Below are 61,324 nucleotides of genomic sequence, written 5' to 3'. Positions count from 1 at the left end.
AAAACTAAATAAAAGTCAAATGGTAGGGAGCAGATTTGATGTATACTATAAGTGAGTGTTTAAATCAAAGCATTTTTATGGGCCAAAATTATACTTTAATAAAAAGCAAAAAACGTTTTAGGATTGTGAACTTGTCCATTTAAAATGACATCGTGTAATGTATCAATTTTGTTGTATTTTTGTAATTAATGATAGATTGCTTTGTAATTGTTCAGGAATTTCATGTTTTACACACAATTGGACATTGTTTGAAGTTTTGATCAAGTAAAAACAGAAGTGAATGAGATAGAAAAGAAGTTTAATATTAAACAGATTTGGTATGATTTGTTCAAGACTATAGTGTAGATGACACTCTATGCATGGCAAATTTGTTTGGCCGGCTCGGGTACCTGAGAGTTCTTTCACCAGTAAAGCTGGAAAGTCACTGTTCTGTTTACTTGGTGTGATCCAACAAAAAAATAAAATAAATAAAATCGACTTAAAACCCCAACTAAATACAAGATATAAAGGAAGACAAATGAATTTAATAACATTTTAAGGTTAATAATACATACTGTATGTATATTTATTATAATAATTAATTGATGATTTATTAAATGCTTGACAACAAACCATCAAAAGAAATTTGGTGTTTGTTTTTGTTACATATTAAAGTTGTTAGTATACAAATTTCTTTAATTTGTCTTGTTGCTAGGTTGTTTTTGTGTTTTCTTTGGCAATGTCTAAATTGGTAGTATAATCTAAGTTGAGCTATTGTCTTTGTTTTTTTTTTTAAATAAAAAAAAAACAATCCAAAGAAATGCAAATGTAATCTTCTTTTGTAGAATTTAAAGTATTAGTCAATACATTTTTTTGATAGTTTAAATATTTTGTCTTACTATGGTAAAAAATAGACATATGGTAGTAACATAAGTCAAAAAAGTTGTAAATGAGGAGGAGTAATGTCTAAAAGTCTATTGGAATTAAAGACAATAGTAATTGGCAAAGTAGGTCAAAATATTTAGGTAGACAGATCTTTTATAGTTGACACAATACTAAATGTGTCACAATGTATTGTTTAAAATCTTCCAATATGATTAACATAACATTTTACATGTAATTATTATTCTAACAAATACAGTCCCATTATCATTTGTCATTCAAACTTTCAGGGAGGTCGAATAGTGGCCAAGTTGACTTAACCATTTAATGTACAAAGTAACTGGATGGCTTGTGGTGTTAAAAAAAAAAAAATTTTGGAAATTTTTTTTTGTCTGTAACAGAATAGTATTTTGGATATATAATTGGATTGATACTCCTGATCAGGTGATTATTTTATTGCTAAAGGTAAATGTTGATTTATTTAAATGCCAAGTTTTCTGCTTTGATCATCGGATTTTACCTTGTATTTCATTTAATTCAGTCTTGTCTCAGTTAAAAGAGTTTTTTTTAGAATTTCTGTATTTATGATACTAGCTAGTTTTGTTAATTCTAGATATTTACGATTTGATTTCCTGTTTTTTTGTTGTATGATGTTGATGATTTACTGATCGAAGAGCTAACACAATTTATTGGCAGTTTTTGGCTTAATTTTTGGCGTCACATGTTGGACATAAGCAAGGAAATTGTTAGAGCAACTATAGTGCGCTGTTCATGCAGTCTGTACACATATACTGCTGCACAATGATCAGTCTGTAGATATACTGTATATATTATATATTATACTGATGGCCGAAACCCAAATTGAAGAATTATTAATTCACAATAGGATTATTAGTTTATTACACAAATAAAACGGGATCATCTCCTAGAATTTAGATATTATGAGTCGAATTTTATAGATGAAATCAGTAATTGTTTCCTTTCACTAATTTTAGTAATAAAATGTACCATGATTATAAAACAATGAATGCATTTTGTTAACCCAAAACCTGCTGATTTCTTAAGACTGCCACTAAATGCCCAGCTCCCATTTGATTTCACATTTTGGGACATTATAAAGAATAAAAAGATCAAGGAGACTCAAAACTGCTTTACTGATAAAGTATTACTTCTTAATTTTGGCTCATTATTTGGTTTTGAAAATTATCTGTAATCACTAGTTAAGCATAAGCTTTCAAAGTATACATTAATATTTTTGTATGAATCTTGCTTTTGAACTTTGAGAGAAAAATATAACTTTTATGTTTAATTTCTAAATTAATGGTCCAAAACAGTCCTTGGCTTCAATTATAATGACTAGCCTAAGCAATTATTGTCATGATTATGCTTCTTGCATTCACAAAGTATAGTTAAATATCCCTGTGCCACCTGTTTTGCGTAACCTTGCTGCATTTCTAGGGTGATGTAGAACACAATGGAAAAGCCATGGACACTGTAGGGTGAGCTCCAGGGAATGACTCAAGTTGCTTGAGGACCCCATCATTGTCTTAGGATGCTTAAAACCACACTACTTACAATGTTGAACAAGAACAAAACAAATGCTGAATATCACAATTCTCAGTGCATCCTGGATTAAAACTTCCTTGGGACCCGATTTTCCATAGAAACCTCATAAACACCCCAAGCATATACTCACTCATAATAATGAATGACTACTATAGATGCTACATATAAGTGGCAGTAGATGCATATAACCCTTGCATAATTAATTGTTGTCTTTGGAAACTGTCCATTTTTTCAAGCAAAAGACATAATTGTACTTGATTTTGTAGATATTACAGAGAAATAAAAACAGATCATTTCACTATTATTCTTTCATTTTTCTTTTAGAAACAGCTTTCATTGACATATTAATTGAAAACCTAAGTTTTAATGACTCTTTAATTAAATTTATATCAAGTTTAAACAGATATGTTATAAACATAAGAATGTTAACATTTTGAAGTTTTATATAAAACATTTGCTGATTTATGACTTTTATCCAAGTTTCTGATAAAAAACAAAGGTGATGTAGACAATGAAGACTATAAATATATATTTTCATTTCAAATTTGATATATGCAAAATGATGACTGCATAAATCAAAATTAAACTGAAATTTTCTTTTTGATTTGTTATGCATTGTGATTTTTACCATAAATCCCCCAAATTTTGAACATGTTTAAAATTGTATACTGTCAAACTTCTTCATAAGAGCCAATTTTGGGTGGACAAGTCATTTTATGCTAGTCATTTTTCATGCAAGTCATTCTGCATTTTGAAAGATTTTCTCTATTAAGGAAGACATAATTTTGCAAATATGAAACCTTAATGTTAGAGTCTTTATTAACAGTCTGGTTGCTAAATTAGGTCTTACTTTAATGCAGGTTTGACTGTATTCTGAATTAATGCTTGGAATGGCAGCTAACATATTCTTTCTTTTGTTTTATACAACCTGGTATGTCACTGACTGATTTTAATACATAATTATGTAACTGTCAGTCAGTCACGTTAAAACCCCAAAATGGTTAACATTGTTAACATTTCGAGGAAATCGAATATTAGTTGTACTGTTAACTTATTCAAGTTAAAGTTTATTTATAATCATCTATCCATTGAAATATTTAAATTTCACTTTTCTGTTTCAAACCAATTAAGGACACTGTTTCAAACCAATTAAAGACACTATTAAGTTTCAAACCAATTAAGGTCTTGATAGTTACAGATGGCTTAATATAACCTTAGACCTAAACAATTTAGTGTAATATCAGATCAACAATATTTCCCATTACCTTTAATGTACTTGAAACTTTCTTTGATAATGAGAAATAGATAAGTTCCCATCATAGTATGAATTGAAATTTGAAACTGAACACAGTGGCTTTTGATAAAAAAATGCATACATATAGATGAATAGATATGATAAAATCTGGCGAGTCTTTTCAGACGCAAGCTCAAGGTTTGATTGGGGTTGACAAAAAGGTCTTCACAATGAACTTTACGGGTAGCTGCTTGTGGTGTCATATGGGTAATATCATATGTTCCGATTAAAGTTTCGGTTTTGAAAAAAAAAAAATCCCTCAAAGTAGATCAGTGTATATTATGTAGAATTTAAAGTTGGAGATTTTTAAATATGGTAATTGGATGATTTAAATTCAGGTGAGTTTATGGATTATAAATAGATTGATGATATGAATTTCTAACTTGTTTATGATGTTAAAAGTCTATATTTTCATGAGGGTTGAGGCAGGGTGTTATGGTTGCATATATAAGTGTCACCAACATGGAGAATAATGACCTTGAGATTTCAATTATCAGTGCATTTGCAAGTTTTATTGCTAATTGAAGAAGTAATTTCATTATAAAATAATATTTATAAAGCAATAAAATTTTGATTCAGGTAATGTGTTAATTGAGAATCCGATGTGATGAAAATTGCACTAGATTTGATATAATGCTTCAACTTGAATTGTTTGATTATGGCTTATTCATCAATTATTCATGAATTTCTCACCTGACCTTTTATAGTGGTGGACAAAACTGGCCAACAATTGGAGCATTTATATCAAAGGTTTTGTTTCTATATATAGACATTAAACAAAAGAATATGATCAAGAACTTAAAATTTTATTTTCGTAGTTACGTTTACTTAGCAGAACGGTTGTTTGCAGGAAAAAGATTAGAAAGTTTATATGTGCGAACATTTTGATATTTTATGTTGAATATTAAACGACTTGTTTTTATGTACAAATATTGACCAAGATCTTAATTCGCACTCAAGTGCCTTGTTTGGTGGGCTTTAAAAACTACCGTTTGCAGTTTTTTAAAGATTATTTTCAACTTTCGATGTTTTTGTATATATCCTTAATAAAATTTGAATGACCGTCCCCCCTGTTTTTTTGGCAGTCTGTCAAGACAAGTACAAAAACCAGGTTGTCTTTTGATCAAATATAGCCTTGACAGTGAGGGTACTCCCATTTGGTCCAAGTTGAATTTACGAAACCTCTATACTTGTATATACATACATGGGTATAATACATACATGGATATTTTCCATTTAAATAACAGAACATGTCTGAAACTATTAAATATTTAGATTTAATGACCAAATTGTTAAATACTAAAGTCTATACTGTTGTTATTTTATTATGCGTTATGTTTTAGATGTGGGTGATCAGCAGTAAGAAAAAATTATAATACTGTGTAAGTGTATGTTTTTGGTCAGACTTTGATTATATACTAGTATGTGAAATTATGTAACAATAGAATTATCATGTAACAAAAGTTAAATAAGTATGTTCAAATGGTGTTTTGTTAAGCTGTAATGGATAAACTACATAGTCAGAATTAATTGTGTCAATTTAAAAACAAAAAAGCTGTTTGGTACTTTCAAGCACCATGGGAAAATACAGTGCAAAAATTAAATAATAAATTAAGTACAGGTGATTAATGAATATAAATAAATATTACCTTGTGTTATGAAATTTTAATCTTATTAAAAAAATTATGTTGAACATTTTCACTTGATCTGATAATGCTTCAATTTTTTGTCTATAAATAGATTGCTAACCTCTGACTGGTTACCACCAAAATTAATAAACGTAAAACTGGAGCTTGGCCCAGCTGCTCCCACATCGTGCGGGTCCTGTCTGACCTGGCCCGGCTTTCACTCACGTTCTCAAACTGAGATCAATCTCAACATAAGATTGTTTAAATATTGACTGAGATTCTTACTCACCTGAGAAAAATCTCAAGTTGGCTTTCACTAAATTTTTTCTCAACATTTGAGAATTTTCTCAACTGAGATCTCAAGACATAAGCGTCTATTTTAGTGTGCATTTTTGTGGGCTTGTCGAGTTTCATCGCATCTAGACATCCATCCAAACTGGATAATGGACCGGTTTCCAAAATGGAGCTGGACAGTCGAGAGTTTAGGAATATCCAGAAAGGTGTTCAGCGTTAAAGATAATGACTTAAAGGTGAATAATAATCATAATACTTTAAATAAATAATTTCATCATTTCTGTCAAGGCCAATGAAATGAGTTTGATTTATTATGTAGTCATTAATTTTAATACTTTGAAATCATGTTTATGCAAATGAGCCTTGCCAACCTTGAATACAAATGTTCAAGGACATGGGAATTAGAAACCATGTTTTGTCATACACATTTTCTTTTAACCCTTAATTGCCATGTAGTAAATATATTAAATGGTCATGTCCATCTAAACAATCCAATTATTTTAAGGGAAAATTTCAAAAAACCTTAGAATATTAAGCCCTGTATCAATCAAATTATAAATTTATATACATTTATATGTATCTCTTAATTCAAATCACTTAGGGTTTTTTTTCTGTAAATTTGTTTTAATAATTACCAAGCTAAGAGCTCAGAAGATTTTTTTTCCTCATTATATTTATATGTTGAAGGATTGATGGGTTTGTAACATGTCACAGTTTATAAAACCTGCATCCAGACTAAGATTGTGACTGTAACAATCTGTGATGTTTGTAATGTAAGTATCAAAGCTATATCTACCCCTCGGCAACAAATCTTCAACAAATCTACACTGTCATGGGAAACTTTAAACGTTTTTGCTGAATAGACATAATTTTAATGTTTACGTAAGAAACTTGTTACTAATTTGTGCGAGAGACTTGCCATATTTTATTATGCCACCGCAGCATCTGCGATGCGGTGGCATATAGCGATTCACCTGTGTGTGTGTTTGTTTGTGTGTGTGTGTGTGTGTGTGTGTGTGTGTGTGTTATAGGTTATATAGTGAACTTCAAAAATCTTCTTGTGAAAAACAACTAGTCCAATTTCAACCAAACTTGGCAGGATTGATCCTTGGGTGAAGGGCTTCCAAAGTTGTTCAAAGAATTTCATTCCATGCAGAAATCTGGTTGCCATGGCAACCAAAAGGGATTATAAGAATAAATTTAAAAAATCTTGTTGTAAAGACCCAAAAGGCCTAGAGCTTAGATATTTTGCATAAAGCATTGTCTGGTAGACCTCTACCAAGATTGTTCAAATTATAGCCCTTGGGTCAAAATCGGCCCCGCCCCGGGGGTCATTGATTTTCACTATATGTACATATAGTAAAAACTTAAAATACCTTCATGTAAATACCCAAAAGTACCTAGAGCTTAGATATTTTGCATAAGGCATTGTCTGGTAGACCCTTATTAAGATTGTTCAAATGATAGCCCTGGGGTCAAAATCGGCCCCGCCCCGGGGGTCATTGATTTTCACTATATGTACATATAGTAAAAACTTAAAAATACCTGCTTGTAAAGACCCAAAAGGCCTAGAGCTTAGATATTTTGCATAAGGCAGTGTCTGGTAGACCCTTACTAAGATTGTTCAAATGATAGCCCTGGGTTCAAAATCGGCCCGGCCCGGGGGTCATTGATTTTCACTATATGTACATATAGTAAAAACTTAAAATACCTTCTTGTAAAGACCCAAAAGGCCTAGAGCTTAGATATTTTGCATAAGGCATTGTATGGTAGACCTCTACCCAGATTGTTCAAATTATAGCCCTGGGGTCAAAATCGGCCCCGCCCCGGGGGTCATTGGTTTTCCTTATATGTATATAGTAAAAACTTATAGAAAAAACTTAAAAAAAAATTTCTAGCAATTGACAAATGCTAGAGGTTAGATATTTTGCATGAAACATTGTGTAGTGATATCAGCTGACCTAGATTTTGACAAAGTGTCTAACTGTGTTGTCTTTTGATGAAATTTAGGCTGTGTGAAATATGACCTTCACCACCAAATTCACCAGACTCAAGTGCATTGATATATTCCTACTCTGATCTTTTATTGGATTAACAATAGATTTAACCACTAATCTGATAATAAGAATTAGATAGGTCAGGGATCTATGCATTATGACAATCTTCAATTGCATAGAAACAAAAAAAAATCTGTTCCTACACTACTATTTAGTGTTGTATTAATACGGTGGCATAGCATTTTTCTCAAATGCAATCTTGTTTGGTTATTTATTTAAAAGGGTTTCAAAATTAAAACGCTGAATTGAGAATTAATTACAGTACAGTATTAAAGCCTCCTTGCCAGCTTGCAAGGTTGCAGCCTGGTTACAAAATGAAGTCAACATGCAGCTTTATGCTTAATTTAAGTTACAGGCAAAATTGCACCAGAAATTCAGTGACTTTTCAAATTTATGTTTTGTAATGCCTGTGATTTCCTTTTCTTGCATATCAGACTGGCGTTTCCGTGAGTTTTACCCATGCCGGAAATTTCATCTGGCATGGGGGGTTCCAGATGAGTCGCGTGCTATACAATAGCACGGTTAGGATGACGTCATTTTACCGTTATGAATGAAGTTGTATTTCATACGCTGTTGTAAGAAAGTAGTTACGGTTGTAATGATATAAATTTTCATTTAAAATTAAGATAAAGAATTTAAAATATAAACAAATATGGTGGAATATGCAAGAAAAAACATCTGACATATGTTTGCGGTTCGGATCGGAATATCCGTCCCTCGGTCACCCGCCCAATGGGCGGGTCACCTCGGGACGGATATTCCGATCCGAACCACAAAATATGACAGATATTATTATTCCAGTCAGACTGATGAAAAAAATCATCAGAATCATAGTTTTACATAAAATTAAGATTTGAAATAAAAAAAAAAGATATTTAGTTTTAATTACAGGTGGCCGTCTAGTATTGTCACAAGAATAACTTTGGGAGAACCATTACTTTCAAGATCCTTTTTCTAATGATAACATGCAGTTCTGTATATGAGAAAGATTACAAATAAAAGGTTATAATTAATAAACATTATATTCATGCATACAATGAATGACACAAGTGCTGTTGATTATAATACAACTATTTACATGGATTATAGGGCGGGGATTAGCCTAATTCTTAACTTGTGTTATTGGAAGCCAGATTATATACATTCATGCTGACTTAGTCAGAGAAATGTTTGTGGTCAAAATCATTAATACAGAGACAGAAGTTTTGATTGTAAAATCATCAATTTTATAAGGTATTTATGGTCCATTCATCAGTTCTTAGAAATTTTTCATGGTAAAACATTAAAACAATCATTTACAAAAGGCCCTTATGGTCAAATCATCATTTTCAAATCATCATTTAAAAGAAGTTCTTGTGGTCAAATCATTTTTCATATGTTGTTGTCATGGTCAAATCATCATTTCAAAGAGGTTCTTTTGGTCAAATTATCATTCCCATGGTCAATTTTTGCATTTCAAAGACATTCTAATGGTCAAATCATCATATCCAAGAGGTTCTCCTGGGCAAATCATCATTTCCGAAAGGTTTTTGTTGTTGTTTTTGAATCATCATTATCAAATCTTTTTTGTGGTCAAAAAGTCATTAAGAATAGGTTTTCATAGTCAAACCATCATTTACAAGACAATTCTTATGGCCAAATCATTCTTTCCAAGAGGATCTTATGGTCAAATCATCATTTAAATATACTGGTAGGACAATACCACAAACCATGCAGTTCTTAAGGTTACTGAAACCAAATTTGAAATCTACATTTAGACGGCCAGGCATGAAATATGCTAAATCAGCATGTTTTTAAAGGTCAACTAATTAATTAATTTGTCAGTTATTTTCATCAAAGGAATGCACAGATGAAGAGAGTTACAATATAAAAACAATTCCAATACTATCACAATATTTGTCATACTCATACAGGATTTGTTGGAATTAACTTAATCCTCAAATTCATAAATTAATCTTAATTTGTTTGTACTACGACTTGTGTACCTCATCTATCAGACATTACAGAAGATTTCATTGGCCGGTGGATGTCCTGAGATTAATTGTAATTGCAGATTGTGTCCATAAAGCAACTGTAATGAATTATTGATTAGATAAGCTTAGGGAAAATAATTGTAGGGGATATAAAAAACACATTCAAAGTGGATAATAACTAAATCTTTGAAATCTATCAGTTGATATATTCTTAACAGGGTATTATATACTGTAATCCCTACAAATTTGGTTTTCATTGCAAAAAATGTGTTTAAACGTTTATTGGTTAAAAAAAAAAATATTAAACAGACTTTTGTTTCATCATTCTAAGAAGACTAGATCCTTACGGCTTATCAAGTGTCCAAAACAGTCTTAAAAGTGACGTAAATTTTAAAGTAAAATCATCTGTGATATTGTTTAAACAAAGTGCCATTATAATGTCTCTTAGGATGCTGAAATATTCAACTTTGCTGTGTTTCATAGCAATGCCTAAAGTCGTAGTCTTAAGCCCAAACCTGGGACAAATATTCGAGTTGGCTGTGTTTCATGGCTTGTCTTAAGTCTAAGATTCAAGTCTTTAACTTAAGACCAAAACTCAGACAATTTTTTGCATTTCAAAGAAAACGTCTTAATTATGTTACTCCTTTTTCATGACTAGCAATTCAGATGAGCAATAACACATTACAAATAAAAGGGTTTGTCATTGTATTTCTTAACTTTTCTTAGGAAACTGAATTTAATAACAAACTACAGTGTTTGATTCTAGGTTACAACAACATTTATTGAAATGGTCCTATAGGACTTGAGACTTTCTATGAAATGCAGACCTTATTTCAATGTCCATGTTCAGAATATGAAGAAGGTGTTTGTTTACCAACATTGTGTAATCTTACACTAACTGGTATGAAATGTTATCCTGAAAGAAGTAGAAAAAATACTCAATTTGCTCCATTCTTTATATTTGTAACACTAGCTTGTCATGGAAAATAATCGGTGTGTAGTTTATTAAAGTATGTCAGAAATTTTTTAATAAATGTTAAATGTTTATATCGGAAGATCTTTCAATAGCAAGATGATCTACTTAGATAACATTACATGAGAATCAAATTCTGCATAAATTAATCTATTTTATAATGAAGTGTATTAATTACTGGCCACGCAGGAAGTACAAAAAAACAGCTGACATTTGCATGTTTTAAAGTCTTTGTAAATTTTTGTGTGTTTGATATCTTTGTGTTTTCTTAAACAACCAGCGTTGTGATGAATATTTTTACACCCTATTATACTTCCTTTGAATAATATAAAATAGAGAAAAAGAAAATTCCCTAATAAATACCCAAAACAACAAAATTGAAAATGTTGCAGACTAGTTTAGTTTGATTGAGTCTGTTAATGGATGGTACTGGAAAGTGCAAGTTACCTTCAAGGCCTCCTAGAGGCTTAAGCAGAATTCAACATTCAAACATGACAACTGTGAGATTTTGAATTTAAAAACATCCACAGATGTGTTCATGTAATAAAAGATCTTCAATATTTGTATATCTATTTGTATATTTGTACATGCCTTTCTGTTGTTACACATGTGCACAGTTTCAAGGCCTGTTTATGTTATTTTAAGTGTGTGTTTTTTGTTTATTTGGCTTGCAGTTGGTCTAGGGCATGTTCCACAAAGGTTAAACACTGTTTCAGTTCCAGTGCATATAAGAATGTTAATTACCATGACTGATTTAATTATTATTTCTTATGTTTTTATTTGCATGATTATTTGTTACAAGAGTTAAGCGATGTCATAATCCCCGGAAGTATGCAATACCCTTCTGCCATTTGAAACTTAGCGCATGAGACCGTTCATTACGGTCTATGCAGATGTCATATGATATAAAATTTTAGTGATTCCAGTATTAATCAATTTCCAAACCTTTGATTGTTTTAAAGCCTTTGACTCCAGCAATTTCTAAAAATTGAAAATGTTGCTTTTACAGTCTTCATGAATACGACCATGGCAGCTGTCAGGAAGCTATATTTTATGCTGATTAAAATGGTATAAAAATTTCTTGTATTGATTAATAAAATGATATAGAATTTCTTGTATTGATGATGAAGATATGAAATTTCTCGTATTGATGATGAAGATAAAAAATTTCTCATATTGATAATGAAAACGATATAAAAATCTCTTGTTTTGATTTGATTCTGATAAAATTAATGTTTTCTTGATGAAAAAAGTTCTGATCATTCTCACCCACACTGTTTTAAACAAAGAGTAAATGTTAATTACCGATGATTATAAAATCACAATAAATGTCTTACAATAATGACAAACATTAATAGAATGTTTAATCAAATTTGATTTATGTATGTTACATGTATAATATTAGTGATGTATTACTTTGTGGTAGACCTAATTTATAATGTTAATTAAGGAGTGATTGGCTTCCATCTTTTGTTAATTTTTTTAATGCACAATAATTTGTACATATGTTAAGTATGCTACATTGATTTACATTTATATGTCATGGCTGTCACTGACAACACAATATTATTGGTTTTTTATTGGGCTACCCTGATTGGCTTCAGATTTTATTTTTTAGATCCGTATAAATGCTCAGCTGTCACTTTTGCTTTTGATTCTGCCATGTAAAGCTGTCTAATAAGGCAGCTAATAGAAGGTTGGTGGTTTTACTCTGATGCTGACTAAAAGACATCTGAGATTTTTGTCCAGCAGACTCAGATAAATGGTAAATGTTGACCAATAGTGTCGTTAAGATTTGGAAAATCCACTTTCCATCTCTTAAATTTAAGATCGAATAACTAAAAAAATTAATGCATGTAGATACTATCTTTAAACTGTATTGTATAAACAGCAATGGCAGATCATTTATATGATGATTTTGATTTTTTATTTTGGGGGGGGGGGGGGGGGGGAAGGGGTCTCAAAATCAAAACCTGTTTTAATCATACTCATTCTGCTTTACCTATTGAAACATTTGACTTCATTCGATACATTTTACTTTATTCAGTATCTAAAACGAGAGATTTCAGTCGCAAACATAAGATCTTTGGCTACTTTTTCATTATCTATCTATTTAGTGAGTTAGGTTATGCTTATTATGTTATAAAAACGCCATTTTGTTGCATATGAAATGTTAAACAGTTTTATCAGTTTGTTAATTCTTATACATTTACAATAATTTTGCACAAAGTCAGTCTCTTGTAATGCATACAGGTTGACTGAAAGATTTGTGCTGAATCAGCTGAATTCTGTCCAGTAATTATACACTCATTTGAAATCTTTTACGTTGTAAATTTTGCACAGTATGTAACATGGAAATATAGATTTATAAGGAAAAATGCTGCAAGTGAATCAGAATGAGTATAAAAGTGATACACGGTATTTAATTCCTTACTGTAGATTTGTAATAGTTATATAATTGTATTTGGGACGGGCATTCAAATATTCAACATCAGGCTGACAGTAAATGACTCGAAAGAATTTCCCTATATTTTATGTATTCCATCGTTGCTTTTTGAAGACTTTGATGAATAGCGTTTTATAAAGTAATAAATTCGCTCTACGTGAGGTACCAAAATTACCTCATTTGATTTATGACATCAGGTTATATATATACATATAAATAAGAAACTGCTGCCAGAAAATTGAATTAAAAAGTTATATAAAACTGCTTAGTTCTTGAAGGATAAAAGTTGCTGTCGTGCGCACATTCTCTGTGTGTTCGGAGGGTTTGAGATGGCAACGTCTCGGTCGTAACGAGTCATTTTGATCGGTCTTTAATCGTTTAAAGTAACGTCCTGGTATTTCGGCCTGTAATGTTGATCATTATCGGACTGTGACGATTGACAGCAACATTCTCGGTGTGATCATAAACGTGTTATTGGTTCAATGTATTGTGGTTGGATGTGCGTGGATAGCTTCTTTTCAGGTTTTGGTAATGGATATAATATAGTTGATTTCATTTGAGTATTTCAGAGGATTGTAGTAGTAGATCAGTGATAAAAATAATGAAATACCAGTATATGTAGTCAATATAGGTAGTAAAATTTTAAATTACACAAGTGACTCATTTTCTACTAATATTGAATGGTAGATTTACTTTACCTATATGCACACGGCTTCTTCTCGATAATAATGGAATTACTTTAGCGTAACTAAATATACTCTTGTAGGTAAACATGACATTACAGCCAGACGTGGTTTAATTTTCATACTATTGAAGACCGATTTGAATAGCTTTAACAACTTTTGAAATGTGATTCATATAGTGGGAGAGGTTTTTATATGGACTTTTTTTTCCTTGCTTTGTTGTTTAAACATTGTTTTTTAAAAAAGAAAGTGAAATGTAGTTGACATGGATATAAATGGATTTTAATTCTTGTGGATGAAATCTAAAGGGTTGAAATTTTAGGTAATATTTACATTGTTGTATGTTGACTCGATTTGATATAATTTTTGGGTTTTTTACTTCTTTGAAATTTACAATAAAACAATAAAAGTGGAACAAACAATCAACACAGGATAAGTTTTAAAGTTTATTTAATGATGCTAACCGACGTTTCGACTCTCACGAGTCTTCATCAGGGTTATAAAATATCAGAATAATAGAAAAACCATTGTCTAACGTACAAAAATCGGGTATACTTTTACGTCACGTGATTTGTTCTAAAAATAGTTTAAATTATGTCATTTTGGGTTTACCCCATAATCTATATTTAGCTGTATGCTTTTTAAGAAAAAATACCGTAAATGGAATAAATGTTTATGTTAACGTCATTCAGTGTTTCTTTTTCATCCTGGCAATTGGTTGATGTGCTTGTGTGGCTGCTGCACGGCGACGGATTGTTACTTCTAAAGGGTGACAGTTGAAGTGGGGATAATTCCGGATCTATTATCATTTCTTTTAAAATTTCGTCCGTTGTTGATTTTGGTGTATTCTGTAGCCATGATTTTACGCCGGGTATTATACGGAATTTTGGTATTGTGGTTGCTTCAAAAGGTTTTTTCCAAGGTTTGATAGGTTTTATTTCAATGTTGTCGTGTTTTTTTCTCTAATTTGGTAAGGTATCGTTTTAGTGGTTGTTTGTGTTCGTATTACTGTGTTTCTGGAGGTGTTCACGTCGGCTAAAAGAGTTGTTGCAGATGTAGCATATAAATCGTAATTTCGTGTCTTGGTGAATTTTAAAGTGTCGGTTGAAGTTACTTTTGATCCTTTCAGAAATTTGTTGCAGGTTTTACATTGTCGTAGTTTTTTGGATATTTCAATGAAGTGTTCGTTGTTCGCTGTTAACTGTTGTTTCTGTAAATTACTTTGGATTTCCATTATTACTGTATTAAGTTGAGTTCTGGATGGTGATCGTGTTTTAAATATTGATATAAGTGTTTCTTCAGTTCTGAGGCGGATGTTGACGTTCTTAGGTGTTGATAATAACATAGTTACGTCGACGTCATTAGCGTTGTGTTCGTGTGTTGTGTAATGGCGGGAAACGGGTTTATAATTGTTGGCATTTTTTATGTCTGCGAAATGGCCATATAGACGTTCTCTTATAGTATTGCCGGTTGTCCTACATATTGTATTCCACATTTGTTGCATGTTATTAAATAGATTAAACTGGATGAATTACAGTCATATGTGCCTTTGATATGAAAGTATTTTCCTGTTGAATGAATTTTAACATATGATTTAACTGCTGATATGTTTGCATGCGATACAATTTCTTTTACATGGGTGTGATCCTTGTGGTTTCATCTGGGGATTGATGTCTGATTTTGTGAGTGTGTTTCTTAGGCATGCTGGTTTTCGAAATACTGTACATATTTTGTGTTTATTAAACATTGTTAAAGTGGGGTCGTTTTCCAGGAGGTGGGTGTATTTAGAGATGATATTATTTGTTCTTAGAATAAGCGGGTTATGAGTAATTATAAGCGGTATAATTTCCTTTTGTGCTTTAGTATCGACATTGGTATCAAGATTGGTAATTTTGGCTTTTTTGATGGCTTCGTATATTAATTTTCTGGGATAACCGCGTGCAATAAGGTTTTCCGTAAGTTGTTTTGTGCATATTTCAAATTGTTCGTCAGTGCTGCATATTCTCCTTATTCTGACGGCTTGGCTTATGGGATACTTGCTTTTTGGTGACGTGGATGGAATGAGCTATAGTGTAAATACATATGTGCAATCCGTTGGTTTTGTGTATAGTGTGGTTGATAATTTTCCTTTTAAGTCTTTGTTGACAGTAACATCCAAGAAGTTTGCTGATGATTGGTTTATGTCTACCGTAAACTTGATCGTTGTGTGGAAACTATTTAAGGCCGTAGTGAAGGAATTCAAATCCTCTCTCGAGTGTGGCCAAACCATAAATATATCGTCAATATATCTCCACCCATACCAGTGGAGATATCGGGTATTTAGCTAGGAACTCTTGTTCTATCTTATCCATAAAAAATTATCGCATAGCTAGGTGCGCATTTGGTACCCATCGTGGTTCCGGCAATTGTTCATAAAATGTATCATTGAATCTGAAACATGTTTCTCTTGAGTATGAAGTAAAGTATTCTTAGAAGGATCCAGGTTTTGGGTTCTTGTTCAGATCTTTGTTGTAGTGCATATTTGGCTGCTAAAATGCCTTCTTTGTGTGGAATATTAGTGTAAAGTGCTGTCACATCTATTGTGACTAAGAATGCGTCTTTAGGTACGTTGCTTAATTCGTGTATTTTTTCTAGGAAATGACGGGTATCTTTAATATATGAGGGGACTTTACGTGCTAATGGTTGTAAATAGTGATCTACAAATTCAGATAATTTTTCTGTAGGACTTCCACAAGCTGAGACGATGGGGCGTCCGGGGTTATTAGGCTTATGAATTTTAGGTAATAAATAGAAGATGGGTGTCCTGCAATTTTTCGCAGTAAGGTAGCTGATGTGTTGTTGTGACATAAGGGAGTGTTTCTTCAGATATGTTAAAAAATTATTGATCTCTCTGGTGGATTTGTTTGTAAGATCGTAGGGTGTGGTCCTGTATGTGTTTTTTCGTTGAGTTGTCTTAAACCTTCGGCAATGTAATCAGATTTATTTAAAATGACTATCGCTCCTCCTTTGTCGGCTTGTTTTATAATGATATCCTTATTTTGTTGAAGTTTTGTTATTGCTAGGTACTCATCGGGTGTAATATTATAATTTGTATTCGGTGACTGTTTAATTGTAAGAATGTCATGATGGACGATTGACAGAAATGCATCGAGGTTCATTGATTTGCCTGCAGGTGGTTTCCATCCTGAGCTTTGTGTGAACGGGTCAGGATTGTTATATGTGGTATCTGTAAAATAGTGTTTAAGTCTCATTCTTCTGTCGAAAAGTAGTAAGTCTCGTTGTAATTCTATTTTGTCTGTTTTTCTTGGGGTGGGGCAGAATGACAATCCTCTACAAAGAATCATTTTTTCGGGTGTGGAGAGATTGTAGTTTGATAAATTTATGACAAATTTATGATAGTTACGGAGGAGAAGATTTCGTTCATGTAATTGTTTTGTTCTGAATCTTCTGTTGGCATATTTTTTCAGTTTCTTTGGTTGGGATGATCACTGCGCGGGTGTTTTGTTTAGAGGATTTTTCGGGATCTTGGGTTGATTTTTTGTTACTGAGATCTCTTCTGACGATAGTACAATTTTTGATATGATGTCAGCAATTAGGTCGACTTCGTCAGTTGAAGTGGTGTCTTTTAGATGTTTCTCTACCTCCCTAATTTCTTCTACCAGTTGTGATTTCCTTGTGTTCCAATATTCTAATAATATTTTTGGTGAGTTGTAGTCCAAAGTTTATGTGGGGCTTCTTCCCATTTAATTTGTAGGACTGAATTAATTACTGGGACCTGTGGGGGTTAAATTAACCCGTAAAGATCTTGGTGTTGATTTATTAAATAACACATTTCTCTAAATATTGGACGTGGTGTTCTGTGCGTGTAAGTTGTATATTTAATTTCTTTAAAACTTTAAAACGAGAAAGATTTTCTTGGCTGATGCGGCGGGATGAAAAATCGTTGTCGTCTGTCTTTCGTTTTTTATTAGCCTGTACCGGAACCGTTTGTTACTGATGCTGACTGTGTAGTTACCGATTCCTCGTAAAGCTCTGATTCAGACATCTAATTATGTGTTCGTTGCGTGGCTCCTTCTTCAAAGGTATCGTCAGTGCAAAGTACGATGGATCCAATAGATGGATACCGGAGGTAAGATAACAAATCTCGAATAACCTCCCACACCGTGTGTTGATCTGTTTGACGAACCCGTGAAGATTGGATCCCTAACGGGATGCTTGTTCCACTACCGTAAAATACAATAAAACAATAAAAGTGGAACAAACAATCAACACAGGATAAGTTTTAAAGTTTATTTAATGATGCTAACCGACGTTGAGTTTCTTTGAAATTTAGTTATTAAAAGAACAAAAATTTATAATCAGAATAGATTGGTATTGCTTGCACATAAGTTAAGATTTTAATTAGTTTAATTCAATGTTATTTAATTATGGCTGATAACAGCAAAGAACTTTAAGAAATTAGTGCTGTTTTTTGTTATTTAATAAAATTGTTGGATTTTTTTTTATTTAGATTAAAAATATCTAAAAAGATATGTATTCAAATTCACACATCTAATTATAGTTTTGTAACAGAGAATTAATTCAGGTTTGTTATTTGAATAGGCAAAAGGGAAGTGAATATTGAATATAATAAACATTGTATATTTCATATATGTAAATAATTATCCAATCCATGTAGTTTTCTTTTATTCCTATTCAAACATTCTTGGTGTGAAGCTACCCAATTCTTTTATATCTGACTTAAGTATAAATGTGCATTATAATATGCAGCTAAAACATGGGCGTACATGGTTAAAATTGTTCCCGTCTTGATATCAGAGAAGATCAAATTTCATACGATTTAAATTCAAAAGTAATTTAAAAAGTCGATACATGCCATTGCTTTCATCAAAGAAATTAAAAAGAATATTTGAAACTAACTTTTTAGTTTAACTTTTTATAGAAATGGAAATAATATGTGAAAATAGAATTCCTTCAAATGAATGTCGGAAAGACTTTTTTGTTAAAATTTATTAGTTAATGCACTTGCAAAGTTCAGTAAGTGTCAATTTTTCAAAATATTCATTCTATAGAGTATTCATTGACTTACAGTGTATTGACAGGACATAACAATTTGTTCATTGATTTGATGATAATAACTTAGAGTTGTATTTAATGAATGATGTTTTTGATATATTGAAAAAAAGAAGAGACAAATTTAAAATTGTTAAATACGAGTATATTGAGGAAGGATTTTAGTGTATATATATCACAATATTAACAGAATCTATAATTGGGTTAGATAGTGGATTGAGAAATCCCAAATCAGAACCCCTAGGTTCCAACAGGAACATTGATCTTGGCAGAGATATTGTTGATACACCTCCATGTGGTAAAAGTATGATCAGTGGTCAAATAAATGCCATTGCACATTTCTGGACACTAGTTACTGCATGGAAATCTCCAAGAATTTAGTTTCTCAGTACTTTTTCATTAAAGAAGCATAAATGAGACAGTTTTTAAAACAAAATCTGTGATACAAATTAAAATTGAACAGGCCATAAACATGTAAGTAAAAGTATATAATTATATTAGTTTTTATGATACTGCATGTTTATGTAACGATGCGTTTCATTGGCTAATTGTGATGTTTATATAGTTTTATATACACAGCTGCTGTCAATTTATGATGAAATCTCACTTTATGTCTAAAAAGGAAGTTTGCAAATTATAAATTCGTTATAAATATTACTGAGAATCTTTACAGGTTATATGACCATATAAGGTTATATGACCATACATAAATGGTTGTTTGCAATATAACCAGAACTGATATTCCGAAACAACCATTTATATTAGGGCCATATAACCATCAAAAATCTTTATAACTAATAGTATTATAACAAAGGCTACTAAGTTTGACATGTCACTTTGAAAATGGATACTAGTGGTGGTAAAATTGTAATTTAAAACTTCAAAGGGTCACCTTTGTTTTATATGTTAAGATGTAGACAGGAAATATATATATATTTTAAACACAAAGAAAGGAAATATCTGAAATTTGAGCCTTTTTTTAATTTGTGTGTCACAATGACAAAATGAAAAATAAGAAATAAAAAGTGTTTAATAAATGAATAATTTAGTTCAGAAATTGACAATTTGTTATTCGTTAAGATTTTTTTGTACCATAAAAGATTGATATTAAGGAAGAAAAGCATCATGGAACAAACAGCTTATAATAGGGAAGCAATAGAAAATAAATTTATTGCGTTATTGTAAACTGGCAATCTTTTAATATTAGAAGTATTGATTTATAAAGAAATTTTAAATGAAGAAAAAAACATCAAATGCTGGTTTTATAATAGAGATAAAGCTAGATGTAATCTGTCATATAATATGCTGATCCCTGGGATTGTCAAGTAATGTACATGACAATACATTAATATAAAATATCAAGTCTTCCGGGTGCATAGCTGCACTCTAATGCAGGTTTTTTATCATTTATGATTAATCATAACATGGTAAACCTTTTAGATTTAACCATACTTTATACTTAAACTTACCACTGCAGGTAGATAAAATCAAATCATATATATACGTATTTATATACCAAAAGCAGTTCAGTGAAACAGGTGTTTATAATTTTAAAGATTTTATTTGAAAAAACATGAGCTTAGATATTGAATTGAAATATAAAACTTGTATGAATCATGAATTTTTAGTTCACTTTAAGTTATTTAATGTATAATTTAGGAGATATTATTATGTCACTGATACACAAGTTGATTTTCCCAAAATACCACACCACCAATCACAGGATTGTCTTTCCATGTTTTTTTACTTGTCAATAAATTTTTGCTCATTACCAGAAGATATGAAATCAAAATCAAAATAATGACTGATACTGTTATAAAAATTGCCTCGGTAATTGTGTTTAAGTAAAGTAAAGAAAAATATCTTCTATATCTGTACAATATACATTTATACGTAGAGAGAAGAACTTTCAAAGTTTAAGCATTTACTATTTTAAGGGTTTTTTGTTGTAAAGGATTGTGATTGCACTAAATTCATCCAATATTTTATTGTATCTTTTTCTTTATTTACAAAATCATTTTGATATTTTGACAGATTTTGCTGTCAACAGTGAGATTGACTCGCAATATGTTACCAGTTTATATTGATTCAACATCATATTTAACGTTTTTTATATATATTTTTCAATATACGAGTATAATCATGTGACAAAATCCTCCCGAAGTCCACGCTGACAAAATGAGTTTCTTAAGGAGTATAATCTTTATAGAAAATCAATGAATCAAGACTGAAATATACAACATGTTTTCTGACTGCTGTTTTTTTTTTTCTCCATACAAAAATAGATCTGCTGTCAACTACCCGGGTAGCACTTATATATATCAGTACATGAGATATTTTTAGGACTTTGTTTATCTGCGCAGAAGTTTTATTATTATATTTTTATTTTGCTTGAAGGATATATTCTTGTTGAGTGTGAATTTTATTATTTTATTCAGTTATGTTTGTGTGGGTAGGAATATTATTATGTTGTATACAAGTTTAGCTATATCATAGTAAAGGATTATCATTTGAAGATTAAATGAAATAAGGTTATTATATTCTTTATATTTAGGTAAAGGTGAATCATCATAATAGGTGGTTTTTTTTGGTTTTTTTTAAATAAACTCTACATTCTATACCAGTCATCTTTATTTTTTCTAAGATAAGATTTCATGCAGACTAGATTTATCTTTAAAATATAGAAGGATTGCAATTAAATTCTTTGATATGAGAACTTTTCTATATGATCTGTCTCATATTCTGTCCTTTCAGTCATAAAATTTAAAGGTCTTTTTTTCATGTTATCTATATTATATAATTACAAAACAAGTACATTTTTTCTCAGTCTGATGTTTTTGTCAAACGTTTTATGTGTTAAAGTCTGTTACCATTACTATCAGATGTAAGGTTTTATCTTTCTATCTGTTTTTATTGTTTGGGTTATTTTGATGACAATATAGAGGGATACTATATAATGTATATTTGAGATATAATGTCATTGTTTGCCCATTTATTATGTTATGATATCAGATTACAAAGTGGTAACATACTTTGTATTCCTTTTAAATCAATACTCTTCCTACTAAAATGGCCCCTGGTTAGATCACCTAATAGTATATAATTGTTGTTTAACTGTTAACACAAAAACAATTTTTTTATTGTTCCATAAAATGTGTGGTCTTTATCTGTCCTCTGGTTGTTAAAACTTTGTCCCAATTTTAACATTTTCTTATCATTTACAAGAAATAATATGTTAACTGATGTCATACCATAATATTTGTTCTTTAATTATTGTAAATTCTATTCTTTATTGTAATTTCTATTTCTTTATTATTTCAGTGATCGAATGAGTGACAAAGAGCATCATGGGAAATAACAATTCTCATCAAACTCCGCCTCCATCTTCAATAGATGTTGTTCGAAGGCCACCAAGCAGACCTGATGCCCCGCCCAGTGCAAAACTCACAAGTGAACTGGGCCCAAGGGGGCCAAGCTACCACAGCCCTGAAAACCAGGTGCTACCCAAGGAGCTACCTTCCATCCTTAAACTTAGACCTGTTTCTATGGAAATAAGAAAATACAACCCTGATTATCAAGATATTTATGGTGAGGATAGCAAGGAAAACCTTGATAACAATGAAAATCAAATTGAAATGAACGGAGACATAAATGAGGAGTTAAAACAAAGTTCCCCACCCCGGCCTCCTCCCCCTATTCAAAATGGTCACATTCCATCAAATACTCCTACTTCACCTGTATCACAATTGCCTAATGGTCATCTACAAGCACCTGCAAAACCTTCAACCAGTAATGTAAAGACTCCATACAGACCTAGTCATCGTAGGCAAATGTCATTAGGACAGGAACATACTATTATGGAAGAGCCAGAGGAAACTATTGAGTCACGTGTTAAACTTGACCCATTGATGCAGTCATTTCCTGGTGCTACTGGACCTTCACTGCCTGTGAAGAATAACTTCAATCTGGATTATTCTTACCAGTTGACATATGTTCAGCTTGCAGAACACAGAAGAAATAAAACAATAGAGGAACTTGAGAAAAGAACTGGTAAGAGATTAAGTGATCTAAGTGCAGACTTAAGTGAACACATAGAGAAGCCTGCTTTTATGAGAGATGCTCCCTCTAGAGTGTCATCAAGAAGTTCAGGGAGTGGTGTGAGTAGCAAGAAAAAGAAAGCCCCTCCTCCTCCTGGGCAAGCTCCGCCTCCTCCTCCTGTAAATCATCAGCCTTATTCTGTAGATAATGAGCCTCCTATTGATTATGACATGGAGTCACCTAGAAGGCCGGCCCCTTCGTCTGTTGTCTTGCCAACACATTCTACTCTTCCACCAGTTTCGAGAGTTTCACCTTCTGTTAGTAAGGTGCCTCCTCCACCACCACCTCCCCCTGGCTCATCACCAAGGAAACCAGTTGTAAACCTGTCAAGGACACCAAGTATGTCTAATGGTACACCAGAAATTATCTTGAGAAAAACACCAGATGTGAAACCAATATCAAAGGAGCAAGATGGATCTGATGGTAAAATACCATGGTTACTTGAAATTAAAAACCTCTCTGAAGCTAGGGCTTCTCGAAGGCAACAGTCCTTTGAATCATTTGAAACACCTGAAATACCACAAACTAATGATACATTAAATGATGTGAATGAAACCGAAAATAGTTTGAAAGTAGAAAATAAAGAGCCTGTCAAGCCAAAACTTATCTTTGAAAGTTCATCCCAATCCTTTGAAATTAAGCAAGAAAATGCAGAAAAGACTGATAAAAAAGAAATGGAAACTTCTACTGCAACTGTTGAAAGGAGTAGTTCATTTAAAGAGACAGAAAAGCCACCAGCTTCTAAACTGATAAGACACCATTCAACAACAGGATATGATCATTCAACAGCTGGAAGCCTTCAGAGACAAACATCAGAACCAGCAAAACCTGTAACAAGTGACCCTGTTAGGAGGTTAAGCTCACTTTTGCAACATGACATCAAAACTGCTGCAAATGCAAAGTGTCACAAAATCAAAAAGCAGACAACACCTGTCCCACCAAAACCAAAAGATCCTCACACTATTTTTCGTGAACAGCTTCAGAAGGCAGCAGCTGCTAGGGATGAGAGAGCAAAATCAGAAGGAACTATTGACGAGAAACTTAAACTCAATACAAGTACTGCTAGTTTTGATTTTGGGGCTGAAGATCTAGAAGATGTTCCTAGGTGTAATACTACACCAAGGAAAGAGAAAACAGAGTCTGTTGTGAAGGAGGGGCCAAGTACTCTTCCAAAACCTCCAAGGTATCATAAAAATGTGACTCGTAATTCATCTTACACCAGAGTTCAATCTCCCAGGGAATTAAGAGACAGGCAAGCGGTGTCTATGTCTCTTGATTGGACACCAGAAGTAGATCTGGATTCAGATGATAATTTATCTGATCGTGAGGTAATGACAAAGAGACATAGCTCAATAGATGGATTTAAATCCACAATTATACCTAATGCAATGACTGATATGAAAGCTAAAAAGAAAGGAAAAGGAAAGAAGATTCAGAAAGACAGCAGTTTTTCTGAGGAACAGAACAAGAACAAGTTCGGAAGTGTTAGGAAACTTAAGAAATCAGTACATAAAGGTGTTAAGAATGCCTTTGGTTCCATAAGCAAAGCTTCTGGAAAAATATTACGCAGACAAAAGTCAGAAGATTTCGAAGCTGTAGATGATGCTCCAAAGAACTGGAGCTTGACAGCAAATGGTAACGGACAAAGTGACCGTTCACATAAATATAAAATACCTCTTGCTTATGCACAAGATGATGATTCTGATTCTGACATTGAACAGTATAGACATGAAAACGAATTCTCAGAAGTTGTTTTCCGTCAAAATGGTAGAAGAGACTCGGAAGAGAGTGAAGATTCTACATATGAAAGTGAAGATAAAGCTCCTCAAAACATAAGACGGGCTGGAGTTGCTTACATAAGTGCTAAGGGTCAGTTGGTGCTAATGAAAGATGAAGATGAGGAGGAGATGTTAGAAAGCAAGCGAAGGAAAGATAAGAAGAAGAAAAACAAGGATAGAAGTTTTACTTCCACAGAACGTAGTGAAGAATTATGGGAGAAAGAGAGAAAAGTAGAGGAAGAGAGGAGAAAACAGTTAGAAATGGAGTTAGAGTTGCATAAGAAGAGAGAAGCAGAGACTAGAGAGAGATTACAGAGGTTAGAATCTGCTCATCTACAGCAACAACTGTTACAGCAGCAGCAACAGCAGCAGCAACAACAACAAAACTTAGGGATGTTGAGTGCACCTCCACTGCCTCCTGCAGGAAATTTCACAAGCTATGGAACTCTTCCAGACCCATCAAGGGCTCAAACTCAGTCATTTACAAACATATTTGGACAGCAGCTTCCACAGAATGGGTACCAGCCAAATTTGGGACTTTATACACAGACTGGTACATATAATCCAGCAACTGGGATGCCTTATGATTTAAATGACTACATGAGAATGCTTGGGGTACAATCTCCCCCTACCTCCCAACAAATGGCATTCTTCTTAAACAATATGACATTAACTAATCAGCCATTTGATAGAAAATCAAATCCAGCTCTGTTTGAAGTTTTCAATCAACAATACCCGACTGGGACTTTAAATTATCAAGGAATGGACACTAGCAGCTTAAAGAAATCTGCTTTTCAGAATTGGGCAAGTACACCAAATATCAATATGACAAGTAGTAGTGTAGCAAATAGTGTTCCTTTGAGTGATTTTGTTGCAAGTTACAATGGTGCTAATAAAACAAACAATGAAAAGGAGGACGATAAAAAGAAATCGCGTAATCCTTTATATGATAGTGATGATTCTGATAGTGGATTATCGCCACAAAAATCTGTGGCGCGTGCACAAGTGAAAGACTATAGAAAAATTCCTGTGCGTTCAGAATCGGGAAAGTTCATGCAAAAGTATGGTAGTGAGAGTTATGTTTCACAAAATAACCAAGATACAAAAAGTACCTTTTCGAACACAAATAAATCATTAACAAATTTACCTTACAATGAGGGCCTTCCTCAGCAGCAACGAAGTGTGTCTCCTAGCAACAGCGTGTCAACAGTAGACAGTGCCATGTCAGCTACGTCAGTTACTCTCAGTACACCCTCATCACCTGCAAGGTCAACAACAGGTGCACCACCTTCACCCACCTTGATGTCAAGGACACAGAACTCAACACATGGATTTAAGACTGTCCTTGACCTAAGTTCACCAGAAGGAGGCTCTATGCAAATTATTTCGTAAGTTTCTTTATAATGATACTTTGATGACTTTTTTTCTTCATTTTGTAATGTTTTTTATACTTGCTTTCAAAGGGAGTGTATACACAGGTATATGGGGTAAAAAACTAAGAGGAAAGAAAGCTTAAAAGGGATTTGATTGATAACTAATTTTGATAAATTTGTTACTTTAAAAGAAAAGAAAAAAAAATTATACTTAGAGTTCAGATGTACTATCAACAAGTTTTTTAAATGCATTCTGTATGTATTAAATTACCATATTAATACAATGTAATATATTACAAATATTTTAATCTGTTAGCTTCTGTAAGGATCAAAATTGTACATGTATATAAAAACATAAATATATGTGTACACTCCTTGTTATTTCTGTTTTTCTAATATGGAATCTTTGCACTCCTTTTTAAAATACATCATACATGACAGCTTCATTTGTAGGTAAATTAGGCCTCATTAACTTCATGATTTATCATGCACCTTCAAAGTGACAGATAGGTTGTAGTCCTTTAATATTTATGTTTGATGACATTAATAAAAATTATTGAACCATTTAATTGTTAGTCATTTGGAATAAAAAGCAAGTACCAAAAGACCTTTGTGTTTACAAGCATTGGTAATAATATGCCACTATTTACATGAAATTTATTTGAATGATGATGAAATTTTTTACAATGATGCTGATTGGGCTTACTTTGCACTACTTTTTCTTCCAACAAGAATGCCCAAATTTGGAAATTTTTGACAGTCTATGTAGCATATACTGTCCTTAATAGCATTTATTTAACCATATATTTAAACCTGGCATCTATCTTGGTAAACACTAGGCGTGCCTATTAAATTTAGGTCATCAATTCAGGTAGACGCTAATAAAAAATAAATGTCTGAACAATTACATAATGACTCCTACCTTGCTCCCTTTTGAGCAGTGATACAACTAATTAAAGTAGGACACAAATTAACTCAAATCAAGTTGTGCTTGAATTGCATGTTACCATATTTTTTGTTATGCATCATGTATACTTATTAAAGCTGGATTGTTTCATCAGTTTCAACTAGTACTGGTGTCACATGACAAGGGATCTATCCTGTGATCCAGAGTCTGTGAGGCAATTCCCGACCCCGTTATACCTATGCCACCTCTAACCTTAATTGGCACTTAAAGATTTATTTCAATTGGTTTAATGATGACAGAAATTATGAATATACAAAGCTTATTCATGAATTTTATTAATATTAATGAAGACATAGATACATAAATAAATAACTGATTAACATTATTTTACAACTACACTTAAATATTTACAAGCAAGCATAAAATTAGCATAAAAAAAGAAGTAAAAAAATACATTCCCTAAAAAATCAGTGAAAATAGAAGTTTAAGATATAAAGTTCAGTATTGTTTTCATAAATTAACATTTCTAATTAGATGGAAAATTTTGATGTTTCAATAAAACTCAAGGACTTAAATGTGAAATGTCAGTTAAATTGACATTAGTTAACATGGTTTAAATGAAAATTAATTATGTACAAAATTATTATATGTTATATTAAAGTGGATAATTGTCATTTTAAGTAGAGAAGTTATTTTTGAATTATGCACTGCTTGTACTGACGCTCCTTATATTAATGAAAGCTTGCACCAAGATGTTTCGTTTCAAACTGCATGTACTGTCTCATTTAATTACAAGGTGCTTAAATTATTGGTACCTAATTGAGAATTTTATGCCCTTTACAACAGAATTTTACCTACATGTATACACGCGTTTTAACTATATTAATGTCATTTTTCATTGGATCTTTATGTGGATTAATCAGTTAAAGTCTTTGCAAGAGTTATGGGTCATGGTTATTGACCTGAAGTTCTCCTTTTGCATAATCTAATCCTTTACAACTTTTCCTTTAAACCTTTTACAACTACTTTTTTCCCAAAGACCAGTCCTCAATCAATCAATCAATCAAGCAAGCACTAAGATTTAAGTTGAGCATATGCTCTCTTGTTAACATTTTTTTATCCTTTATTGTTGTATTTTCAGTATAAATTAGAGTCTAGACTGTTACAATGAAGCATGTAATAGTAAATGTTTATTTTATGTTCACTAATTTGCCATGATGTTGCATAATTATTAAAAAAAGATACATAAATTGTTTTTTTAAATTTTCTCCATGTCTCAAGCTACATTTACCCTTCTTTAATGCTCAGTTTAACATGCCTCAAACTCTGCATTTAACTGTGCAATGAGTTTTTTTTTCTTTTACTTCTAAACGTAAGAAAATTATTTAAATTTTAAATAAGTTTTCTAAAGTAGGTCTTTTCATACCCCACATAACCATCACCTATTTGAGAGTGAAAAACAAGCCCACTTAAAAAAAATGCTTTTATTAAAAGTCACTAAAGAATATAATATATACCGGTATAGCAAAATGAAATTTTTATAACAGTTTCTACTTTATTCTGAATAAAAAAAAATATTTTGTTTCCTATTTACCTATAAAATTCACTTAACATTATCAATCTAACATAAATTGAATTTTGAATTTTCATTTAAACCATAATTGGATATTCTACTTAATTTTAATTGAAAGAAGAAGTCATTTGGAAGCTTTAAATGGTGTATTTGATAGAGATGATGAGTTATAATGTATAGAAAATACATATAGTCTAAAATGATTCGATTTATATTCTTAATATTTAATAGATTTTGTTTATCAAGAAATGCATTTTAGATTTTGATTAAAAACATTTTGACAGCTTTATGAAAATAGAAAGAAAAATTAGGTTTGTGAAATTATATTTGGGTAAATAAGATAATTATAGTTGAACAGTTGATAATCAAATGGGGGAAATTTGTTATGAATGTTGGGGATTGACAAATTGATACATGTAATACCTTAAAGGTATTGTTGTTTTGTGATCTATGTTGCGCGTACCTCTACTTCTTGTTACTCCATCCTCGTTAGTTTATGATTCAACAAACTGCTTCAGCTGATTACATTCTTCAGCTTGGGGCAGGTTATATTCTATTTGTTCAAATAATTTGTTTGAAAATATATCTTAAACAAAAATCTACCATTTTGAAATATAAAGTAAAATTGATCTGCGCAACTCATAATTTGTAACATTTTGCCAGTGAACTTAATGAAGCGTAGTTTTGTAGTTTGTACTGCCGTGATTTGTCAAACAAGGTGATTTATCTTTGATTGAAATTTAATTGAAAATTCTTTCAGTCCATACAGTGTGAATAATTTATGATGGAAACAAAGCGCTTGACAACAAAAACTAATTAATTTGCATTTTGCATTCCTTGTACTTTTTTGTCATTTTTGAAAAAGAAAATCCATTGGAATTTTGCCCACTTTTTTGTTAGATAGCTTCAAGTTTTGTTGAGAATTTTATTGCTGTTCTTAAATATAGTATAAGAAATTTTTTTAACAAGCAATTGTGATGTTTTTACTTCATTGTATTTTCTTTCACTTTCAGGACAAATGGTGACCCAGTCAAGTTATGAGTGTTTCACCGAGTTAATCATTCATCATAACCAATGATCTGCCTCTATACTAGTCATGTGACCAAAGGTCAACAAAGAGTGATTCAAGGTCAACATAGTGTCAACTGTTTTCATGTTCATGAAACAGCAACAAAAGGACTGTATTAATGCATTTCATCTGTAAACAAGAGACATGAACTGATGAAAAATGAATGTGATAATGCATATGTAAGGCACTGGCGATGAAATATATAGGTCAAGGTTACGTCAAGGTGACTTTGCATCTGTATGCTAAAAATAGAATGCTACAATAATTGATAGTATATTACTATTTATAAATGAGTGTCAAACCAGAAATTGCCAAAACTGAAAGAATAACATCTGATATACTCAAAAATTGGAAACAATGATTTCATTTCACAGTTACATTCAGAAAATTGAGAACAGTTCAATTACACGAAAATGTTAAAGATTTCTTTGACAGCTTTATGAAAAGACGAAATGTTCATAAATTATAAAATTTCAAATTTTTGTTAACTTTCTCACCTTTAGTATGACTGCATGAAACAAGCTGATTCAGAAATAAAGATTTTCTCTAAATGTCTCTGGGCTTTTTGACATGTTAAAAATGGCATTTTATTCAATATTTTGAGAGATCATAAATTATATATTTTTGTACACCATAATGTATACTATACACATCATCAGAACTATATTTAGAATTTTGTGATATAGCTCTATATTAAGAAATAGATCTGTAGAAAGTTGATATCTTTATATAACTAATCTAAATTTCATGTTATCCTGCCAAACTTATGTAATAGATTCATCCTGCTTAGATTTTTGCACCAACCATTGTTAATTTGTTTCCATATCAAAATCATGGATCTCCCATTATGCCAAGTGGTTAAGTGGTTGCCAACTGTAAACAAGTTGCCCTCAGGGCTGTTGGTTTAAATCCCTCGAGGGGCTTCAGATTCTTTCATTGAGGTATGGCTTAAATCCAGCCTAGCTCATATGGAAGCTTCATGGCTCCACTCTTGTGTCAGTTTGTACGTTAGACACATGGGCACCTGAGGTCTTCTTCCAACAGTTTAACTTGAAAAGCTTCACAAGACATTTACATTTATATATTCATGTCTTATTCCTGTAAAAATTATATTTTTCTTCAAGAATGAAACAACTTATTTAATAATTTAGAAAGAAAAGTGTTTGCATTCATAAATATCATCAGCATTATTGTCCATCTTTTTTAAAGAAAAATGTTCTGTTTAAAATTCAGTAAAATTTGATTTTTTTTTTACAGCTGTTTAAATTGTCTTCCTCATTTTATAGGTAGTAATGCTACAAGCAAAAAACAGTCCTATTGTCTAACTTCTGTAGCACTTTGAATTGTAAATATTAAATGTTTGTATAGAGTATGTTTATGTTATTTATCAGGTGCAAAAATAAACAAGTTTAGTTTGTTAAGTGCTTTTGATCAAATTTTATTAAGAAAATTCTTGGCCAGTATGCTGCGGGGATTCTTTGCTGGGCAAAATTATAAAGAACATTTTTTTCCCTCACTGTTTATTGTTTTTGTCATTTTTAAAAGGTTTCAAAAGTATACAACATAGAATTTAATGTCCTTAAGTAGTTCCTGGTATGATTTTTAATTTCATTTGTTTATTTAGACACATGCAAAGCTATCATTTTTCATTTGATAATGCAATCTTTTGCAAAAAAAGGCGAGGATTTCTTAAAAGCATAAGTGCTAGTTTGATATTTAAAACTCGGTAATATATTACAAAGTTGTGTGCAATCGTTGATAAAAACATGTTACATGCTGTGATCTTACATATCAACAAGTACAATTTGTAATTGGTAATATGGTTTCATATAAAGAAATATCATTATCAGTGTTACTTCCCTTTGTCAATATCACATCATTTGTATTATACTTGAATATTATAGATATTGTACAATTTAATTATATCTAAGCTTTAACTATTTAAAGTATTTCTTCTCTGTTTTTAACATAACCACGCCAAAACAAGTATATTTTAAAAAATATGTGAATCAATTTATTCTAAATTAAATAAAAATAATGTATGTTCACAAGGGTCCCCACAGCTTTATGTGAAAGAAAAATGTTACTGTTACGTACTCAGAAAACTATGTTATAAATATATATATGATAATTATATATAGATACTATAGATTTGCAATATATTATAATGACTGTTCTTGTTTGTATATTGTTATACATGTATTAAAAAATATAATGTATATGTTTTTGTATATTTGTTACAGTTGTTTACAAAGTCTACTTATAAATTTTTGCTTCCAGAGATCTCGAGGTTTCATAAAATAATAATTACAGAATTTAATTAAGGTAGCTATTCACTATTTCATTAGTAAGAAAAAAACACACATCAAATTAATGTAAAAGCGGTTCCACATTATTTTGTTACCTGACATTATGTTAGGATCGACTGGTCTTGTTATACTGGGGTCTTAAAATATCCAGTATTGAGACATAAATATTTGTCGATATGATTATATATTATGATTATATTTCTGAATATTTATTTTGGTATCTAATTTGCGATGTTTCAACCTCGGAACTATCCATTAATAGTCTCACCAATTTCAATGTCAAGATAGTTACATGTATTAATCTTGAGAGGTGATAAGTATAAAGTGTAGTCAGGCTGCGGGGACGTGCAGACTTGCCCGACTATGTACTCATGGCACGTACAAGTCATAATTCACACTAAAATTATGTCTGAATAATTGAGTTTATTAATGTACCTAATACTTAAAAATTACATTCTTTATTGTAATTTGCATTGCTTTCTTTATTTGTATGTTGTAAACATTATAAGTCGTAGATGAAAACAAAAACAAGACATTTAAGGTACTAATTAAAATGTTTAAGTTTGGAAAGTTGGCAGTTTATGTATAGAGAATGGTTTTTACTGTTTTGATATACATGTAGATGTTTGAAACATATCTTCATTTCATCATTATTTAGTCCAACTCATTATACTAAGAGTCTAAGACTTGAGTTTAAAAATTTTCATTTTTTATTTCTTTTTTATGTATGGCCGATACCTTCACCTTTTCTGACCCTCTACTGATACAAATTTGTCTCAAAATCTGCTCAATACATCAAATTATTTTAACTTATAATTATATGTATGAAATGGTACAAGAGTCAGCTACTTCGTGAATTGAAAACTATATATTAATGGTTTTTCTATAATTGTATAGAAAAATATGTACTTCGAGTTTGCGAAGTAAAGCATTGAAAACAATCCTCTAGGCACAATTTTAGTCATGTCTTTTAAAGACCAAATTAAAAGCATTAAACCTTGCAAGTAAGGCCTTGTCGCCGTCAATTTAACAAAAAAATGGATATTGACTTTTCTCTTAAAAACGTTGTAAACTATTTTTATGTCAGTTCACCTTGTATGATGAAAGTCAACTTAAACTGTCCACAAACCTGCATAAAAACCAGCATAATTTAAGATCACGAGCAACTTTTTATGTGGTTAATAATAACTCTATTTTCATTTTATATGCTTTAGGAAATTTTGGAGTTTATCATTTTGTTAAGATAAGAAAAAATGTTGTTGATTTGAGTTCACTTTTCTTCATAAAGAAAATTAGGTTAATTAAGATAACTGGAGTCTTCATGTACACAGAAGGAAATAAAATACAATTATCTACATGTATATCTATGTACTTTTAAAATTTCACATGAAAAGTTTCATGTTTTTCATTCAAATTAAAAAAAAAGAACTTGAATATTTTTGTAATACCATTGGCCTATTTTTAACCAGGTTTTCCGAAGGAAAAAACTGGTTATTAACCAGGTTTTCCGAAGGAAAAAACTGGTTATTAGATTGAGGTATGTCGGCGGGCGGGCGGCGGATGGGCGGGCGGGCCGTCTGGGCGTAAACAATTTCTTCTGTGCGCAACTCCTCCTACATTTCTCAACGGATTTTGACCAAACTTTCACAGAAGCTTTGTCATCAAGTGCCCTCGCGCATATTGTCGGGGTTTGCGATTAGATAATATTTGACCTAATTATGGCCCTTTGTTTTTTTTTCCTTATATAAAATATATAGTGAACAATTTCTTCTGTGCGCAACTCCTCCTACATTTCTCAACGGATTTTGACCAAACTTTCTCAGAAGCTTTGTCATCAAGTGCCCTGTCACATATTGCCAGGGTTTTGCAATTGGTATATATTTGACCTAATTATGGCCCTTTGTTTTTTTTCCTTATATAGAATATATAGTGAACAATTTCTTCTGTGCGCAACTCCTCCTACATTTCTCAACGGATTTTGACCAAACTTTCTTAGAAGCTTTGTTATCAAGTGCCTGGCACATATTGTCGGGGTTTTGTGATTGGATAATATTTGACCGAATTATGGCCCTTTGTATATTTTTTCCTTATACAGAATATATAGAGAAACAATTTCTTCTGTGCTCAACTCCTCCTACATTTCTCAACGGATTTTGACCAAACTTTCTTAGAAGCTTTGTTATCAAGTGCCTGGCACATGTTGTTGGGGTTTTGTGATTGGATAATATTTGGACCGAATTATGGCCCTTTGTATATTTTTTCCTTATACAGAATATATAGTGAACAATTTCTACAGTGCGCAACTTCTCCTACATTTCTCAATGGATTTTGACCAAACTTTCACAGAAGCTTTGTCATCAAGTGCCCTGGCGCTCACTAAATTCCCATGTTTCTTCCAAGACATCATTCAAGTATTTTTTTAAAATTGTGAACATACTTTTCTTGATATCGCACAAAACACCACACGCCAATATTGTTGACAAAAGAAAATGACAAGAGACGCAAAAATGCAAAAATTAAGCAAAAATAAAGTACTGTTTACCTTTCTAAAATATTTGGGAAAAAAAGGCGAATAGACAACATAAAATTTCTCAATCATTTTTGTTTGAGGAATATTAAAAAAGCCATAATTCCTCCTAAAAGTTCAATTAAAAACAAATGCCCCTTCATGACAAAGCTTCTGTGAAATGTTTTGCTGAAAACCTGGTTGCATCGCATTGCGATGTTCCTTGTTTTTTTTTATCTCTTTGATGTTTTTTTTCCCATCAATTGTGTCATAATCATTCTTGCAAATTTGCCATTTTTTCATTCACAGGTTTATAAAAGTAACCAAATTTTGTTTTACTTTAATTTCCTATTTTTCTCTCAAGAACTTCATCACTTTAATCTTGAACCATTTTTTTCTACCTCAGACATTTCTTGTATCATTTACAACAGGTTTTATCTTCCATGATAATATAAATAAAAGAAGTATGTGACATTAGAATGTTGAAATTATCATATATTTTACTGTTTACATTTGTCTTGTCACACACAACATAATGTTCCTTCAAATGGCAAAATTACTGTCCAATTAATCTATATCATTTGTAAAATTTATTTTTGAAAAATACTCCATTAATTGATGGCGTGTTCTGACAAAGAAACTCCAAACTTTTGCCGAAATTCACAGAGCTCTATAGGGTTCCTCTGCCTTAAGTTCAACCACAGACTTTAATTAAAGTGACCACCACTATATTTAGAATCATCTACTCTAGACATGTACTCTTAAGCCATTTAATTGTATTTGTCAGGAAAAATTCAGGAAACATATTATTTGTACATTATACATACATTCATTCTATTCTTGCAATTGTTTTCTCGTTTTTTTTTACATGAAAATATTTTGATATGCTGTCAACATCAAACATTTGTACTTCATCTTTAACTATCGGAGTGTTAACAATAACATGTACTTGTGTTTTGTTGGACTTTTTAGGTGAATAATATTTATTCTTTTGAGAGTCATTGTTTTTCATGAATGATATGTTAGATTTTATATCTGCTTTAAAGGTAAATCTCATTATTAAACACTCATTATTTGCTAATTTCATACTACATTTAAATGTTGCAAAATTATGATGTATTAAATTATTAGATATTTTGCAGTGAGTTTTTTCTGTAAGAAAAAAAGACACATTTTATAATATAACATAATGTGCCATTATCACATAAAACTGCCAAAACATTCTTAAAATATTGCAGGGTCATCTGTTACCATAGTAACCTTTTTATACTGAATATGCCATCATTTATTTTAACTTTTTGTTAAAAAAGTTTCACAAAAACAGTAGTGACTTTACTTAACCTGCATTTGGGGATATTTTGGTTTATTTGTACATTTTGTATGATTTTTTTCTCATTTTGAGTGCTTCTTTTTCTAAAACATAGATAAGATATTCATATAAAAAGTTTTCTTATTTTTTGTAAGAAAAAATTAAAGTCAAAAATGATATGTTTATTGTTTATTGAGTGTTTCGTGTTAAGTCAATAATAAAACAGAAACTAATAATTGACTCATTTTAACTGTAATCAAAATGCTTTCTGTTTGCGTATTAAAGTTTACTGAAAGAACAGAAAGCATTTTATTAACTTTAACATAAACATTACGAGACTTGATTTTTTGTCTCTCACCTGAATTATGTTCTAAGACACTCCCATGTACCTGTTATTTGTTGGAGAAATTTCGTTATGATACTAAATTAAGATTTGTTATTTGTTAGACTATTTTGATACCATGCAATAATTACATTCCATTATTCAATTATATATGTATATTTACTTATTCATAATATTTATATAAATAAAACAAGAAGAAACGATCTATGCAAGCAATAAATGTGGTTTTTTTTTTACTTTTTACTCGCTGAAGATTCTCCGGAAACATTCGACATAAGCTCATTAAATTATAATACTTTTTTATAATCCAGAGTAAACAAAAATCTTGCCAGACAGCCGCTTTAATAATATGTGACTATTTACAATATTAAGAAAGTATATATGTAAAAAAATCTAGTAAGCGTTTGTCAATAAAATGACAGAAAATCAGGAAAGTGTCATCCAAACTATAATGTATGAATGAAATGTAGTGCAAAGTTTTGGTAAGTTCTCTGGAACGAAAAGAATCGACGTGTGACTATTGCTAAAAGATTTAAGCCGTCTCACGACAAAACCAACATAGCGCGTTTGCAACCAGCATGGATCCAGACCAGCCTGCGCAGTCTGATCAGGATCCATGCTGTTCGCTATCAGTTTCTCTACTTGTAATAGGGTTGGTAAGCGAACAGCATGGATCCAGACCAGCCTGCGCAGTCTGATCAGGATCCATGCTGTTCGCTTACCAAACCTATTACAAGTAGAGAAACTGATAGCGAACAGCATGGATCCTGATCAGACTGCGCAGGCTGGTCTGGATCCATGCTGGTCGCAAACCCATTATGTTGGTTTTGTCGTGATGCGGCTCATCTCTTAATATGTTCGTACTTCATTAAAACGTAGTTCATACGAATAATTGGTCACCTTTTCTTCATGCTCTGTCAAACTAAATTATTTCTTTTATCGACTATTTAATAATACCCCGGAACACTAAAACTAAACTTTCAATATGAAGAAGAGAGTACTTAAGACGAATTGATCACGGCTTTAATTGATCCGCGGAAAAAATAGTCCGTGGAACTATTTGAGGACATTACAATATAAGAGGCTTATGCCACACTCTTAAGGCGCTAGATTACCTTAATTTATAAAAACTTTTCTGTCAGGTGTATGCAGGGTTCAAGACTAAAAGGTGAACCTTGGTAGTTTATTTGTATTGAATGAAATGTAGGAATGCACGAATGTTGAGGAAAATAACTATATAAATCATGTTTGATTAAATTGTCGATAGACATTTATTGCTACAAAATTACATTTATTTGTAACAAAAATAGCCCCCAACACGGGTAGTTACAACAATAAATGTTTTGAACTATGGTTGATATATCAAGCAAAGGTTAAGGTTTATATCTGAGGTCTGCTGACAATGAAGCAACGCAAAGTGCATAGAAAATGTTCCACAATGACAAAATGATTAACATACTTCTGTCATTTTTGGAAATGAATATACAATAACATATGTACCGAGGTTTGTTTCACCATCGACACATTCAGCTCTTTATTCCTTGATTGCAGTTGTAGTGACGGGTTATGCAACAAAATATTTAGCCAATATTTCATTGGACCATAAAATTTTAAAGATCGCTTATTCCAGAACTACCGGTATGCCATTGTCATTGTCATTAACTAAGTAGGTTAAAGCCCTTAACCTGCTAAAGAGTGGTCGACCTTTGTCGCCAGTATAGAGAGCCTCAACAGTCTGACCATCTCTGCAAGTATAGAGAGTCTCAACAGTCTGACCATCTCTGCCAGTATAGAGAGCCTCAACAGTCTGACCATCTCTGCCAGTATAGAGAGTCTCAACAGTCTGACCATCTCTGCCAGTATAGAGAGCCTCAACAGTCTGACCATCTCTGCAGTTCCATCAGGATTTATACTGTTTGCTGACCAACTGCGGATATTTGTCTTAATATCCCACAAGAAGATACTGGACAGTTAAAAACAACGGAAGCTGGACAAGTCTTTGCTCAGTTAGTTACGGGTTAGATATGATGTCCATTTTATGCCAAATCATGTTGACTTAGCAAAATATAGTGGGATTACGGTCAATTATACGAAACTCACCGTTCATTTGATGACCATAAAAAGATTTCTTGGATAGCGTCACTTCGATATACATTGTAAATGAAAAGTTTTATTGGTTGAAAACATCAACAAGAAAAAATAATAGATTCTGAAAGATTAATTTCACAACAGCCGCGTTCATACCCTGTTAATCATTAACTATAAATAGACATAGGCGTGATGTTGGTAAACATTAATTTACCAAAAAAGCTCATGTACAAGTACATGGATATTACATTAATATATTAATGCGATGCACGTGAAAAGCACGAGATTTGTATAAACACTAAATAGTCTTCATTTGTAAAAATCATATTCATACAAAACTACAAATGTACATGTAATAAATCATTATATATACATTTGTATTAATGTACATTAGTATCATTAATAGTGTAACAGTTCATTACATATGAGCCGCGTCACGACAAAACCAACATAGTGGGTTTTCGACCAGCATGGATCCAGACCAGCCTGCGCATCCGCGCAGTCTGATCAGGATCCATGCTGTTCGCTTACCAACTCTATTACTAGTGGACTGATCAGACTGCGCGGATGCGCAGGCTAGTCTGGATCCATGCTGTTCGCAAACCCACTATGTTGGTTTTGTCGTGACGCGGCTAATATATTTCATTGTATTCTGTGAGTAGTTATTAAATAAATCGTAAGGAAGCAAAATGTTTAATGGTAAAAATCGAAAACGTTTTGACTTTTGTCCAAAATGTAGCTGCACTAGTATTGTTCAGAACATAAACAAACAACCTTCTTTTGTCCCTGTAAATGCATCAACAACCAAAAGCAACACTCGAAACTTTAAATATAAAAACATGTACAGGGTAACATTTTTCTTATTTTCTACTTCAGAAGATCAAATAGGATTAAAATAATTTTCTTTTTGATGGGTTTTTATGAAGTAAGAAACATTTTATCGTAATAGTTTTTTTTTCATGCTTCGGATATTTTCTCTCAATGATTCATTCATAAGTATGTAAATTTATTCATATATAATACCTTACACTAAATGATTAACACATGTAACCTTATAAGGCCCCACTGGTTGTGAAACGATTTGTCAAAATTTGATAAAAGATCTTGTAGTTGTCAAAACATCCCTGTTTATGTAAAATATGTCAGGTTTCGGACATCATATAAAATAAGTTCGGAATGAATGAATGAATGAATGAATGAATGAATGAATGAATGAAGGAAGGGAGGAAGGAAGGAACGAACGAACGAACGAACGAATGAGTTTCAAAAACAGCTAACAAAATAATCTACTTATAAAATAAAATCTAAAATCAATAATAGCACCAATTTCAAGAAAAAATGTGGAAGTAAAAACTCAATGTGCATATGCGTGCTTTCAGAAATATTTTAATATGCAAGTCATATATGAGAAGCAAACTCATTTTGTATTGCTAATACTGGATTCCGTGGTTCTTTTCAAACTAAATATATGCCAAAATAATCTTAAATAGGTAAAATATTCAAACCCCATGCAAGCAACGTAGGCGTTGTGGGTAAAAAATTCCGCCTTTTTGCCCTTAATATTTTCAAGTGTTATTAGCATGGTAACATTTTTATACGCATCAAGGGAGTTAAATCTTTGATTGTTAATTTCCTGTCAATTATGCGTTATCTACCTTTGAAGTAAAGTGTTTCATAGCGCATACATTTAGAATTTTGATACCCGCGCCCCATTTTGACGTTGAGTTTACGACAATCTATTAATTTTAACGTCATAAACCGACGTCATAAATTATAGCGTCACTTGTTGCTTGCCAACGCTAAGACGCCAGAATGTAATGAAAAACGAAAATAAGTCGTATCGATTTATTCAGGGTCTTTTAGAGATATTTGGAGACAACCACAGATAACAAATGTCTCTAGAAATCTCAGTAGGGACTCAGGCTGGGATTTTTGAGTCGCGTGTAATTGCCAGCTACATTATAGAACTGTTGAAGAAATGTCATGAAATTCGCGATCTTTATGGTGCCCTCGCAGAAGAATTGAAACAAGGACGCGAAAGTTTAAATGAACATGAGCAGACGATAGACAATATGCAGATTACAGTGCAAGCATTTAGTGAAACAATGGACAAGATAGGAGTTCGAATGCTACAAGAAAACATTGCGGTATCACAAAGGCACACACAAATTGATGCTCTCAAACGGGATATTGGTATGTACTTAATCTTGAAATGTTAATGTTGTATTAATGTCACTTGATCTACAATTTTCAATGTTTATAAATAATTGCGCGGCCATCTGGGCGTGTGTTTTATTTAATCTGGTGATAAGCATCTCACATGTTCTATATAGATATCAATTATTACAATATTATAAAACACATGTTGCTCCTTTCTACAGAAATAAAAAATCATTTCTGAAGCTTCATGTGCCTCTAAACATTATATGAACTGATCCAGTTTCTAAGCAAGGCAAATCAACTACACAAATTCAATAAGTTAAGGGTTAAATTTAAGTAATATGTTTGCGTCTTTCAGCGGTGTTGTCCGAGTACATAGAAAATGGCAGTCAACATCAGCAGGCGACAACAAATCGAAAAGAGGAACATCTGAATGACGTCAAAACACGTCGAGGTGAAATATTGTTTTTATCTTTACACCAAAATTAGATAAAAATTGTAGAGTAAAATATTCAAATAGGCCATTTCTTCATAATATCGTTTTGCATAAAGAAATCGGATTGAAAGGTTTAGTACAGGCAAAATAATGCTCGTAGACATAAATAATCTGCAAAAAATCAAAGCGCTGGAAGTACTGTGAAAACAAACTTATCCGATGGTGAGAGAGGTAGTGAACAATTTATTTTCAAAGCACTGCCATGGAAACGCATTATTAGGGATGACGTTACTTTTAGATATATGTGAAAACTTTCACAATATCATCAGTAACTTTTTGGCAGTATCAGTTAGGTCCTGTTCATTTTTACATAGAGTAACATTGAAATTGTGAATTCTTCCAGAAGTCATGTGTTTTACTTAATTAAATGGTATGCAAGCAACATTGAAAAGTTAAACCATCCTAGAAAAGAAGCAAATCTGTTATTTTTTATTTTCAAGGAACTTTTAATATTGTAAGTAAAGATTGGTTAAAGTATTTAATCTTTCAAATTATGATTATTAACTTTTTGCGCTAATATCCATGTAAAGTTTGTAGATTTCTAATATAAACATAAAAAATTAAGCTACTTAAAGCTTAAATTCTGGTAAAAAAATGAACGGACGTGCAGACTGGTGGGAAAAGATCGTCAGTTTCGGTTAGGACAGGTAAAGAACATTATATCTTTGCCTTGTGTCAAATAGTCATGTGATATTCACCATAGTTCATTTGAGCCGCGTCACGACAAAACCAACATAGTGCGTTTGCGAACAGCATGGATCCAGACCAGCCTGCGCATCCGCGCAGTCTGATCTGGATCCATACTGTTCGCTTACCAACCCTATTACAAGAACAGAAACTGATAGCGACCAGCATGGATCCTGATCAGACTGCGCGGATGCGCAGGCTGGTCTGGATCCATGCTGGTCGCAAACGCATTATGTTGGTTTTGTCGTGACGCGGCTAATTTTATTTTATAGGAAAGATGGGGATGCAGCTAGCAAAGATGAAAACAAATATAGACAATACCTACGAGGACCTGTTTGAAACACAAGAAAAACTAATTTCTTTGAAGGTATTCATCTAATTATTTAGTAACCCTAGAAAGACCGGTGTTTGGCCTGTTTTACGTTAGGTATCTCAAGTTTTTTTTGTATTATCAATGTTCAAATAATGGCCTTTTGTGGCTTGTTTACAATAAGTGTTCTTTTTCTGTAGACGATCAGTTAGTATAGATATATTTGATGAAGATTCTTTGCTTTAAAACGACTTATCAAATTACATAGCATGTATCTATTTTGACAATTTGTTTATATTTTTATTTGTCTTTTTTTCCTTTTGTATATACCCCTTAAACATAGGCATATATTTCTGAAATCTCGTTTTTCATTTCATTTCAGTGAATTGTTTCACTAAGAAAAAAGACCTTATGCGTAATATTTTTTTATTTTGAGACATTTGACTGTTAGATTTTTTAATGAATTTGACGAGCTTTCCTTTGGAACTGTTCATTGTCAATTTTGGGGATATCAACTTGAAATTAAAATTTAGTCAGCCAATAGTAAAGAGTCTGGTCAGATTGAACAGATATACAGACTGGCCTTACAGTAAATAGATGGCAATGGCTACTCATTTCCGGTTTCAGCAATGCATATTTTACAGTATGTCTTCTTTGACTTCCGTTATCAGTTTGCAGAAAAAGGTGACTTAAAATATGCATGCAGTCAAGAATATTATGAAAACTTAGCATGGGTTTCGTTGGTTAGTCCTGTTAGATTCCTCCTTAGTCCTGTTACTTTCTTCTTATTGTTGACGAAAAATGGAAGTAAACCAATAAATTTGTCAATTACATATTTATAGGATTTACGGGAAATGAGACGTGAAGCTGAGACCGTTGAGATAGCTGCATTGAAGGACAAGTCGGCCTCGGCCACCGACAGAAAACGGTCTATCTTTATGATCACTGATAAGGGTACATATTTACAGGTGTAAAAGGTTCATTATGTCACAGAAATGCTATCATTTTTATTTCTCAAAACCTTTTTATTTTTGGTATCTTTTTACAGTTTCCAAAAAGTTAATCATTTGCCATATAGATGAAAATTTTTTGCCTCTTTTGCTCTGTTGGCGATTGGTATAATTATAGTGAATTAGTATTTTGTATAGAAGTCCAATAACCACTTTGTTTTACATTTTGCTACCTTTGCCACATAACTGCATGTCCAGCGCTACTTTCTTCATTTGTAAAACATCTAACACGCTGTAAACCCATTATTAAAACATTATTTAACACATGTTTGACATTTCTAAAGAATTTAAAAAATATGAATTTCTGAGGCATAATTTGCTTTTTATAATGGCTTTATATAAACAATATACATGTATGCTCTCTGGTTTTCAGTTGACTTTATTAATCGGTGTTTTGCTCCTAAATAAATAGATGCTTCCATCATTTCTCATAAAAGTTTATTTTGCTATTACAAGATAATACAATAGATAAATTTCGTCCAGAAACTCTATAAAGATCGCCTTTTATGGCAAATTTGAAAAAAGTTGCTCACATCTTACTTTTGTAAATCAACTGAAGGCATACGAGAGATTGTGTTATAAACCTTGTCAAAAATGTTTATTATATTTGAAAAATCTTGAACGAAAAGAAAAATCAGTCATTCCGTTTTCATTGACAATCATTGATTTTATGTTCACAGCCTTGCTTTCTTTTATTAGATTCATTCAACTTGAGTGAAATGTACGTCAATCCAACAGCGTTTGCAAAGCTGGAAGAAGACATTGAAATATTGAAGCGCCAGGTAAAAATCAAATATTTTTTTCGTTTAAAATGAATTCGTGTTTTAATTAAAATGCTCACCAATTGAATATGGTGGAGGAAATATATTAACTTTTGAAATGTTTAAAAGTCTTATTAGATTCAATATAAGTCTATATTGTTTGCTCAATATAAACGTTATATAGTTTGTATATTTATGTTAAAGTGATGATGTACAATGTTCAAAAAGTAATGAATTATCCAAAATAAAATCATGTTGCGTTCTTAATTATTTTAAGACTTTTTGTAGCATGTTAATGTGGAAAATTCTGGCATGCTGAAACGCGTGTATGAGTTATTGTTCAATTTTTCTAAAAAACATTTGGTCTCTTTTCTGATATGTGATAGAGCGTTGTTTGTTTATATTGCAGCAAGTTCAAATGGACAAACATATACAGATGCAGCTATACGAACGTGCATTCCTGCGGGACACTGCCAACTCAATTATTCAAAGAGTATTTGAACTGGAGAAAAGGGTCAGGAAAGAAACGGGCGATCATGGCTGGGAGTCAGCTTTATCCGTAGAGCCGAAATGGTACCAGGAATATTCAACGCCGAGCGTTTGGCATTCTTCACTGCCAATAACAACTGATCAACTGAAACGGATGCAAGAACTCTACACCCGGAAAGTTTCTCCCGCACGAGCAATTTGCGATGAAAATGAAAGCGAGGCGACATCCGGTGAAACTTCAGATGGAATTGTTGTGATAAATATGCAAGAATCAAGCATTTCATAAAACAATTTTATAATTCTTTTACTTTTATAATTTCTGACCATTTCAACCTGTTAATTACTGAGAACTTCACCTCCATTGCTGCATGTTTATATTGCGTATCAAGCTTCCGTACATGTATTTAGCTTTTAATTAAACAATTTTGTTATACTATGATAGTTTCTGATTTTATTTAAGACACATAAACGCACCTGAGAAAAATAACTTTTTTAATGTATATATATTAAAGATGAAAATTGTGATGTACATTGTATGTGGAGAGAATGAAATGTGCCAGTTTTCTCATTATTTATATAAGCGACATTTAGTGACATTTAGTGAGTTTTTTGTCAATATTTTACAGAATATAAACAAACCCAATTATGTAGTATATATATATATTTTATTATGATAATGATATTCTATTAATTATTCTTTTATACATAACAATATTTACATAAACTCATAACAAGATAATATATTTTACCAAACTTTAACGACGATATTTATAGACTATATATAGATACAAAACAATGAAGCACTTTTCTTAAAATATAATCATTTCCGTTTGTATAGTTTAATAATTACAATGTTGTACGACGTTTTACACAGCCATCTCTTGGTCTGTACTGTCCTCCAAGACATTCATCAGCGTTTGGACAACTCTTAAACATCACAAACAGTTGCGTCCCCTGATACATCAATGAACGATCTAGTTTTCATGAAACTGTCCATACATTCGTCTTCATTACACAAAGCCTCGTTTTCATTATCACTTTCGTCATAATCGTAGCTAAAGTCCATGCTGAAATCTTCAGACTTGGTTTCATCCATTCTTGGAAATGAGCAATCAAACGAGTAGTCAAACCCATTACTTTCATCAAAAGTGTCTAGTCCGATATCACGTGATAGAAGTGAAAATTGGTTGAGGTTCGAAATAGCTGATTCACGTCTTAGGGTCCTTGTTTGAGATGAAGACGAATCCCTGGCATTTACTTCACGTGACAGAAGAGAGAATCTGTTCAGATTCGAGATGGCTGACTCACGTCTCAGTGTTCTAGATTGGGAGTCTGTTGTCTGACCGGCATTAAATGCTACATCTAGATCTTCACATGGCTCAGACATGTCACTTTCACACTCAGAATCTGAATCACAGTTCTTATCCCATAAGAAGCGGCACACGTCTTCTTGGCTTCTAAATGCTGGCATACTGTATCGTTCTATACGCCTTCTTTTCACATCCGGGGAATTATAATCTTTATTTCCAAAATGTTCCGCAGCTACTGGGAGCGTCTGATCTGCCATAAATTTCTGAAGAATCATAGATTTACCTTGAATTTCGTTCATTTGTTTAAGATTTTTGAATACCAATGCATTGTCAGCGTTAAATGTTGTATCAAAGTCGTCTGCTCTGCGTTTCTGTGTACGAACGGCGATAATTGGGGTGCTGTGTCTTGGTACATCTGCTATATTGGTAAGGATTGGGGCATGATATTTGTGTTCACCAATGCTTGAATCTGATGTCTTAGATAAGCGTTCACATTCACTGTCAATAGATTGATACCCTGTATCTGTTGAACTTATTGTTCCGGTAGATGTTGTCCTCTCTACAGTTTTCTTATGAGCGAAAGTTTGTTTAAATCCAAGTTTTGTTGATTTTAAACATTTCTGAATAACTTGTTCTCTATATGTAAATCCAAATTTTGAACTTCCGGTCGTCTGCCTTTCATCACAATTCACTGATTCTACGGAAAACTCCCCAGGTTGTTTTCTTTGCTTTCTTTCACCTAGTTTTTCAGCAGTCACTTCTCCACAAAACGTAAGAAATTTGGCCATTTCGTTCAAATCGGCTTTAGCCAAGAAAGCGTCCATGCTGTTCACTGAAGCTTGTGACGTCAATCTCTTCATAAGTCTATTCTGTTCACTTGAATCAGATTTGATGTCCGAGTTTTGTTCTAGAGCTTGAAGTTTTGTTTTCTGGTACCTTACATAAAATGCGAGGTCTGACACTTGTTTTAATGTATCTTTGGAGAGTTTCTTTCCTGGGGCACTTTTTACACTCGAATATTGGCAGGTTTTAACGTCCTTTGCAGATTTATTTACATCTGACACCATTTTCGACTTCCTGATAACAAACTCGACTTTTCTTGTAGCTCCATTTGTGCGCCAAACTTTCAACAACTTCGTTTTACCCGTAAGCTCCTTTTCAACTCCGTCAACACTTTGAAAGACCGCTAATGGCGTCTGTAGATTTGGTAGTTTCTTGATGACATCAGCGCACGTGGTGTTCTTAGTAACATGTTTGATAATTTTCTTGCCGTCCAAAACGAACGGGATTTCATGTCGCTTTATCTTTTTTAAAACAGCCATCTGAAAAAAAATAATAGAGAAACATTTATTATTAGTTATAAATTATTACTATGAATTAAGTTTTAGCGTAATTGATTTTAATGTGTTGATATATCACATATTATTATTATTTAACTTCAAAATAGTTATAAATGATCTTTAACATTTCATGAAGTACATATTATTTGTTTGCAAATTTGTTCATTAATTACTCAAATAAATGTCAATTTATTAGTTACATGCTCATCCAAAGTTTTAATACAAGAAGCCATCTTGCGTTTATTCCCAATCAAACCCAGTATACAAATTTTGGACTTTTATTAAGATGAAAGATTGATTAGTTGTATGTTATAGAATTTATCCAATGAGCTTCAAAAAGTGGAAGCAGCTGCGTTTTAAATAAGAGAACTTATATACTCGTAAATAAAACTAGCCACAATTTACCGCCAAATAGAGCAGGTGCTATGCTAAGTAGTAAAGCTATGTACACGTATATAAATTTCAACCAAAAAAAAATGCAACATTAACCTATTTTTTATTTGGATGAATTCAAATATATTGCTAAACTGGGCTAATTGCATTTTGCTTAAAGTGCTTATTTTTATTTGCATGCATTAATTAACACAATGACCTACGTTTTCAATGTATAATGAATTATGTATACATTTGTAAATATATATATACTTTCCTGACAATTTGTTTTAAATAGTTCATTTATAGTCCTTATGTAATATATTCATTAAATAGATTACGTACTTCATGTTAAAAGCTATTCCCGTTTATAGTTGTATACGAATGATATATCCTTCGTAATTGTATGCTAAATCACTTAGCCGCAGATAAATAAGTAAGTTATACTCGGAATTTTAACTAACAAATACAGAATTTTTGTCTTTATTTGAAGAATCAATCATGCGGCAAGGTGTTAAGACTAGACACTGTAACATACGTTACAATTATTTACTTTGAAGATTTTAACACCTTTGTATTTACTATGTACCTACCATCTGTCATATAAACTGATAAATCCAAAAAAAGATCCCTAATTTTACTCCCTACCGAAATATTTCTCACTTATATTTATTGTATTACACACTGTAACACCTGAGATCCCTCTCTACTTGTTAAAATCTTAAACTGCATGAACTGAAGCCATTTCTGAATGATTGAAACTCAATGAAAAAGGATTCAAATAAAAAAAAGGATAAAATTGAATGACTTGCCCTCTATATGATGTTACGTATTTTAATTATCTTGTCAAATATTTGAAGATTTTGATGAAGATACGGTAGGTGGGAGTAATTAAGTGTAAATAAAGAAATTAATATCAGATGCCAGCGTATATAAAGAAATAAAAAAAATCAAGATATTGTGTTACTTTCTAATTCTGTATTGTTTGCAGAAGACCTTGGGGGTAAGAATTGTCAAATACGGTGTAGATGTTATTATCACCCAGCCTCCCTTTTAATTTACGGGAGATTGTAGGTCAGATATTGTCATTGGTAAAAAGCGCACGCGGCCATGTCAAATAATGATGTTTGAATTAATGTAATCAAAATATATTTGTTGATGTACAACAATGATGTTTTATTCTAAATAGAAAAGTATGATAGGCGTATTTATATTTTTAAGAAATTTGACATCATCGTCATTTAGCTTATTAATTAAATTATAATATTCTCCCAGGCTCATAAGGAAAAAATACAGAGACAAGTAAATGGCGAGACATGTAATAAATAATATTAGTGCAACTTTCATTTCCGAAATATCATACAACAGTTAAAGCACCGGTAAAAGTGGAAATGCGACATTGCAGATGAAACTAACGTTGTCAACATCATAAACACCACCAACACCATCGCCAACAACATCATCAACTTCAAAAACAACATCATCATCTACAACAATAACAACAGCCTCATCAATGCCTACTTTTAAATAAATATGCATTTCCAATTATATCTATATACAAAAAATACATAATTTCTTACCCTTTTTTATCCTCTATTTCCTTTTATCAAGAAAATTCTAATGGTGGAAATTATAGAATCAACACAAAATATAAATAAAACGATTTTGTTTTAATATCTATGATTGATTTTGTATGGAATAAAAATATAAGTATGATTAATTCCAGCTCTCGTGGAGGATATATAGCTAGCCTCGTTCTGGCTGATTAATTCTTCATCTCAAAAGGCTCAAACTAAGGCGCTTTCAAACATCATTAAAGGATAACAATAGAAGATGATTATGTTCTCGCCTTGTCGTACAATGATAATTGTTCGTTGCGACAGGAAGCGAGTCCCTTAAGCACAATGTTTGACTTAAGTTAATTAACTAGTTTATTGTTAATTAATCAAAAGGTGAGAAAATTCTTAGATTTCTGAAATAGATAACACCTTTTCCGATCTTCAGGCCGATTATGACACGAAAGATAATGTATTTCTATTGTTTTATACATGTATAATGTATTTACAAATAAGTGAACATTTTTAATTGAAATTAAGGGAATATTCTATGTACTATCGAATAATGAATAAACAGAAGGTTTATTTAGTCGTATGCATGGTACAGCATATAGACATATACAAAAAATATAAATACATACCATACATGCCAATAATATTCATATATAAATACACATTTTATCATATTTACGAGAGTGTTGTATTTTAATCACGGTTTAGTAACTCTTGCCGTTTCTTAAATGCCTTTAAGAAATATAATGCGATGTTATGAAGTAAACGTTTGTTCTCTGTCTTCATATAAGCTCAACAAATTTCATCATACATGTACTAAGTCTCTGCCTATAATATCTTGACATATATTTCCTACGTATATCTTTGAATATGTTACATTCCAGTACAAAATGAAATTCATCCTCAATTGTTAGCTTATCACACAATTCACATAGTCTATGTGTCTTCCATATTCGATATTAAGACAATGCGAGGACATTCTTATTTTTGAATATGTTTGAAATTATTTATTTTTATAAGATACACAGATAACTCTAGACCCTCTTTCAATTCTCTAAACAAAGTCAAACTTGGGCTATTATCCATTCGAATTCTACATTCTGTTTCAGTACGTGTAAAAATACATTCATATTAACAGATGTTGGAAATAGCCAAACTTCAGCTAACCCTAGTTGAGTCAGTAACATTTTAACATTTTATAACCATTTTTTCTCTCACCATTTTCACAATCCAACAACAGCATTACAAGTTGTTATTTTAACATTTCACAGTCTCTTTAGGAAATTTCTATGAAGTCTCTCAAGACATTCTGCATTATTAAATCCCCATTTCTCTCATGAATAACATAATATAGATGGCACATATGCGTCAAATAAATTGAGTTTAATTTTCACCGGTATTTCCATACCTGTTAAGAATGTCGTTGAATAAAATTTCTAATGAATCAATAACAATACCTATCGTTTCAATATACTACTCATTTATTTTCTTTCTAATTTAGAACATGCTTTCCGAATTTCTCCCTGTGTTATAGGCAAATAAATGTCTTCTAACGGTATTCCATTGGTCATACCATTCTGGTCAAAACTCTTAAAAGAATCCTCAACTTCCGGATTGACGTCATCGCTACCCTCAGCATGAAGAGAGTTTAGCACAGTGTTTAAGGTTTCTCGGCCAAGGGATCTTGGGTTGAAGTGATTAAAATCAAATGTCAAAAGTAAAATAAAAAAATGCCGGTCGCAAAAAACTAACAATATCGCAGGCCCAAACCAGGCCGCAAAGATTGATCCTCTTCTTGAATGTTCACGTCCATGCCTCCCCCACCTGCCTATCCCCGTTCCACCCGCCATTGCATCAGTTGCTCAGAATTGAATGTTTATATATGAAATTCCGTGGTTATTTACAATTTAATTTCTCGTATATAAGTGATTATCGAGCCTTCAATTCGACACTATAGTGTTATTCTAAAAAATCTGTGTATGGTCCGAACGTAAAAGCTTCAAACTGGCATCACAATCTAGTTAATGCATATACATGTATATATGTTTCAACTAAATGTTTGATATAAAAAATAGAACATTTCCAAGACAGCTAGCAACGGTATGAATACATTGTAGAAAAGAGAAAGTCAAGACGAAACTGAAAAATTATTATATATAAGTTGCACGTACACGTTTCATAAATGAAGGATTAATATTTATTGAAACACCATTTGCATAAAATTCTATGTTTTACCGCTGGGATTATTTTCGTGCCAGATAATACATGTACTTGTTAGTCTCCCCCGCCTCACCCTGTGTGCCCATGCAAAAAGTACTTGTTGGTACACCAAAAAATACTCAGTCTTTTTTTTGTTTTGTTACTTCTCAATCTTTGTTATGAAATTGACCTTATTGTATGAAGAAAGCCCAAAGAAATATGGCAGAAGTTCGTTTTGATCAATTTTACACATTTTTTGTTGTTTATGATGATGTTGATGTTGTTCTTGTCCTTATTTTTCATTCTTCTTCAAGATCTACATTCGGACTTTCGGTTTCACATAAAAAGATAATTATGCATATGATGCGCAAAAACGTCGAGATTTAGATTTTATAAAGAAATTGTAAATGATTTTCATATACGAGTATATCAGTATAAATGTCATCTTATATAAATATTAGATGAAATTTATACTGATATTTATGGAAAGCTACAATGCTATAACGGTCAATCTCACCAGTATCTACAGCTAAATAAAGTGTTCATATGGCTCGGAAATTTCACTTACACATTCTGTATCAGAATCACAGTTTTTATTCCATAAAGAGCGACACATGTCTGTTTGGCCTTTAAATAGTTGCATAATGTATCTTTCTGTACGTTTTCTTTTCAAATCGTGAGAATCACAATTGCCATTCAGATACTTGAAACTTCTGATATGCCATGCATTTCTGTTGAATCAATCTCATTTATTTCTTCAATATATATTAAAATAGTACCACAGTGTTTTTATTGTATCAGTGTCGTCTGCTCTGCAAACGGTGACAACTGGGGTCCTGTCTTGGTTAGGGCATGTTGTTTTGGTTCACCAATGCTTGAATGTCAACCGTTCACAACTACTGTCTGTCAACAGAATGATATATGTTTCTGTAGAGCCCCAGTATACGATCCAGTAGATGTTGTTCTTTTCTCAGTTCTCTTCATTGTGAAATGTTTTGCTTAAACCCAGGTTGTTTTCAAATATTTGCAATATTTTGATCGGAAATTTGTACTTTCTATCGACTGCTTTGAGTCGCTGTTTGATTGGGTTTTGCGTCACACCGACACAGTATAGGTCATATAGCGACATTCCAGCTTTACTGGTGGAGGAAGACCTCAGGTGCCCTTCCGTGCATTATTTCAGGCACGAACGGGCACCTGAGAAGAACCACCGACGTTCCGTAAGCTAGCTGGATAGCTCCCTAACATGAGAGAATCCAAAGACCCTGTCGGGATCCGAACCCACAGCGGTGAGGGGCAAGTGGTTTGATGTCAACGACCTTAACCACTCGGCCACGGACGCACCTGACTGCTTTGAGTCATAATGCATATGGCCTCCTTTGTATTCCTTTACCTAGTTTTTCAGCAACAACATTCCCGCAAAAAGTAAGAAATGTACAAATTTCATTTAAATCGGATTCAACCAAGAAAACGCATAAGTGTGTGCTGTTCTTTTCATTTGAATCAGATTTGATGCCTGAGTTCTCTGGTACCTTACATAAAATGCGAGATCTTAACTTTGTTTTAAAGTATCTTTGGAGAATATTGTCCCTTGTTTATTGTCGCTTTAAATATCAAACGACTTCATTGTGCATGTCTTCTTATTTGACAAAAATAACAAACTCATACTTTCCGTTCACTCCAAATGCGCGCCAGACATTCAAGGTCACCACTCATGAAGGGAAGTGGTGGCCTAGTGGTCAAAGGGTCTGCATCTTAATCCAGGTATCATGGGTTCGAGCCCTACTTGGGTCACTCCACATGACACCAGTACTGCTTGGTTCCAGGAAACGGACTCGAATGTGATTATATAAGTTGCAAGAACTTGTTTCGTAATCGAGCTTAAATAAATATGTTTAAACTAAACTAAGTCCGTTTTCCAACTATAAGCTCTTTTTTGTAAGTCAGCTAAAAGCGTTTCGAGATTGGACAACTTGTTGATGACGTCAGAGCGCATGATATTCTTAGTATTGTTTTTTTATGTCCAGTATGAATGAAATTTCTTGTCGCTCAATCCTCGTCATTGCTGTCATCTGAAAGAAAAATAAACATCATGCTGATGAAGGAAGACCTCAGGTTTCCCGTTATGCATTATTTAAGGAATGAGAGGGCACTTGTGTAGAACAACCGGCTTTCCATAAGCTAGCTTAAAAACATGAAAGAATACAAAGCCTCAGACAGGATTCGAACCCATAGCAGTGAGGGGCAAGTTATTAGAAGTCGGCGACTTAGATTTATCTTATATACAATGCACAATGAAATGTGTGTACTTTTGAAATAGTTTAAAATCGGTTTGAGATTTTTATCATACACATGTATTTCATGATTATTTCGCACGGATTTTAAGTTTACTAAGTCAATTGTTGTCAGTTTATTTTAAAAAAAAACTAACTAACACAATTTAAGAGCACTATCATTTTTAATGCCAAAAACTTCGATACAAGAAACTGTCTTCAATATACCTAAAGTAAATCAGTATCTCAGTTTATTTAAACTGTATAAAGGTCATAGAATATTGTATAAGAGTGTTAGGTAAAATTGATATAGCCAATGAGATTTGAGGTTTCGAAGCAGCTGCAATTCATATCTTAAAATGTATGTCCATATATGCCACTGAGAGAGCAGCTGTTTTCCTTGATACTTAAGCAAAGATATAATCTAACTGTACGTTATTTCAACATAGAATATATCAGAAGATTCCTTTCATATTCTTATAATGTTTTATATGTTTTGTAGAAGGTATCGTATTTTTCAAGCAGTTCAACATTAATACTGTACGCTTTTATAGTTAGTTTCGTCCTGGGACAAAAAAAATAACTCCCAGGTTTCGTCCCACTTTACATGTATATTTTTTTATATTATCATTTATATTGCGTGGTGTTTTATTCGCTTTCTGAGATAAACAAATAACCATCGTATTTTTTTAAATATTTCGATGCAGTAATGTGTAAAGATTTGATAATGGCTCGAAACCTTGTGAATATTTATTTGCATCATGTTGTCAATACCTTGACCTGAGAGAAGTAAAGATATTTGTATATTTGTATTTGGCAGTAACATACGTTACAATTATCAACCGTCAAGATTATAACACCGTGTACGTATACCAGCTGTCGTTTCAAACTGTTTTATACAAGTAAATCTTGATAAAATATCCCTAATTTTCACTCAGCGGAAATATTTCACACTAATACATTTATAATACTGCTTATTATTATACTACACACTGCAATAGTGCATTCTCGTTGAAATCTTACCTTGTAAGAAAAAGAACTATCTAGAGAGAGTTCGAACTTAATGAAAGACAACTATATAACATGATAATTACTAAATAGCCTGTCCTGATTTTACCTGCTCATCAATTATGTTGTCAAATGTTTTTAGATTTTGTTGGTGATTTGATTTTAATGTAAAGTAAAAATTGATGTTGAAATTTGCCTTATGCTAGCGCTTTTCAAGTTATAAAAAATCAAGATATGTGGTGGCGTTGCCGAGTGGTTGACCTGTTAATGATTGCGTGGGTTCAAAATCCGTCAAGAGCAAGAAGTTGTTTTCTTGAGCAAGAAACTGTACACTTATCGCTTAGTACTGGTTGGTTCCAGGAACGAATTCGAGTGTTTCAATAAGCTTACAGCTTCCATCACAAACTAAAATAAATTCTGTAGAGACACTATCTGTTCTATTATCTATTAACTATTCTAGATTCCCCAAATTTAAGTTTAAAGTAGGAACTCAATCTGGTTAAAATAGATACCGTTTGTTAGATATGCTTATATAAAACGTTTTGGCATTACATTACTAAATGATTTAATATAAATAATATATCATTGAATAAAGGCATTAAAATTATCGACAAATTGCGTTTGACCATTTGCACATTATTTGACACTCACTGACATTTAACTTATCAAATATATTATTATACAACCAGTCTAAAGTAACAAAATGATGGCATGGATGCTTTATATAATATGAGCCGCGTCACAACAAAACCAACATAGTGCGTTTGCGACCAGCATGGATCCAGACCAGCCTGCGCATCCGCGCAGTCTGATCAGGATCCATGCTGTTCGCTATCAGTTTCTCTAATTGTAATAGGGTTGGTAAGCGAACAGCATGGATCCTGATCAGACTGCGCGGATGCGCAGGCTGGTCTGGATCCATGCTGGTCGCAAACCCATTATGTTGGTTTTGTCATGTCACGGCTCAATTATAACAAAACTTAGAGAATCAAATAAAGATACTATCAATGTCAAATCTTGAATCATTAAACACCTTTTACAAACTAAAAATAGCTTTTAATGGTAACTCAATATTTAACTTTGCAGAAATATTTTTCTGAATTAATATTTATATACGTTCCTGGCTTAGTGAAAGACCCTGCAACTTTATCATTAATGAATAGGAGAAGACAAAAAAGCTAAATAAGGTAGACTTTAATCGAAATGTACATGAACGTTATTATCTGTAATAATGATAATGATGATGATGATGATGATGATGATGATGATGATGATGATGATGATGATGATGATCAGACAGATAAGCAGTGTTTTTTTTTTGTTTTTTTTAATGCATTCTAACGTTGCCAACCCATCTGTACTTCTCTACATTACATTGTCTTACTTAGACATTGACTGACATTTATCTTCGAAATTTATAACAACAACTAAATTCTGCAAAAGAGGTAGACTTTACTGACCGCCATTTTTCATTTGCACAGGAACGATATATGAATCTTCAAATACCATCGAGACTAAGGATTTGTCAATTTGAAATTTTGATATAATTAAAAAAAAACATTTCTGGTGTTAAACATCAAGATAACGACGATTTTTCAGTTAGACAGAACATTACGTATAAGTATTTAAAACCACATGACTAGTGATTGGTCATTTATGAAAACCAACAAATTACCGGGATTATATAGTTATAAAGATTTGACAAATTGTATTACCAGCATTAACTGTATTAAGCTTATATAACCCAAACCACATGGAGTTGGTTATTTTATGAACAATTGTTTATACACGGCATTGAGGTGGTTATATTACGAACAATTGTTTATACACGACATCGAGATGGTTATATTACGAACAATTGTTTATTCACGACATCGAGATGGTTATATTACGAACAATTGTTTATTAACGATACCGAGATGGTTATATTACGAACAATTGTTTAAACACGACATCGAGATGGTTATATTACGAACAACTGTTTAAACACGGCATTGAGATGGTTATATTACGAACAATTGTTTATACACGACATCAAGATGGTTATATTACGAACAATTGTTTAAACACGACATCGACATGGTTATATTACGAACAACTGTTTAAACACGGCATTGAGATGGTTATATTACGAACAATTGTTTATACACGACATCGAGATGGTTATATTACGAACAATTGTTTATACACGACATTGAGATGGTTATATTACGAACAATTGTTTATTCACGACATCGAGATGGTTATATTACGAACAATTGTTTAAACACGACATCGACATGGTTATATTACGAACAACTGTTTAAACATGGCATTGAGATGGTTATATTACGAACAATTGTTTAAACACGGCATTGAGATGGTTATATTACGAACAATTGTTTATACACGACATCGAGATGGTTATATTACGAACAATCGTTAATACACGGCAATATAACATGTCAAAAATTATAAAGAAATTATAATAAGAAGTAAAATTATTTAATTTGAGGTTGTATATCCTCGTAAATAATTGCAAAGATTTTCCAATAAAAAGCGACATTACAAACGTGCAGTATTTATTACTAATTTAAATAAAAATATAAGCTTGTGAAGTACTAAAGACATTTGAGAACTATGAATTTGCTGCGTGACTTTTGCATCTATAGCAGTTGGCAAACATTGATTTTGGTTTTATGAAGAAGAAGAAGAAAAGTTTATTTCCAACTTGTACAAATATAGTACCTCGTTGTTTCAAGTACATATAAAATATTATAAAATTAACAAGCTTTATGAGCTTGATTGGATTTGATTGAAAACGACTTGATGCAATGTTAGTCTATTTTATCACAAACCGGTACCGCTTTTGGGACTCCGTAAAAATGATGTTGCACGGCATTGCATATATTTTTACGTCATTTTCGTTATAATAAAATTATTATAATATTATAAACATAGCGTTAAAGACGGTTAAATGTTAGCGTTATATTATAGACGCGTTAATGAAAAATGGGTCTTTTTCGCTTTATACGATCTTCATTTTTGGTATGTGATATATAGAATATTAAATTCGTGTAAGTTCATTTCCATGTATAATCATATTATAGATGAGGAGCAAAATGCTCAAGTCTAAAATGTTCTGTTCTATGACAGGTATTTGTAAAATTACCATTGCGGATGAGATAAAATCTTTTTCTAGCTAATTTTCCATTTAATTATCTTACATTCAACAACTTTTTGTTTTTGACATAAAAAAATTCATCCCTTAATTTCAATTAATGCTTTTCCACTTATTTGTAAATACATATATAAAACAATAGAAAAAACAATATCTTTCGTGATCATAATCGGCCTGAAGATCGGAAAAGGTGTTATCTATTTCAGAAATCTAAGAATTTTCTCACCTTTTGATTAATTATCAATAAACTAGATAATTAACTTAAGTCAAACATTGTGCTTAAGGGACTCGCTTCCTGTCGCAACGAACAATTATCATTGTAGGACAAGGCGAGAACATAATCATCTTCTATTGTTATCCTTTAATGATGTTTGAAAGCGCCTTAGTTTGAGCCTTTTGAGATGAAGAATTAATCAGCCAGAACGAGGCTAGCTATATATCCTCCACGAGAGCTGGAATTAATCATACTTATATTTTTATTTCATACAAAATCAATCATAGATATTTAAACATAGTCTTATATCCATTGGACTTTCATTCTGCATTTTCTTTGTCAGATATTTACATAAAGCCGGATACAAACGCTATAAAGGTAAGAAAATTTTCACATTAGATTTTTTTTAATTGGGTGAGGAAAGTGTGAATAAAGGTTTGTTTTCATTAATGGTGTATTTTCCAAAATTCAGAACATGCAAAATGAATATAGAGCAAATGCGACTAACACATCAGCGGATGTTTCTAAATTAAAAAATTCACCATTACCATTAAAATGTTTGCTTAAGCCGGCGCAAGGGGGCGTGAACGGTAACTTGCACTTTCCAGTACCGTCCATGAATAGGCTCACTCAAACCAAGTCTGCAATATTTTCAATTTTGTCGTTTTGGATGTTCTTTATAGGGATTCCGTATTTCTCTATCTTTATACAGATCTATATAGCATTTCACATGAGTTGCAAAAAAGTTAAGAATTTTATTAAACAAATTAAGAAATTGTTATAAAGTTTGGCTTTGTCTTTTAGTATAATAAAGGAATCTATTCAGTTCTTCTGTTCCCTGTCGTGTTGTACCGACCTTAACCGTGCTGTACAGAGCTTTACCGTGCTGTAACGAGCTTTGTCGTGCCTTGTGCTCTGCTTACAGACTTTGTAAATGAATATGATAAGGCTTGGCAATCACATAATCCTGAAATAAAGTACTTATACTTATTATATATTTTTTAATATCATGATAAATGATGGACTATAAATATGAATATAATACACATATTTTACTATTACAACGATTTAAACATGATAATTTGGCATGACAGTGTGTATTTTAACCCATGACAATATCTGCTCCACAATCACACATAAATTAAAAGGGGGATGGGTCGTGATAATAATATTTACACTATGTTTGACAATTCTTACCCCAAAGGTTTTCTACAAACAATACAAAATTAGAAAAATATCCAAAAATTTAGACGTTTATTACTTTATTAGCACTGGCATCCGAATTTCAAATTGTGGGAAAAGACTAAAATGCGTCCACCCCCATTATCTTTATCATAATCTTCAACCATTTGACAAGATAATTAATAACCAAGAGTGAAGGTCTGATCTTTTATTTCTTATCTTTATTTTTATATTAGCCTTTTATTAAGTCCGAACCATTTAGAGATGGTGTCCGTTCTTATGGAGTAAAGCTTGATAATTTTGAAAAGGATCTTATGTTAGGTAGTGCTTAAAGTGTGTAATATAACAAACCTAAATGTGAAAATATTTCATAAGGCAGAAAATAAGGGATATTTTATCAAGATTTATATGGATAAAACTGTTGGAATAAAAGATGGTAGGTACATGGTAAATAAAAAAAGTGTTATAATCTTCAAAGTAAATAATTGTAACGTATGTTACAGTCATGTAACGTATGTTACAGTTAGTATCTAATCTTTACACCTAGCTTCACCATTAGCTCTAGATAGTGAAGGTGATATAAGCCTCTCAATCTGGACAAAACCAGTCATTATATTAAGGGAAAATTTCAAATAAGTACAGACGGAATAGCGAACAGTGTAGACCATGATCAGATGACACCGTGCAAAAACACAATGATCCTGTATGATGTAACGGAAATACTTATTCTATAATATATTGTTTTGCCAATGAAATTTTATTGATATGTTTTAATACAGATTGCTTAAATATAACATTTTAGGCTAATTCTGTGTACATGTATATTGATACCGCGTATTAAGTAAACCAGAATTCGTTTGATTATTTTTTTTTTCAAATAAGGATGATACAATGTACAGATATATGAGATAAAGATAAAACATACTAATGGTACAATAAGATAGAATAGAATAAATGTTACAGTTAAATGAGTATAGCTATATAGTTTATATATTATAACAACAGCTGCTGTTTCCGTGATAAATAATAATTTAACCTTATATGTGTCTATATTGTAAAGATAGATGGTAATTTAACATACAGTAGGCGACAGCTGCTCCTCCTAACATTGAAGCTCATTGGATAAATAACTTCTATACATTTTTGTACTTAATTTTATTTATTCTTACATACGTACAGTTCGAATTTTATCCACTTACATGTATTAGAACGTTTTTTATGATGGCTGCTTGCGTTAGAATTTTGGACGAACAAGTAATTCATACATTAATTACACTATACGAAGTGAAAATTTTGGTGTTTTTATTTAGTATGAGTTATCTAAAAGATTTATTTTCCTAATTTGTCGTTTGTGTAACTTATATAGGTGATTCAATAACATTTTGTAACAATTAAACAGTGCGGAAAGGATTTAAAGAATTATTTTTTTATTAGTTTAGTTCTATTTTAATATGAATTTATAATTTATTCTTTCAGATGGCAGTGTTAAAAAGGATTAAACGACAGGAAATCCCATTCATCCTTGACGGAAAAACAATCATCAAATGTGTTACTAAGAATACCACGTGCTCTGACGTCATCAACAAGTTGCCCAATCTCGAAACGCCTTTAGCTGTCTTCGAAAGTGTCGACGGAATTGAAAAAGAGCTAACAGGCAAAACAAAATTATTAAAAGTTTGGCGCGCGAATGGAGCGACCAGAAAAGTCGAGTTTGTTATAAGAAAATCTCAAATGTTCACAAAGGATAAACAAGCATCAAAACAGAAATTGTCGTCTGGAGTAACAAAGTGCAAACAATCTAGTGCTCACAGTGCTAAAACAAAAGGACTTTCGAAAGAGACATTGAAACAAGTGTCGGACCTCGCTTTCTATGTAAGGTACCAGAAAACTAAACTTCAAGCTTTAAATAAGAACTTTGGCGCCAATTCTGGTGCAAGTGAACAGAACAGACTTATGAAGAGAATGACGTCAAACGCTTCAGTGAACAGTATGGACGCTTTCTTGGCTAAAGCCGATTTGAACGAAATGGCAAAATTTCTTACATTTTGCGGGGATGTTGCTACTGATAAACTGAATCATGGAAAACAGAGAAAGCTATCTACATCTGCAGAAACAAATATTCATGATAAAAAGGTGACTCGTGAAAGTTTGAAATCAACAAAACTTGGATTTAAACAGAAGTTCACTGTAAAGAAAACTGTTGAAAGAACAATTTCAGCTGGAACTATAAGTTCAACGGATACAGGATATCATTCTATTGACAGTGGTTATGAAAGCTTGGTAAAAACGTCATCATCAAGCATTGGTGAACGGAAACACCATGCCCCAATTCATACAAATATAACAGATGTACCAAGACACAGCACCCCAATTATCGCCGTTCGTACTCAGAAACGCAGAGCAGACGACTTTGATACAACATTCAACGCTGACAATACATTGCTGTCTAAAAATATTGAACAAATGAACGAACTTCAAGGTAAATCTGTGATTCTTCAGAAATTTATGGCAGACCAGCCTCTTTCAGCATCTACGAGACATACCGGAAATGACTGCGACTCCCCGGATGTGAAAAGAAGACGTA

At 32.1% G+C, this 61,324-nt stretch overlaps 2 protein-coding genes across 5 annotated transcripts; both read left to right on the top strand.

The window, feature by feature from the left end:
* The first annotated feature begins 4,035 nt into the window (after window positions 1-4,035).
* LOC132716469 (uncharacterized) lies at window positions 4,036-36,333 on the top strand. Of its 4 annotated transcripts, none has more exons than XM_060699755.1 (3): window positions 4,036-4,059; window positions 22,170-26,112; window positions 29,591-36,333. In XM_060699755.1, exons 2-3 carry the CDS (start codon window positions 22,196-22,198, stop codon window positions 29,616-29,618), a joined length of 3,945 nt encoding a protein of 1,314 aa, XP_060555738.1. In that variant the 5' UTR covers window positions 4,036-4,059; window positions 22,170-22,195; the 3' UTR covers window positions 29,619-36,333. The 4 variants fall into 4 exon arrangements, with proteins under 4 accessions (XP_060555738.1, XP_060555735.1, XP_060555736.1 ...); XM_060699752.1 differs by lacking the exon at window positions 4,036-4,059 and adding an exon at window positions 13,387-13,620; XM_060699753.1 differs by lacking the exon at window positions 4,036-4,059 and adding an exon at window positions 13,620-13,723.
* A 3,643-nt stretch (window positions 36,334-39,976) lies between these two features.
* On the top strand, window positions 39,977-44,550 carry LOC132716468 (uncharacterized). The gene is made up of 6 exons (XM_060699750.1): window positions 39,977-40,394; window positions 40,720-40,815; window positions 41,817-41,911; window positions 42,697-42,808; window positions 43,564-43,646; window positions 44,035-44,550. The coding sequence occupies exons 1-6, from the start codon at window positions 40,094-40,096 to the stop codon at window positions 44,398-44,400; spliced, it is 1,053 nt and encodes a 350-aa protein (XP_060555733.1). The 5' UTR covers window positions 39,977-40,093; the 3' UTR covers window positions 44,401-44,550.
* The last annotated feature ends 16,774 nt before the right edge of the window (window positions 44,551-61,324 follow it).

The sequence above is a fragment of the Ruditapes philippinarum genome, unplaced genomic scaffold (genome assembly GCF_026571515.1).
Source record: "Ruditapes philippinarum isolate M1 unplaced genomic scaffold, ASM2657151v2 ctg3554_1_1_1_1, whole genome shotgun sequence".
In the NCBI taxonomy this organism is placed as follows: domain Eukaryota; kingdom Metazoa; phylum Mollusca; class Bivalvia; order Venerida; family Veneridae; genus Ruditapes; species Ruditapes philippinarum.
Note: the sequence above shows the minus strand (reverse complement) of the source record. Positions and strands in the feature narration are given on the sequence as shown.

Excerpts from the sequence above, each read along its gene's own strand:
- LOC132716468 (XM_060699750.1), top strand. The coding sequence starts at position 40,094 with ATGTCTCTAGAAATCTCAGTAGGGACTCAGGCTGGGATTTTTGAGTCG. Across the intron at positions 40,816-41,816 it reads TGACGTCAAAACACGTCGAG|GAAAGATGGGGATGCAGCTA; the intron begins GTGAAATATTGT and ends TTTATTTTATAG. Across the intron at positions 42,809-43,563 it reads CTTTATGATCACTGATAAGG|ATTCATTCAACTTGAGTGAA; the intron begins GTACATATTTAC and ends TTCTTTTATTAG.
- LOC132716469 (XM_060699755.1), top strand. The coding sequence starts at position 22,196 with ATGGGAAATAACAATTCTCATCAAACTCCGCCTCCATCTTCAATAGAT. Across the intron at positions 26,113-29,590 it reads GGCTCTATGCAAATTATTTC|GACAAATGGTGACCCAGTCA; the intron begins GTAAGTTTCTTT and ends TTTCACTTTCAG.